Here is a 72,089-nt window from a genome sequence, read left to right on the forward strand (position 1 = left end):
GCACGGAGCGAAGTTAGAAGACAGTCGTAGTAAGAAGCAAAACGGTATTATTTACCACAGCTTAACTCATCGAATGATGTCCTGCTCAAAACAACTCACTTTTTAATTTTGAAAGTGGTTTTAATTCAAGATTCAAGTGTTCAGGCACACTCAGCTATAAAAATAAAATTGCACCATTAAACTTTGCGTCATATTTTCTTGTATGATAGGGAGCGCTGTCTGGCCTTCCCCCTACCGCGGGAAATGCGTTTCGCTTGTTTCATTATGCTCCGCCATTGCTCGCGCACACGCGTGAGTATATAGCAGATTACCTGGAAGCGTGGCGCAGGCTAACCAGCTGTTTCCCCTCAAACGTAATTGACATCGGCGGTGTATTTGGGCACATCCCACGCTTTGCAGCCGAGGATAACAAAACTTTTGAAAGCACGCTAATTGCAGTGCAGTAACCGATCAAGAAAGAAAAAATAGGTGTATTGTGGAAGGATACTGATGATAGATTGAAGGTGGCCTCCATCCATAGGTTATCGCGTGTCAAGCAAATCTTTTATTACCTTAAAAACGCCCAAATAGAGAATGCAATAGAGTAAAAGTGTGGGCGGCTCACATCACATTCCAAGAAGAACTTCCTGAACTTTAACACTTTGTTCTGAATTTCCGGCTAGGCAAAGCGGACAAAGCCAAGGAGATTACAGATTTCGTTTCGGGCCTGACGTCATGGATTTGAAAAGAGCTGTAGACAAAAATGTGCAATTTTGAACGCAGTTTCCTCCGCAATGAAGTCATGTTTTGATGCTAAACAGTCGCCAGTGTCGAAATGTATCAAGGTAGAGTGTATCAGCACACAATCAATTCGTTAGGAGAAAGACGGTTATATGGAGTATAAAACTAAGATAAAGAAAGGTAGCGATGGGATTAGACGTGGACCGTGAGCTCGGTATAACTTTATCATAACCAACAATGTCCACGGTATGACAAAGGCCTCTCAGGTAACAAACTTGTTAACCGGCCTCAGTGCCAGGTACGGCCGCATCATCTGCGCAGCCTTTCTTATCGGAAGTTAAATTTTCTGATGATCGACCTAGTTTTGTGCAGCGGCAACTCATTCTTTCAGAGGTATTTACGAGGTATTTACGAATTCATTAATGCGGGAGAGTAGATTCAAAGATAGCTAAACGATAATAAAATGTAGCTGTGTGGAAGATGAAATGAAGAAATTGGTAACTTCGGATAAATAGATTTGAAAAGGGTACCCGACATTGGAACGTGGAATGGCATTGTGCCGCATCAAGCAGGTGCACGTCTGGGCACGAGGCAGGATCGATGAGCATTTACATTCAAGAAAGTACTGGGGCCAAACTCACAGAGGGGGAGAACGTTCGTGCAACTCCTTACCCCTAAAGAAACAGAAACAGTAGATATAAACATGGTGTTCGATTTATGGTTTATGAGGGTTTGACGTACCAAAGCTACTCAGGCTATTAGCGATGCCGTAGTGAATGGCTCTGGAAATTTTGACCACCTGGGGTCCTTCGAAGTGCACTTGCATCCCACAGTACGCAGGCCGCTAGAATTTTGCCTTCATCAAAATTCGATCGCAGCGGCCGGAATCGAACCCGCGTTCTTCAGGTGAACAGCCGAGCGCCATAACTCCTGAGTCACGCGACGGCAAGCATAACGTCGAATGCTTTCCTGAGAGTGGCGCAAAAAAAAGCTAGGTAGAAAGTGCACAGTGCGCCAAGAAGACGTGGCGTGTGGTCTAAATGAACGCCAGGCAAAACAAGAACGATGAGTGCAATATTCGGGCCACAAAAATATTTTTCGCGGCGATCCACAATATGAACAGGAATAGAGCATGACATCTGTCTCAGTTTATTTTTATCGCGAGAAGATACTAAACAACGCCTTCGACCTCTTCATGGGAGAGATCATACGGGTACAGTATTACAATTCATAACCAGCTATCAGATAAAAAGAACAGGCAATGCTCTCCTGTACGCTTTGCGCCATGGTACAGATTCTTCAGGTGAAGGGCTTCTTAAAGTTTAGTAAACATTTTTCTTATATTCAGCTCCCACCCGAACGCTAATACACCTCTCATCTAAAAACCAAGGAAAGTTTAAAGATGCTGTTCTTGCAAGCAAGAAAAGTTGCTCCCTGCTTATGCTTTTCAGCTTGTGTGTTGGCATTCTCTCTTTTCTCGTATTTTTTTTTTGCCTTCCCAAGAGTTATCATGTAGTCGGCAGCAAATGGCTACACATCGCTAACAGAGGAGCTGAAAGTGAGATTTTAGTGGGTGCTTTCATGATGATAGTGACTGCATCTAGAAGAAGCGCTTAAATAAAGTTCCAAAACCACCCCCCCCCCCAAAAAAAGCAGGTGATCAGAGGGCCATTTTTGCCACAAAATATACGGGACATTATGCTTTAGGCCTCTAGGATTTGAAAATTAAAATACATATTTTTAATTTCACAATAAATAGCCACCTCTGTAACAAGAGAAGCTCCCGATCTCAGTGCTCTTCTTCAGGGCGTGCCTACGATTGCAGATATAACTGTAAAGGCAGCGTCAGAACAAACGCTGCAGCGATATGTGCAGTTCAGAGCTTATTTCGACAATTCTTACCAAGAAGAGTGATGCTGGTCCGGTGAGTACTGTGCCGGTAAAATATTGTATTGCTTTTGTGCTCCGTGTCAAGCTTTGGTTTCTCTTCGACGTGCCGGTCCAAATCTTCACGCCAGGCCCCGAACAAGACTCAGCTATTCGTTGCCCGTGTTCCTCAGTTCCTTCCTGCATCCGGATAACATACGCTGAGCCACATGCATACAATATTGCGGAAGGCGACAGATGCACACAACGTGCTGGCAGTTGTACTTTCTCTTTTGTGTCTTTAGAAAAAAAGGCTTGCTTTTCTCGCAACAGCCGCTTGCCTTCTCCTGTGCTTTCGGTGAAGACCACCGTGTTTTTTGTTCTTTCTTGCCGCATGCTACTGAATATGGTAATATTCGATGCGTGCGAGTGTAGAGCCACAGGGGAAACAAAGCGGGAATATCTTTGTATTTTTGGGGGTGTGTGTTTGCCTGGGCACAGCGATCAAAGATATCTAAATAAAAAACTGTTTCTCACAAAAAGAGACGTAATGGGAGCTTACAGTCACCGTCTTAGAGGTTTACGGGATAATGCACTTGTTACGTGTAATCGTGCGAGTGCCGAAAGCACTGGACATGGGTCCCTTGCGATTGTGCCTGTCAAAGCGCACCCAACGGAGGAGCAAGTAAGTATTTCTGGACGCAGATATTTTGGGACGAAGCCTGTTACATGCTGTCTGCAAGTTTATTTTCGTGCTGTCTGTGCCTTTATTGATTTGTATTTTCGGTAATTTTTACCGAGAGAAAGCTTCCAACTTCGTTGGCCACATTTATTTAGATTGAAAGCTATGTGTATGCGTAATCAAGTGTGCCACATTCCCAGTGGAACTGATTTTCGTCACCTGGAGTTCCAGTAGGTCATTGCGTGCCCAGCTTAACAAGCAGCCTTCTTATCGATTCACTACTAAGGAGTGTTTACGCCAGTCTTTGGCCGATGCCTTTGAAATATGGTTCGCACCTTGCAATTCAAGATATGCAGAAAGTAAACAGTGTTTATAGGTGAGCTTCATCCATTTCTCATTCTTAAGTATGACTATCGTAAGTTTTCAGCATACTATACGCTGGATTGCTGACTTTTAAGAACCTGTGTGGCATATTTCGAAGGGCCTGTCCCCAAAAGATTTGAGGTCGCGAAAAAAAAACAATGCCGGAAAGGGAATAGGCGCATGAGCGTATTATTACTTTATAGAAATCTATTGCAGATATTTCGAAACTGGAACAGTCAGTACACTGAAATATGCTGAGTCAGCGCTGTTTTGGGCTCTGTTAGCCATTGCTTCACTTTATTCTGCGCAATCTTTTGTTGTCTTAGGGGATTTCGCCAAGATGACTACACTTAGTTACGATACTTGTGATCTGGTGCGCAGAATTATCTCGCTGAAGGGCCAATTTTTGCGCAGTTATACTAAAACGGATACAAGAATACTCGTTGTCAACAAATTTCACAATTATAGCATATTTTAGTGATGTGAAAATACTGCTCCATGCTCCCGTTAAATACTGCGTAATACCTCCCAATTAAGCATTGCAGGTACTAGCTATGGTTTAATCAGTCAACCATTTAATCACTGTTCCCTTTACGATTCCATGAATCCAACAGAAATTTCAGGAACCGTGCTGCTAGTAGTCGGGGCTGCGTGCGACAGATGAGGATATTAACTGATCACACATATAAATATGTAATCGCCTGCAATATATATAAATGGATGTAATATTGCTTGTTCAGCTTATTGAGACCTTAAAACCGCATATTTAACCTATTACCATTTATTTATTCACGCTTAAAAAACAGTATTGGCTGTAATTCTTACACTTAGAAGCTGGTTAGTTTGAAGAAAAGAGTGGTAGCTCTTCGCTACGCAGGCCCTGAAAGATTAGTGTTTTGCTGTATACAAAAAATGGCGACAAAATCTCGGGAAATAATTGTAACCCCTTTTCGTTACTAGCAATTTCTGTGATTTACTGCATGTAAGTTTTCGTGGCTTGTTGTCAGTGTTCTCCAGAGCAGACCTTGTTTTTTTTTATTTCAAAAGAATTTCCTCCGAAACCGATTCTGCCTTCTTCCCTACCAATCTCACCTGCAAGTCACACTGCAACTCAGAAGCTGAATGGTATTTTCCACGCTTCTTACTAGCAGTTGAAAAGACATTTCACGTTCTCGTATTGGTCCAGCAAAACTAATAGAGTATTTATTACAACATTCACAAACGAATTGAATTTGGGTTTTGCGGGCAATGGAAGAATCACAATTCATAACCCAGTAACCTGTACAGGTGAAATTAAGAAGCGAAGTGCTCACGCGCATTTGGTTTCCTAATTGCATTAATAATATTGCTCCAAATGTATTATATTCCGTTCACCTGTTGCGGATGATTCTGTTAATTTTCATGCAACATGATCAATCTGGCGGTATTACTCTTTTGCAATAATACTTTCGCGGAGCAACAGCTGAAGGAACTGCTGCTATCAAGCATTAAGTAATGCTCGCATACTGATGAGCTAACAATGTACTTCTTGCTCGCGACGTAGCGTTCCCTCTGAAGATTTTAGACCTTATGAATATGTAGTCGTTCGAATCTTCAGTGATCTCCTTTTAGGTCGCCATGCAGCGTGCCACAGGCCTTTGTAATGTGTTCTTTTCATGCTGTTTGCAACCTACCAGGATACTTCGATTATTCTGTGTTTACGTGGGAGGAAATTAGTCTTTTTCTGGAATAATTAGAGCCGAGCGTTAGTTGAGCTCCAATGTTAGAGAACCCCGTAGGTGTGTGGAGGTGCCATAACTCTGATCTCGGATTACCGCTCAGCACGCTTAATAGTTCTTTGCCGCGTTACTTCTGTTAGGTAGCACGGACTGCAGCAATAAACAGTCCGAGATTCGCACCAGTTTTTTGTCTACCGTAACAGCCACGTGAGAAGAAACATCGCGAAATGTCCTAGCGGCAGGCTGGGCTAGTCAGAGAAGCTCAGTTCTTTAACAATGACGCGAGAGCATCAACTAGTTGGCATAAGGGCACCTTATCACTGCGCGCGCCAAGCAAACCAGCGAGAATAGGCGTGTGCGCAAAACATTTGCCCCCTGCATGAGTGTCATGTGCACGGCTATTCCCACGAGCTGCACCGCGTTCCGGCATAAATTCAGATATGAGAGGAACTACAATTCGATTGCTCTTTACTGAGTATATTTGGTTGGTTGGTTTATTGGGTTTAACGTCCCAAAGCAACTGAGGCTATGAGGGGCGCCGTAATGAAGGGCTCCGGAAATTTCGACCACCTGGGGTTCTTTAACGTGCACTGACATCGCACAGTACACGGGCCTCTGGAATTTCGCCTCCATCGAAGTTCAGCCGCCGCGGCCGGGATCGAACAAGCGTCTTTCGGGTCAGCAGCCGAGCGCCGTAACCACTGAGTCACCGCGGCGGGGCTGAGTATATTTCCCTCTACGGTGAATATTATCAAGAGTATTATGAAAGAATCCTACCAAGCAAACAAAAGATCCACTGATAAAGTAATTAAAAAAATTCTTTCCAGTGCCCTACATTTCATCCACGCACTTTCATCGCCTTTTTGTTTGCTGTGCAAAAACTGTTATAACAAAAATTTATTTTTGCTGTCTAAAGAATAAAAAAAGCCAAATCATAGAAACTGATGCAGCGCAGTTTCAACAGAAGGGGTCTTTTGTCTTTCAGTTTACACTGACTGCGTTTGATTGCTGTTCTGTATCGGCCAGTCGGTCTGATAAAATTGTACCAGCAATGACGTGTGCCCGACCGGCATGCAGCGTTATCTATAAAAGTACGCTGCGAATAAGAAATATAATTGGCGTGATCAAAGAGCTCTTCACACCGCATTTCTTTTCGTTTCTTCTACGTTTTCTTTTTTCTTTGATAACGTTCGTGTTTAAAAATGTAGCTGCGTTGCTTTCTTTCAAAGAAAAAAAGAAAGCAGCTGCAATTCCGTACAGGCCCTGCATGCTGCGTGCTTGTTGTGCTTCTCTGCACTGAATTAAGCTATAAATCAGTAGCAACTTCCAGAAATCTCGTTGTATAATTAGTTTTCGAATACATTACTACGGTGCTCCTGAAGTTAGGACGTACCTTGAAGTAGCATATCTCGACTCCTGAGGTGTAAATGCACATACGATGATTTTTTTCTAAAATAACTTAAGATCATTTTCGCTCACTATTTAGTACAGTAATAGCATACGTGTTTGAAGGTTCAATAATTTAGGTCGACCTGACTTAAATATCCTCAATTTAAACAATCGTGCCGGTTTATACCACCATCAGGCATTGTCTGGTGACTAGACAAGCATTGCGCGTCAGCTTCGGCCGACAAGCTCATGCGCGTCATCTTGGTACTGGAAGAATAATCTGACTTTCTTTTGCTCTGTTGCGAACTGAAGGCATAGTAGTAACGAATGCAGCACTCAAGCGCGTCGGACTTGAGTCCTACACTGCCATCACTACTTCACTCACTCACGTTTATCAGAATGCTATTTATTGCTATTACTTTTCATTTGGCCTTGTTTAAATTTATTTAAATATAATCCGCATTGTTTTCTCATCGCATAACGCAAGAAAAAAGTATTATATAACTTTCTTTTTTGCTATAATCTTCAGAATAAATGGCACAGAAACTGAAGCGTACTAATAGTATATACCGCCTATACTATTTCTTTTATTAGAATACTTCAGAGCTGCGTTGCTTATGGTAAGTACAAGTATAATTTATGGTCATTCTTGTATTATATCCGTTTCTTTTAGTCTAAGCAGCCCACACCAAGTTATGCGGGACTTGTCAAGCGCTTGGTAGGAATTTCATACTTCTGCAATGTACACCTTACAAGTAAAGTCAAATCACAATCCAGTCTAGTTTTGAAAGAGCAGCTGCGAACTAATGTACAAGGGTGGTATTCTGCTAATGTGCAGGTATCCTTGCCTAAATGCAAAGGCATTGGATTTGGGCGAAACCATGACGAACTAATTTGTCGGCAGGATTAAAGCTAGTAGTTATTGCCACATATCTGAGAAATCGATGATGTTTTACTTTTTCGGAAACTTCTAGTGAGCGCTATAGAGCTGTGCTTATTGTTGAGGCTTAATTTTTAAAATAACAGCACACCCTCTGCCACTGCGCAGCAGACTATGTGCTTTCGTTTGGATTACAACCAGAAATGAGCCATCCGGCAGGCCGTCCCAGGGCAGTACTTAACACCGCTAAGCTCACCGGTGCTTTTAACGCGTCAAAAGTGTCGGAGTGACCATTTAAGATAAAAATATATCATATTTATTGCAGCTTTTTCGCAAATGTGGGATGCGAAAAATAGATCTTCATTTATATATGCTTTCTATAAAAATGTCTATTCGGTATACAAGAGCCTGCATTTCCGACGTTAACGCACGCGGCCTTCAGGAGACAGTGACGAGAACAACGCAAAAGTTTTGTTCCCATCAAGTATGAAGTATGTGTTATTAGAAGGCAGCAGCATCAGCTGTGCCAGATAGGGTGACGAGAAGATTTCGCCACAAGACATAAGCGCAGGAGAGGCTTTTCATATTAAGTGATGATTATGAAAGGACGATCACTGCACTGTTAAGCCACCTACAGAAGAGAGCCGAGCATAGCTTGCCCAGTTGCCTTGTGCTTGCAAGGTTGTGCTCTCGCATCTGATTCCAAACTGAGAGTATCGCAGGCATGTGAAGCACGAACAGTTGTGCTTCAAGTGAGGCTGCATCACATGCTGCATGTTGGATTGAGCCCTGCAGGCAGTAACGCACCTCCTATCGCGAAACTTGAGTCGACAATGACAGTGCACTGTGTCACAGAAAAGGCCGCATTGCACCCAACCGCTTAGAAGTTGTTCTGAATGATCTGCATCGTCTAGGTACTATAGGAAAGTCTACCTGTTTTGCTTGCAGCAACACTGTAGAGCCACCCCGCTTTTAGTGCATATCTCCTTTTCGAGTGGAAGATCATATCGCCGGGAGAGCTGGGATAATAGCTTCCGTCAATTTCATGCCAACCAACGAGCCACGTGCACTAGGTTGATTGCCTCCCTTGCAAGCACGTAGTTTTGGGTGTCCCGGGCCTCCTTAAATTAAGTGTAAATTACCTCCACTCCCTACACGCACACATTTCTTAATCGCCAGCACACTACTACTGAGAGTTGAGAGCTATTCTCCAGTGAATATTGGGCTTCTGTTGCAGTATTATTATAGTCGAGGCTTGGAAGTGATCGCTAAGCGGCTCAGCAGCGTTATTTAAGCAGAGGTCAGAGTAGCTGATAGTGAAAAATCTGATAACTGAGGCCGTGGAACAGACTCACACCATCTCAGAGAAAAATTGGCGCAATGTTTTGTCTTTCTCATTATTCCGATGTTTATATCAGAATTTTAAGGCCCTGCCATTGGAAACGCTGCCTTTCTGGCGTCCTTGATTGCTCAATATATCGGTATAGTGCTGTTAGAACGGAAGGACTGGCTTTTCTGCACTGGGGTCAAAGGCAGAGGCACGAAGGGCAGATTACGCTAATCGTATGGAAGAGACAGTGATCAAGGAGAGCACCCCGCTCGATACGCAGGGGATGCGAGTTCGGATACCAACGGCGGCATATCATCGGATTCTTTCCCGAAAATTAGCGTCGATCTACAACTCAGCAGAAATATTACTCCGGCACATAAACGAAAACATAAAAATTTGCCCTATGCATTCCTTTATTTACATAACCGTTCTCCTGTTCCCATTAGCAAAGAATACCGTGCAATAGAAAAACGGCATGGCAGAAGGTATCACACGTGAAAAGAAGAAGAGAAAAGAAGCGCGGTTTCCTTCATCTTCGTGGTTGTAGTGCGAGCTATAGTCAGAATGTCTAATGCTGATCATATATGTACAAGCAACGCCATCAACTTAACAGCAGCCAAGAGTAAAGTGGAACGGATGCCTTCATAATAAGCAGAAAACAAAAATTGGTGGCAAGTTTCGCGGGTGTTATGAATCGACTACGTAAGTCGAAAATTTGCGCCAAACCATTTGCTTTGTTCTTGCCACGATTTCATTGACCCTCTCTAGCCTGCCGCCGGGGAAATTAACCAAGATCAACACAGCTCCCAGGGATAGCGTTACCGCGTCACAGTTTAAGCATGGGTGTGAGCACATTTGCAACAACATATCGAAGTTTGCATGCTGATAAAGAAAAAGCTATCATGGCTAACAGGCGCGGCGTAGATTTCAATGCAGGATTGTTATTGTTCGGAGAACTTTGGTGCACGCTTAAGCAAGATTATCATTACATATGAGCAGTTCTTTTTCGGTTATCTTTGTAGCACTGTGTTCCGCGCCTTGTCCTTCGAACCTAACCATATTTTACACCAACAAATATATCGATTGGTCCCTTCCACTTCATGCAAAACAGCGGTGAAAAACTCCGTTTCGCCCATCGCTTTAAAGCACGACGGTGATTATTTATTTTTAGCACGGGCTAGACAATACGTTCGCTATCTATACTTTACAGTACTGCATAAAATTCATATTACCCGGCCACCAAAAGTGCTCCTATGAACTCCGGCCATCTTCTCAACGCTTTCAGCCGTCATTAAAACTTCTCTTTCTCAATATTCACGGCGTTCATTTGAACTTCTGCGCCTCGGAGGCATCCGAAAGAGAGGCATGACTAATAGGCATGTCCGACCAGCGCTGGTTTGCTGCCTACGACAACAGAGGGATCGCAGATGACAAAATTAGGGGGGCGTTTAAAAAAGAAAGAAAAATAATAGCGCCCGACCCGCACCGCTTAGAGCACAACGGGCTTGATCGCAGATGACAGGGCACATTTCCGGAATTGCAATGAGAAGAAATGTAAGAGGCACCTACGTGGACACAAATGTTCTGACCCCATTTTCTCATAGCGCCACTAAGAATGAGACGTTTTTATTGCACCACGTCAACGCCGCTGCTACGCGTATCTGTGCTGGGAAAATGATACCGCCGAATCTCTTGCTACCCCGACCATCTTGGAAGCCGATGACAGACCAAGAAAAGTCATGCTGACCATCCTGCAAGCTGGTTTCCGCACAAGAAAAGTTTTTCTTTCCGGCGATTCTATGCAGGATTGAAAAATATGCACAGGTCTCTAACACTGATCTGATCAAGAATATCAATTACTGCCTCCTGAAATGGCGGTAACAACCGGTCATCCAAGTGTTTCCTTCATTTGTGTAAAGCGTGACGTGTACACAAGTTAAGCAACCCAATTTCCCAAGCCATCCCTTTGTTATACTCATCTGACCTGTGTTATTGTCCTTAAAATCGATCGTTCCTCTATGCATGCGTGGAAATGTATCCTTGTATAGACCGACAACGATGCGTAACAGACGCAGGTTCCAGTGGCGCTGCTGTCGCCGGCTGAGCGGACTTGGGGTGTAAAGTATTGTTAGCTCTCTTAAGAAAAAATTTATGCGCAAGTTTTTGAAGCATTTTCAATTTAATTCTGCACCCATGTTGTCATCTCTTCGAGAAGAATAACCAAATACGTCCTAGAACAGATCGTCAAATTAGGAAACGTCTCTGAAAAGGTGACCTATCGTTAAAACAGATCATCACGTGAGCGTTTCAAACACCCCGTCTTGGGGTACGGTGCGGGAGCATCAAACATAGTAAACATTCGCATAATTATTAGCGAGAATCACGTCTCGCAGAGAACCCTTGGAGGCGGCAATTCGCTAACAGTCGGCAAGTGCTTTGAAGAAAGGCGCGACAAATTATACTTATTTCGAAACTATCGCTATACACACTTAACCCATTATCCCCCAGTGCACTCTTAAAAGTGCAGTTAATTTTTTTTTATAATTTCAACACCTAACATTCAATTTTTGTTTTCAAGTAGGCCATACTTCTTTCACCAGGAGATCAGACGACACCCCTTAACTAAGAAGGTGCGTTTCCTTTCCTCAGTATGTCATCTTTCCATGGTAAAACTTCGGCATGTTTGTTTCCCACGAACTGCGTCGGTAGTCGCTGGCTTATAATTTTCTGACCGCGTTTTTGTACATATTGTGCTAGTTTGAAGTATACAGCAGCACGAAAGACAAAAGTAAACAATGAATGCTTTGAATGTCCCGCACCTGTGCCTTTTTTGCACTATGGTGAATTATATGTGATGTACTTTCAATAGTACGCTGGGTCTTCCTGCGTGCACAGCGGCCCCTATCTATTATGGTTACTTGCAATTTTTCGGACAAAAAACACTTTGTCTGCAAAGCGAGGCCTCGGGAATTGCAGTACTTGTCGCTAGCTATCCTGAATATGACGATGGCGTGATTTTATTTGGTTATTATAAAGTTTTCGTTTTAAGAACGCGATGTTCTGCAAAGCACAATATTACTTCTATGCTTTCACACCTACTGTGGAAAGTACTTTAGTTCAAACAACAAAACTTTGGAACCGCGTGTTGTCCTGTCGTTGCCTGAGGTTATTTCAACGCTGAGTGGCCTTTTCATCTTTTGGGAAATTTTTATACCAGCCAAGGCATTCTTGTAAAGCTCCGCTGGGAGGAATTTCGGCCTACGGGAACCGTTTGCCAAAACGGGTTTAAGAAGTGTCCGCTTGGCCCAAAGAAAGCAACGGAATAGAAGCAGCCAGTAAAAATTGGTTCTTTCTTTAACAGTGTAGGTTACGTGTTTTTATTGAAGTTTATAGGCAACAATGTAGTAACTATGGCCGGCAACTATAACAGCATTGAGCCTACATGTTTTGTGAAGCAGTGGTTGCCGGGAGCGCACGAAAAAGAGGACTTTTGTAAGCAAAAACTCCTTTTCTTTTACAACAGGGGTATGACAGGTGCAGACCTCTCGCATCAAGCTGTCAACTGCTACTGCATCGGCATCAGGGACTAAAGGTACGGCTGTTGACACGAAAGCTCAAGTTTGCAATTGTGAACACCTGAACAACCTACGAAATTGCTAGAGACCAGCCTGCTGATTATTTTGCTTTGGTGGAACGTTACTTCTCGTTACCTACGTATTGACATGAAGCAACCAGTGGTTCGCGGACACTCTGGTTCAGTCGTGTCCGGTGCTTCTTTGAAAAGCAGAAGGCTTCCTGCGCAAATCAGAATAACAGCTCCGAAGCCAGTATAGCCAGAACAGATTCATGAGGGCCGGCAAGAAGTGTTATTCACCCTGGATAAAAATCTCTGAGATATTAACAAAATTCACGCCACCAAGTAATAGTCGAGTGAATTAGCCACATGTGCAATGGGTAGGACTCAGCCTACTCTAAAAATTACACTTGTGTAACTTCGAAACGTATAAGCCTTCGTGACGAAGTTTCAGTAATCTGTTTTTCTTTATAAGTGAGCAATATGTGCTAAAAATGAAAAAAAAATGGCTTCGTTAGATTTTTTTTTTTGGTTCCTAATGGGTTAAAAAGACACACGAGCTCGGCTTTAAAGCTGTAAGGCGATGACGTTAACGGGTACCTTCGGCGTCCTGAAGTCCTCTTTGACTATCCCTTTTCTCACGCGGAAATCGCTTGCTTTTAATTCATAGATCCCCGAGAATCGCGATATCAGTCGTTGACAGTGGTGCAGAGGTTAAGCGATGCACCACTGCCGCGACAGGTGCCTGTTTCAAACATAGCCAGCGGTGGGGCTTGAGAGAGCCAGGTTGCTCTACCTGAGCAACCTCTTGTGATCAATCATTAATTTAACGGCCACTTGTCAAGGTTGGTTGTTTTCTCACACTCAGATGGGCTAGTAACCACCTACCACGGTAGCCCCGGAGTGATAACGTAAAAACGGCACGTTGCCCAGCTGGAAGATGGGCAACTTATTTCTCGCTAATAACGCCGACAACGTCGGGGCCAGACTTTCTGCAGTAACACAGAGCCCTAACCTTGTCCCGTTAAATGTGCTGAATGTTTGTTTTCAAGATTATCTAAAGTGTGTTCCCTCCCAGGAGCAAGAAGTTTGCCCATAGTGATTATATTTGGACACGGTTTCTTGGACCGCTCTTCGAGGTCGTAAAAATGTTGCGGCCAGCAAATACCCATATCGCCTCAGCCAGAGCACATAGCGGTTTAAATGGGCGACACGGAGCACTAATGCAACATAGGCCTCTTTTTCAAGTGACGGGAAGTCGAACATCCCATTGACTCACGGTACGTGGAACTTTCAAGCAGCGCCCTCTCAGAAATAGCAAAACAACTACGGATATGCACGATTTCCCTCGTTTGACTCCTAGCACTGAGACGAGTCGGTAGGACATGTTCGCTGGGTTCAGAATTTTGGATGTCCTGCAGCACTTCTAAGCTGATGACGGGCAACAGATCATCGCCAGCAATTGCAGCGCAGTATCCACGAGCATAAAACCACAAACCATAATAATTTGAGTACGTCCAGCAATGTCGCCGGTTTAGAAATCGTCAAAGCCGTTATTCCTCCTACTGCTCAAGCCACTAGAAAACTTCAGTTCTGGAACGTTAGGACAGGGCGCGGCTGACTGAGCAACAAACATAGCGAGAAATTTCCTTATGTACTATATTCTTTTGAAATGGTATCTGTGCGATGAATACTTGGACGCTACGCTAAATCTAAAGGAAGCAAGATGGAGAAGTGGAGTACAAAACGTTGTTCACTCGCGCGTAAACTTCGTGGTTCACTGGCGTAATAATAGCTAGCGCTCGCAATAGCGTCTCGCGAAAAAGAGCCCTCTGACGACCCGCTACTAAAGTTGCATGGTCTTCAAAAAGGGGCTTTCTTTGAAGCTCAAACATAATAGACGTCGCACAACTTCCTATTGTCGTGGAAGTTGTGCCCTTGAATGGTGTTTTCACTGTGCCTCCAATCTCAAGGGCTTATCTGGTCACCCCGGCAGAGTTTTACGCAGCTGTAAATCCAACCGAGCTGACATAACATCAAAAAAAAAAAAGGTCTTGTATAGACACGCCAAGTCGCTTTTTAAATTGGCACAACGCCGCACAATGGTAGATGTGACGCATTGCGTTTTTGTTCGCTTGAAAAGGACACTGCTTGCACTGCCGCGGTCATCGTATCTAGGACGCTTTTGAAAGCTTTGGAAGGCCATCTCCTAAAAAAAGAACAAGAACCTTTTGACCGCTTAGCTTGATGCGGAGCGATTGCTCGTCCAAAGCGTGGTCAGCTTGTTGGTGACTCAGCTTGCGCACAGATTCGAAGTAAGGCAAAAGCATAGTAAGACATCCAAAAGATGCAGTTTCTCTTATTGCAATTTCTGGAGCGGATTGTAGTTTGGTTCGTGGCCTACGCGAAGTTTTTTTCGTGGCGCAACCTACGAAAAACATTCCTCTGCCGTTTCAGCTTTCTTGTTTTCAAACGGGTCCCCTTGAAAACTGGACTAGACTGGTCTCGCATTTCATTTTCATTGTGGGACCAAAGGTAAGCGCTAGAAAATCTTAGTAGCAACCGAAGCTGTAATATTTTGTGTTCAGTCGTAGAAAGAACGCTGTTATGCTGCGAAGAACCAATAAACAACACGGAATTTATTGTTCCATTTGAGCTGGCTTCTTTCGATAAGTTAGAACCTGAAGGTTAAAATGATAATAGTTTCTCCACATTTGTGTGGATTGAAACACTCTTATTTTCGGATGTGAGCTCAGGCTCACGTTCCCGTTCGTGTGGTTTGACGTTGTATCGCTATACTGTACCGTTCTTTATTGTTTTGCTCGGCATTTTCTTTTTCGTTATTGCCTTCACAAGTGATCTTACACGTGTTTGCGAAGCACTTTGCTCACTTCCTTTGTGCAAATTTTCCTTTCATAATTTGCTGTAATAGATGAAGAATTTCAGTGCCGCCTTAAACACAGATAGAATTCGCATAGCAGAACTGAACGTTAGAAAAAATGTTTTCAACGGTCTGCTGCAAGTGTTCATATTATGGCGCACTCACTCAAAAGATGGTAAGCCATGTTCGGCACAATTTTAGAGAATATTAGGCACAAACGCTGGTCTGAAATCATATCATGGCCTGCGCAATGACCTTTTTCTTATTTTATTGGACTGCAGATTGGTATGACACAACTACTTTCTTGAATAATCACTCACGTTCTTGATCGTGTCCGGACTTCAACTGCGCCGCTTTAGGTATCCAAAGGCAATAATCTAGGCCCTCTCAAATAATCCTCGCTGAAACTACGGAAAAAGTTAAGGCCAGAGTTTTTATTCTCGGGTCGTTCATGAAATCCGTGCACGTGAAGGAGGCCCATCCGAAACCGCGACTCATTTCTAAGCTCACAGCATTCACGCAGCGAGGAGCTCCGGGACGTTACTAACATGCTGGCGAGAGCAGTTTATCAGGCGCCAATTACGAGAAGCGTGCTCGACAGGACTCAGCCTCCTTCATGGGTTTGCAAACATACCCGCTCGGCATTACTTCCTCACCGCCTCTCAGCTTCTCCACCGTGACTGCGCAGTGCATGGAGTGCATTCGCCTGCAGCCTAGCTCCGCTGTGCTCCCATACGTTTGGCGGCGCCCACTGCTGCAGTGTATCTCGAGAACGCGTTGCTTAGGCGTCGTTTTCTCGCAGGAGGTCCTATTGAACAAGTGCCCATCGAGTTGCTTTCACTTCATGCCTTTATCGCGAATTCTGTTTTGTTCACATTTTTTTTGTTGTCGCTAACATTTTTTCTCGCAGTCTGCGCAGTGACGTCATTTGTCGTTCTTCCTTGTTTCCGCCCTTTGCTTTACGTGATAAATGCTCAGCTAAAACTCAGCGCTCATCTTTGTCTCCCACTGTGGCCGATTTCTACCCAAGCTGTAAGTGTTCGCTATGTCACACCGAATAGCAGGAAGTGCCAACTTAGATACGCGGTGTCGTTAGTGCGATAAAATAGACTTAGATATGGTAAGGAGAATTACCTGAAGCATTGCAGCAAAAGCGCAATTCCCTGCATCACAGACGTCCGAAAGTGTCACGCCGCTGAATCACATAGACTTTAGGGAAACCCTCGCGCATTTGGTCGCCTGCTTCTAAAGTAACAGGATAAGAGATAAGAGCAACAAAAACCCATGCGGACAAGTGATAGGGAGATGTTAAGCAGACAGCTTTTTATCATCTTGTAACATACAGCTTCGAATTCCTCACCCTACTGGCAAGCCTATAAAGATGCCAATGATTTGGGCTTGTTTATACGACACGTTCAATCGAACTACTCCAACGTGCACAGAGTTGGACGCAGGAAAAGAGCATCTTGGACGACGGTGACGCATATTTCAAAGTACCCATTTAAAATTTCCCATTTTATCAAAAACGATGCTCCGAAATACAAGTAAAAAAAATCAAGAAATGAGGAAGTTGGAGAAATACCTGAAAATTTTACCGGGATTACAAAAAAGAAAATGAACAGGTGAACAGCCCATCAGTCGCACTCTCTAAGAACGAATTTTGTTATCTGAAATCAAACAGTCATGATCGCAAAGAAAACATCAATCCACCGAAGTGATTGTAGAAAGGAGATGTCACTGTGTCTTCCCTTCCCTTTTGTTGTAAAAATTCATTACGCACTTCAAAAAAATAAAGAGCTGCACGTAACTATTGTCCTCTTTCTATTCTCTCTCATCCATCCAAACCTAATAGTTTAGCACAGTGCCATTCAACGTTATAAGCAAACTTCTCCAAAACACCTGCGTCTTGTTCTTAATTTCGAATACATTGGGCCTATGCTTCTCGAGCCTTCCACCTGTTCCCATGTGTTTCTGCTTCGTCAGTATCACAGGAAATGAGACTCGTGCACTCTCTTAGACCCTATGTGAGGTTCTTTCATCATGCGTCCTCATGGTAATGTCGGATAGAATTTCTTTATAAGACATGTCCAAATGTATCCAGACAAATCTCTGAGCGCGAAGGTAGCGTCAGGTCCCGCTGTAGTAAGAGCACACAAAATCTTCGGCTTCTAGAGCGTGCAGAAACGTTCACGACAGAAGAGGTCACCGAAAATTATCGTAATGCCTTCTGTCACCTCCAACTCGCACAGATAAAGCAACTCGCACACCATACCGCTCACATACAGCAACTAGGTATGCCAGTGCTTTGAAGAGAAAAATATTTTATCACTGGAAAATTAGGAGGACTTCTAAAGGAAATAGAAATAGGACGCCCAGCTGAAGCAATAATACTACACGCCAAGCACGGAGAAAATTTGCTGGAAACGGAGGAAGTTTGGTACTCATTTGATTGCGACATCTGTATCTAACATGCTCGTAATTACTCATGTACGCATGAATACGTATCTCGAAGATATGTTTTTAAGAACTGCTCGTTTACTAAACGCGCCATTATTCACCATCAGACGTCCAATCGACATGGCAGACTGGCAGCGTCCCCGTCTCACATACCGGCGGTCCGGGTTCGATTCCGAACTAGACCTCAATGTTCATCCCTTTCCTTATGATTGACAGCTCGATCAGCGCCACGGTTGCTATGGTATTGGTTGCCATGGTAACGGCGCATGCGCCTTAGTGGCTTTTGGGAGGAACCGCGAAATGCGCTTCTGATAGCATAATGTATCTTTCGCTGGAAAAATTCATTTCAAAGCTATCACACCTAACAGGCGTGAATAGATTGCATTGCTTGATGGCGTTTGTTTGCAGCCTTTTCTTTTCCGTTTGGAAAAGGCGGCGGCACCTTGCTCGAGAATTCTTAGGCAAGATTATCATGACGTATCAGCAGTTGTATTCAGAACGAAAGCTCTACTTCAAGACTGCAGCTGCAAAAGCCGTTTCACCGCTGAAGCCTCACCTTGAATTGTCCTTGTGAGCATAAATAAAAATATAAATAATGACTGGCTTCCAAACTCGCAGCGGCACGAACAGATCAGTTTGGTTCGCTTGTGCACAAGACCATTCAGTTCTCGTTTTCTTTTTCCAACATGGTATTTATTATGCGATATCTTATGTAGAAGAGCTAGCACAAACATTAAGAAAACATGGCACATCCACACACATAAGCAATGCGGCACGTGAAAAAAGTGAATTCGGAGCACATAGCTAATTTATCATAACACGACACATCTAAGCAGTAAAGAACTAGAAAAAAAGGCAATGAACAACGCAGCACTAAGAATGAGTGCCACTCCAGTCCAAACGCATTCTGCGCATACATTTTTTGAGGAGCACAATCATTCTGCAGAAATAGTCTTCAGCAGAAACAAGAGATTCACAATACCGGTCTAATATCCGTGATTTCCGCAGGCTGCCTAATCTAATTAAATATAACACAATTAAGGGTTATCAACAAATGGTAGTGAATTGAGGAATCGTAGAGAATGCGGCGTCAAATTAAAAGCACAGTGAGGAGAGCTCTATTAACATTTTTTTAAAACAAAAGCCGATAGTTCGGCCTTTCATGGCTTTGTTGTCACTTGGCCGGCAGCGAAAGATGCATTTATTTCTAAGAAATTTGGATTCTAAGATGAAAAAGTTTTTCCCGCCGCTCTGATTCAAACTTGGGGTTCTCTTATGACGACACAGGACTAAGTGACGTGAAACATGACGTGCACATGACGCAACGCTGACTCCGTGATTTCTTTCGGCCAGCAGTGCGGCCTAGCAGCAGCCGAAAGGAAAGCTACCGCCGGCCGCACGTTGAAGGCATCTATCGGCTATTGCGGCCGTCGCTACCGTCGCTTCGTTTACGTTTACACCGGCGTTTTGCCAGCGTTACGATGGGTCCCGTTATCGAAGTCTTCAACGAAGTTCTCGCAAATAGACACCTTTAGCATACCGTGTACCTTGTTACCGTTAGCGGAGTACCGGGAGCCCGCCTACCGCCGGTGAGCAGGCGCTGATTGGTCCCGATGCTGCAGGCCCGCGCGTAGCTGCTAGGTACGTGGCGCCATCTGGCGACGTCAAGGAGATTTGCGCATGCGGCTCCGCCTCAGTGATTCGTGGCTTCTCGTGTCCTAGTGTTGCTACAACCATTCGTTCTAGCAACCCTGTTTTGTCCTATGACGTCATCACGCTTGTACTTGCGAGTTTGGCCTGTGGCGGCGATACCTGTATTTTGGTTCTTGCTCATTTCTACGTTACAAGAGCTTTGTTGTCAGTATCAGTGGCGTTTTTGCAATCAGGAGCTGGTATTCTGTCGATACAAGCAACTTCAATTTCTCCTCAGTGTCCCTTTAAGTCTCTTCTTCAATGTCAGTTGCATGATGTCTCAGAAGAGTATTGCATCTTTGCAATTAATGAAACAATGCTCAATCAGTTCAAGAGCATCACAAAGGCGACAGTCAGCCGTAGATAAGAAAATACCCTTTTTCTATAGCCATGTTTTAACTGGTAATGTCTCATTGTGTAGAGAGAGGGGCATTTTACGTAACTCTCTTAAAGGTGCACTGAAGAGGAATCTGAACTTGTCTTTTTGCCGCGGGAACTCGATCTACACGTTCCGAGCTTTATTAGAAACTTCGATTTATTGCCCTGTGTGGCCGATTTCCCTAATTAAATCGAATTAACGTCCGGCACCGCCTTTTTTTTTTAATTCTCGCTCGTACGGTGGGCGGATTCGACCAACGCGTGGAGCGCCTTTCACCTAGTCCCGTGGCGGCTTGCCGCTCTGCCATCGGCGGAGTAATACGTAGTAGTCCGTAGTAGCAAATAGGCCGCGCGTATTTTTATTTCTTCGGGCTTATTTTGCGGCTATATTATCTGCGAATGAAACTATTTATTCATGGAAACCTAAAAAACAAAATAAAGCGAAAGCAAAGCCTCCACGGGACTGGGTGAAAGGCTCTCCACGCGTTGGTCGACTCCGCCCACCGTACGAGGGAGAATTAAAAAAAAAGGCGGGAGCCGGACAGTTAATTCCATTTAATTGGGGAAATCGGCCACACAGCCCTATTGAAAAAACTCTGCGTGAGTTTGCACGAGAACAGTGATTTTTGTACGATCACGTTCATTTTGCACACGAATGCGCAGAAATTGTGCGTTACCTGTACGCATTCTGTGTGTCCTGTGTGTACATGATCGCGTACTGTGAGCTGAAAGACGTACACGCACACTCTTTGTGTGTAAAAAATCGTGGACTCTCATGGACAACTCTCTGTGCGTGGACATCTGCGTGCTGAGAGGGGGCTTGCCGAAGCTGTGCGTGCTCATGTGCATACTGAGCAAGCTCAGTGAGGCTGCGTGTGGCCATGTGTGCGTTTGCTTGCTTAGTAGCAACTTGTCGAGACTGTAAAGGCCCATTTAGGGTGAAAGCAAACAAAGTTCGAGCATTCAGTTAATGATTACTTCTCAATAATGAGCAATAAGCTCACGTTTTGCTGTTTTATAATTTTCGTCTTGGCGTAAGTACCCATTAATCATTTTCAACTTCAGCAAACAAATAACCAAAAAATTATCTTTTAGTGCAAAATGGTTCCCTTCGATACTGCAGGGACCTGTACATAACAACATGCACACTGAGCAAGAACTTGTCAACATTGCAAGTTCATTGTAAAATAATGTAAAAAACAAGCTTCTAATGACTCTTACAGCATCCTTCAGTTCTTCCTTTAACCAATTCTGAAAGTTACAGATATCTTATAGATGCATGATGAAAGCCATCCAGAGCATTTATGTTGTCGCCCGTCATGCAGACAACCATATTTCGAAATCAGAAGCAACACAACCATTTGTTGCTTGCACTCGAAAGGAGTCAATCAATGGAATAACTCTGAAAGGGCAACAGTGTTTGTTAGGTGCAACAAACAAGCTTGGGGATATAATCAGGTTCAATCAAACATGACGTGCAGAAAGCGAATTGTGAGCTGTAACAGGAATGTTACGAGGCAATTTCTAAAACCATTTCCAAAGCAATTTCCAAAGTCATTAGCATAAATTTACATACACGTAAAAAAGCCATGTAAGCCTACATGAAAAGACAGTTTTGAATTCACAGTTGGTGTCAAAAGTTCAGAAATTAGTGCCCTCTCTCAATTTCAGTGACAAATCACAGATCGATTAATTAATTCCCAGTATGGCTCCAGAACAAATCCAATGAATCTCAAATGTGCGAAGTATATATACCACACGTTGCCTGATTAGCACCAGCATTGCATGATGCATGACGAAGTATCACACTCTTCATTCTTTTTCAATCTGTTTTGAAATTTGCACTACCACAAAGACCATCTGGATGGACTATGATTCCATCATATTGCTGAGAGTCACATTCGGAGACCAAGAGCAACACAACAGTGTGCTGCACATGAGTGGATATAATGCACTGGGACAACTGTGCACAGTAAGGAACGCTTGTAAGGCGTCAGGTATTTGCTTGGGGAATGTAATCAAGTTCAGTCATGTTTCATGTGTAGAAAGGAAGATAAAAGTTGTAGCAGAACTATGAAATCCAACATCCAATACTGAACTTCCCCAGGTGATCTACACACACATAAAAAGCACGAAAGGATAAGCTCAGCGGTACTGTTAAGTTTGATGCCCTTTGAGGTTTGACTTGCGCGTCTGTATGCAACCATCAGATACCATCTTGAAGTTACCAGAATGCCCAAAACAACTTTGTTGAACTGTTCTACTCTAAACTGAAATACTTTTCCTTAAAACATTTTTTTTTGCAACATGCTGTGTAGCTAATTATAAAATAAAGAAAAGAAGCTGATAAAATTTTCTCATCTCAAGCGTACTGATAAGTACACAAATCTGAGTGCTTTCAAGAGAGGTGACGCACCCGGTATTCAGTGTCCAGAAGCATACATAATGCTGCAGAATCCTATAGCAAGAAAATTTCTTTTAGTTGACAGATGGCTATGTCTGGTCACAAAGTCAATACCAAGTAAGGCGCATATCCTAACCTGCAATTACATGAAGCTGCACGTGCTTCATAGGCTGTAACTCCGCCAATAACTGCTACATATTTCCCACCTCTAGCACGAGTGCGGAATCAATATACAGCATGGAAACAGCAGTTTTGTTGCTTTAGCTTCTTTACTATGCTGTTTAGGCAAGAGACGAGTTGAAATATTTGCATGGGCAGTTCTCGATTGAAGTAACGTAAAAAACATCCGCACTCCTTTCTGCTGAAGCGACTGGTGGACCACTTTTGCATGTCGCATCTCGTATGACTTGCTAAGGGTCCAGACTGACACACGCACTTCGTCAAACCTTCACACAAAACACTCTTCGCTTTTGCTATAAGCTCCGGCCACAGGCAGTAAGTGTCCCGTCACCGTTCACATCGCAAAAGAAGGCAGCGCTCGCAGGCGGGCAGTTTGAGCTGACAGCGACAGGCGTTGCAGGCACACCGCCGACTAAGTTTCCAAGGAAGCCACACTGTAGAAGGGCGCCGTCTTGTAATCGAAACACACCACAGAAACAATGGCCACTGTCGCTGCTTATGAGCCAGGCATTTTTGCAACGAAGTTAGCAGAGCAATAGGCCGAAAGGTTCGACTCATCAAACGACGGCACCGCACTGCTGACCTCATTATCGTTGTCGACCAGACATCCATAACACATATGCCCCGACGGATCGCTTAATTGGGAGCTGCTACTACTCTTGGATGAGAGCGCGCCCACCGGCAGCACACACCGGTAATCCTTCTTCTTTTGCGATTCCAGCACAGTAACAGCGGCGCACAAGACCGCCCAGCAGCAGCACGAGAAAACAAGCGAAGCTCACGGCAGTGATCTCAGAAACCATGCAGCATGTCGGATAGGCTTTGGATTTGACGCGCTAGACCATGCCCACTCACGCACGCACGCACGCACGCATGTACCGACACGCATATTCATGCGTCCACGCGTCACAAATTTCTCAAGTTTTTAATGCTAATATGTGCACAAGAACTTAATTATTTTTGTAACGAAAGTTTCATTTGGTTTTAATCCTTTGCTATCGCACTGCCCAAAAGCATAGAACCCGAAAGAGACGACCCAAGCTTGGACGACCTGGAGGAATGCCTGGAGGCGATGCCTTTCTAAACGGGCCGAAGGAAGCCGGAACTGGCCGAAGCGCTAGCCAACGAACGCAGCGTCTGGGGAGGGACAGCATGGCGGACAGCGTTGCTACGTTTGTCGTCTTGTCGTGGTCCTCCTTTGTGGTGCCGAGGGCGTGAACCATCGCTGGCATGAGCATTTGTCACTCTTCCGATATGTGATGTGCCGACAGCAGTGAAATTCGCTGGTGCGATGTACGAAAACGTGGTAAGGTGCTGAGTAAACCTGTGTTTATAGCGTGCGTCAGCGGGCTCGACGGATAGCGCGTCGTCCTTTGCGCGCCTTCACTGGAAACGCTATGCTGACGGCGGGGCTCATTTCCTCCATGTCGGAGCAGCTGGTGGGAGACCACTACCCGGGTGACATCTCGCATCTCGGGGGTAAGTTAATTTTCTTCGAACCTGTTCATTATTTCAAAGCCTTTGCGCACAACTGGCCACGTCAACACAGCTAGTACAGAGACGCGAAGACGCAGTGCCTATCGCGGCAGCACGCAGCGCTGAAAGGTTGTTTGCTGGCGGCACACGGGCATGAATGCGCGTGTAGTGTCAGTGGTCACACGGTCATGGTCAGTATGCCATGCAAATATGCACAGCTGATCCGATCGCGGGGTGCACGATATCGGCGCCGTACTGCCGCCGTACTGCCATTCATCTCTCGCCGAGAATGGAATATGTGCCCGCGAATAGATCTTCGGCCCGGGCTTTACATTCTCGCCGCATGTTACGCTGTAATTGAAGTAAGAGCGCTCGAGCAGTATAACTACGTAGACTGCGATTCAGCTGTATGCGTTAGGATTGAGCTTCCTCCTCTTTCACTTGTATTTCACTTGTACTTTTATAAATTGTGTATTTAAGGTACGAAGCTCCGTATGATCCAGCTGCGTTCGTACTTATAGCCGAGCCAGTGTAGTCGAGCCTTGAATAGCAGAACGGTGAGATAAAAACAAATTGCTCTGAAGTTTTTCGCCTCTATTTAGGCATTCGCTTTTTCATACTTTGGCTCGGAGCTGAAATGGTACAAACAACTGCAAAATGCACACAGGTGCCCTAGCTCCATTTGGCCTAAATCCCGAAGTTGCAGTGAAATTTAAGGGTAATTGAGCCTTTAATATGTACGAAGAATAAACTTAATTGTTTCATGATTATAACCAATGGCGCAAATAAATCTGACTTTGACTTAAATATGCTGAGGTACCTCTCCAATACCTTATTTGATGTTAAAGGAAAAAGTGGTTTTTCTGCAATTGGCACTATTAATTCATCATACCTGTGAGAATGTGAAATCAGTGCTAATCATGCCAGATTTCAAATTGAGGGACGCATGCAGAATTTGAAGCAAACCAGCCTTCTACTGAAAATATCGTTCTGCTGTGGTCTGTTCTTTTGAATGGTGGCATGTATTGTAGAAACGATGCTGGATATCGATATGCAAGTGATGTCTCGTCTGAGGCTAGCTTGTGAATGACTGCCGTGGTTATGAATTTCTTGTTGCCTGGCCCACTTCGAAATGTGGTTAAACAGTCGTGTTCCATTCTGCGACCGGCTTCTTTTTGTGCCTTGCATTTTGCCTTACATGCTTGATTCTAGTCCATTTTTTGCACTGTGCTGCTGTTAAATGTGTCTTTTTACCTTGCAGCAAGCTCCACATAGCTTTACCAGCAATGCCTCTTCCAAGCTCTCCAGTATAGCTGTGCCAGCCTTTCACTTGGTGCTAGGATGCCCAGCAAGCAAGCAGGCTTTTGAGGTAAGCACTGAAGACATCTTCCGACACAAGTAGCTTTTATTTTCCTAGTCCACTGCTACTTGTGTGACCCCTCGTTATGTTGATTTTGGCAAGTTAGGTTGCCTATTAAAGGCTCTCTTTTGTTTTTCACCTGCTGCTGTGGCCTACTGCATTGGTGTTCGGCTACTGAGCCCAAAGACGCGGGATTGAATTGTGGTGGCTTCGTTTCGACAAGGCGAAATGCATATTTGCTCGTGTGTTATGCAATGTCAGTGCATGTTAAAGAATCTTTGGTGGTCGAAATTTATGCACAGCCCTCCTCTATGAATGGAGCTATTGTTCAACTTTGAGCCATTAAAGGGACACTGATGGCAAGCTGAAGTTGACCTGTGATGATGAAGTTCCGCATCCTAACCACAAAGACGACACTTTTTCTGAAAGTGGAGCTTTATAAGCCAGAGAAAGCAAAACATACAATTGTCATCAGCACCGGCTGATATCGGAAATAAATTGCGATGCGCTGACTCCGTTTTTTTTTTGGCACAGATTCCAGAGGCTAGGCTGAACTGCCATTCACCTCAGAACGGTTATCATGGAGTCCTTTGTGTAGACTTCATGAGTTCAAATCGAGTGTCGGGAAAATTTTTAAATGTAATTTTTGCGCCAATCATTGTGTTGATGGCCTTTGCGCTGCTGTTAAAACCCGGGATAGCAGTATGGTATCCCATAAAACTAGGTTCAGGACTTGCAGGAAGTGGTTTATCACATTCCGCTAGCTTGTGCAAGAAACTACTTCAGGGATATATGCAGGTGTCTTTAATGTGTTCCTGAGTGAGCACTAACTCGTTAGGGGGAAGGCAGCTTCTAATCTGGCACTACAGTGCCAATGTCGTGAGTGTAAATCATAAGATGACCCATCAGTGTGTACGCCTGATTTCTGTGACACTTCAGTGGTGTATAGAAGTGGTAAACAAATCTGTAAGGTATTTGATGCATATCTCCAAGGCAACGGCTGTATGAGTAGCGAAGCCATTAGTCAATCTTCAACGGAAAGAATTTTCTCTTTTAGATGACGTGCTTGTATATCAGTGACAGTTATTTGTTGTCCTGCCTTTCGCTGGTGTGGGTCATGTGTGGCGCATCTTCATGCGAGCCTTCTTTTCCTTCACAAAAAATTCAATTGATAGTCCAACCTGTTTTCTTCTCTTTTCCTGTGTTGCATCTTTTGGCTGGTTTTAAATCTGTTACTGAGCTCAGACCGTGATAATTACAGCCGGCAAGCAGGGCTACTGAATGTGATCTTGGCATACATGCGTACTGTATGTGTGAAAGTGCAGTTTACAATATTCAGAAATGCTTGATAGCCTTACAAGAATCTAAAATTTTGTTGGAATTCCTATTTGTTCTCTGTTCAAGTGTCGAGAGTTTTTCCGCTTCATCGTGTGATTAGAGCCACTTTGGTACTTAAGCTGAAATCTTTTCTTTAGCCTGCATGTTTCTCACTTTTGGGACAGAAATGTGGAGGCTAATTAAAAGAGTTCAGCTTAAAAGAGTATATACACCTAATCTTGGTGGCATGTTTTCTTCTCTATAATGCTGCGGAAGACACTACTATGCATGAATCACCATCTGGTATTCGCGTGAGACCGCTAAATAATTTATAATCAACTTTTTCTGCCATCCTGTTTCGGTGAACAATTTGACTATGGCTATGACATCAAAGAGAGGTTATAGGTCACGTGAGGCGTGGAAAAACTGCACTTATAATCGCTGCTTCATCATTTTAATTCGCTACAGCGCTGACACCAGCATTCCTTAAGAGCCAGAAGTACCAATTGTATTGCAGTTTTTCATGCCTCACGTGACCAATAACCTCGCTTTGACGTCACAGCCATCATTCAGCTGTCGAAACCGAAACAAATACAGCAGGAGAAAGAAATTTGATTATAAATTATTTAGCTGTCATAGGAGGATGCCATGTGGTAATTCATGTGTAATACTTTATGCCTTATTACAAAGAAAAAAACACGTGCCAAACGATAAGGACAGCAAAGTGAGCTATGGAAAGAAAAATGATAAGTCTAACATTAAGAGACCAAAAGGCGGCGGAGTGGGTGAGGGAACAAACGCGGGTTAATGACATGCTACTTGAAATTAAGAGGAAGAAATGGGCCTGGGCGGGGCTTGTAATGGGAAGACAACATAACCGCTGGTCCTTAAGGGTAATGGAGTGGATTCCAAAAGAATGCAAGCATAGCAGGGGGCGGCAGAAACTTAGATGGGCAGATGAGGTTAAGAAGTGTACGGGGATATGGTGACCACACCTAGCAAAGGACAGGGTTAATGTGGAGACATGGGTGAGTCCTTTGCCCTGCAGTGGGCCTAGTTAGGCTGATGATGATGGTATGTGTCGCACCTGCTGCTTCGTGCTATCAGCTGGCCCATGCTTGGCCGACCAGACTAGCCAAATTTGTGATGTGGGTTTTCTATTGCACCTGCATTTGTGTACACAGAGGACTTGAATGGTAGCAGGCGATCCTGTGCATGTGTTCACGCCACAGCACACATGACCCACACTGAAAGCTTCTCTGCCTTTAGTAAGACAGCTGCATCAGTCTGGGGCATAACGTATCCCAGTGCTAGAGTATGAGTAAATTGCTCTCGAATTTTAATCTGGTATCAGGTAGCATAGCGCAAAAGAAGGCTAGCGCGGCTGCCTAATATTCTCTTGGGCAGCTGTGTTGGATTTTCAGTGCCTGTTAGTGTAATCCGTGAAAGTTCACTGTAAACCATTCGTTTCGATGTAAATTAGGAAGTCCTTAGAGCCCTGTACTTTTTAATGATAATAACAAAGTAATGCAGTAATTCAATTGTACCTGTTCTCTTTCAACACAGTAAAGTGCTGCTGGGTCGAGTTCACAGTTTTACTTTGTAGGTGTGCTCAGGCTGTCATCATCAGCAGCAGCAGCAGCAGCAGCCTGACTACATGCACTGCAGGGCAAAACCTCTCCCATGTCTCTCCAATTAACCCTGTCCTCTGGCAATTGTGGCCACCGTATCCCCGCAAACTTCTTAATCTCATCCGCCCACCTAATTTTCTGCCGCCCCCTGCTACATTTACCTTCTCATGGAATCCACTCTGTTACCCTCAAGGACCAGCGGTTGTCTTGCCTTCGCCTTACATTCCCTGCCCCGAGCCCATTTCTTCCTTTTGATTTCAAATAGGATTTCATTAACCCGCGTTTTTTCCCTCACTCACTCCGCCCGCTTCCGGTCTCTTAACGTTACACCTATCATTTTTCTTTCCATAGCTCGCTGCGTTGTCCTTGAATTAAGCTGAACCCTCATTGTTAGCCTCCACATTTCTGCCCCATAGGTGAGTACCAGTAAGATACAGCTGTGTTAGACTTTTCTCTTGGGGGATATTGGCAACTGGCTTTCACGATCTGAGAGAACCTGCCATATGCGCTCCACCCCGTTCTTATTCTTCTAGTTATTTCCCTCTCATGATCCGGATCAGCGGTCACTACCTGCACTAAGTATACATATCCTCTTACTACTTCTAGCACCTCGCTACCAATTGTGAACTGCTGTTCCCTTGCTAGGCTGTTGAGCATTACTTTGGTTTTCTGCGTGTTCATTTCTAGCCCCACAATTCTGCTCTGCCTGTCTAACTCATTCATCATGCTTTGCAGTTCATATCCTGAGTGGCTTAGCCAGGCAATGCCATCAGGTAATCTCAAATTACTTAGGTATTCTCCAGTAACTCTTCTCCCCAACTGTTCCCATTTCAGGCCCCGGAATACCTCCTGTAAACAGGCAGTGAATAGCATTGGTGAAATCGTGTCTCCCTGCCTGACACCTTGCCTTATTGGAATTTTATTGCTGACCTTATGGAGAACTATGGTAGCTGTGCAGTCGTTATAAATATCTTCCAATATTTTCACATAACACTCTTCTACACCCTGATTCCACAATGCCTGCATGACAGCTGTGGTTCCACCGAGTCAATTGCTGTCTGGTAGTCAATGAAGGCTATATATTGGGGTTGGTTGTATTCTGCCCATTTCTCTATCGCCTGATTGATTGCATGAATGTGGTCTCTTGTTGAGTATCCTTTATGAAACCTGCCTGATCATTTGATTGATTGAATTCGAAGGTTGTCCTGAGTCTATTAGTGATTACCTTAGTAAATACCTTGTAGACAATGGATAGTAAGCTGATCGGTCTGTAAATCTTCAAGTCCTTGACATCTTCTTTCTTATGAATTAAAATAATGTTCGCATTCTTTCAAGCTCCTGATACGCTCGTGGTCACGAGGCAAGCGTATGCAGGGTGGCTAGTTTCTCTAGCATAATCTCTCCTCCATCCTTCAACAAATCTGCTGTTACCTGATCCTCACCAGCTGCTTTACCCCTTTGCATTGCTCCTGAGGCTTTCTTTACTTCCTCCCTCGTTACTGGCGGGTGTCCCATTGCTGTGCTCTACTGCCTCTCTCTGTAACGTTCTGATTACATTCACTACTGTAGAGATTTGTGTAGAACTCTTCGGCTACTTTAACTATCTTATCCATATTGCTTATGACATTGCCCTCTTTGTCTTTTAGCGCATACATCTGGTTTTTACCAGTGATTAGTTTTCTCTTCACTGATTTTAGGCTACCTCCATGCTTTAGAGCATGCTAGGTTTTCTCCATGTTAAACTTTCTTATGTTGGCTACCTTGCACATATAATTAACTTTGATAGCTCTCCTAGTCCTATTCTATCTCTGAAGTTAGACGTCCTGATGCTTTGGCGTTTCTTCATCAGATCTTTCGTCTCCTGAGATAGCTTGCAGGTATCCTCTCGAATGATCTGACCACATACTTCTGCAGCATGCTGCAATGAATATAAATATGTATTTAAAGATAACAGTTAAGGTGGGAGATTGAGCTTTGAGATTTGCACTTCAACTCGGGAGTATATGCCGCTGCTACACAGAATACTTGATCGCCGTAGAGATATTTCATCATCTCGCACCAAACTGCTGTGGAGCCACTGTCACAGTTGATAATTTTGCTGGGAAGCTGTTGTAGCACTCACGCAGTTTTGAAAAGGTGGTATTCATTGTTTTTGTGCTATTGGCAACAGTGATAATACGCTTGCTGCAGTGTTTTGTGGCCAGCCTTCTTTTTTTTCAGTGAAATAAGTTGTACATTTCATGTTGAGCATTCTTTCAGCGATTAAATTGCTTTGATTTTATTCCTTAGTGTAAGTTGCGAGTGCTCCATGTCTGAGTGCAAATTTCTACCACTGAAAAGCCTTCAAAATCTTGATAGATGTCCACACTGTTCTAGGGACTCTGTGGCTATTGGAAATGCCCATTTAGCTGCATTCAAGTGCCACTGAGTTGATGGCCATTTGAAAGCCTTCAAAATGTCTGTGTGACACGGTTATTAGATTTTGTGCAGGTTTGATGCTGAGCAGCCTGCGTGCTTGAGTCGGGTTTTCCAATGTCTGTATTTCAAACCTGATACTCCTCGAAATCATCATTAGTTCATTAATGGAAGAACTACTTGTGCCCTTTTCTGGAATTTCCAGAAAACAAATTAACTGAATTTTTTTGCATATACTGCTACCTTTTTGCAGGTGCTGCATAGTGAGAACCTGGATCAAGACGCCAACCTGCTGGACTTGGAGAAGCTGAAGAAATTGTTTAGCCACTGTGTGGCACCCGTCATGAGGGATGTGGCATTAATAAAGCCAGTTAAGGTGACCTTATCTATGTCCTTTTGCAAGCATGCTACACACATGAGAGCCATCCCACGAAGCACCATTGCTGCAAAGCTTGTTATCTCACAACATGCATGCTGAATGAGGCAGTGACAGACAGGTGAGGAGGCCTTTAGGTAGGGCATTGGCGTAACGTGTTGAGCAGTGATGTAGGAGCCTTGCAGCCATGCAAGGTATTATCGGTATCATGATGGTAACTCCATTTGACACTGTCTAGTGCTCTGTGAGCCAGACAAGACTCTTGAACATTCTGGGACTCACCCTTGGCTCTCGGACATTCTGGAAGCCCCACCCGGCTTGCGCATATCACGCGAGGATGTCTCCTGCTGTACGAGCCTTACGCGGCTTGCGCACTTTACGTGACAGATGTCTCGCATTTGCGAGCTTGCTCGGCTTGCGCAAATTGTGTGAAATATGTCTCGCGTTCTGCGACCTCGCTCAATCGTCACAATGTGCGTGGCAATAAACACGCAAAGATAGGCACGCAGAACCCACGTTCAGTATCTTCAATAGGGAGGGCAATAATTCACTGTTTCTAAGAATGCTAGCAACATGTAGATCGAGTTCCCGCGGCAAAATGACAAGTTCAGAATCCTCTTCAGTGCACCTTTAAGTACGTCATGTGGCGGTAAACCAAAATACGCACAACAATACACTGGTGGAGGACCTAGCATACAGATTAAGACTTTGTACAACCCTTTCCTCGACACCGAAAAAAGGAACTCAGGGGTAAAACGAGCATGTAGGAAACGAACAGACAAATACATCTCGTGCGTGAATCCCCCCAAACGCGGATGATCGGAAATATTACAAGATATACCGATGCTCGGTAAACTATGAACTGAATGTACTTGCAGAAATTCACACAATACGTAGTTGGTGTGTAGCCTCCCGGAAAAACGCTGCACAAGACTTTATATCCAGCGTTTCCAAACAGTTATCGCAACTTTTTTGTGGGATTCACTTTTTGAATTATTGAGGCGTGATAACCTTTTCCCGCCTGTGCGGGCTGGCGGCCTCGGTTTAGTCTACCTGTATGCCCGACAGATTATGCTATCGTAGCAGCCGATCACGCGTAGTGTTAAAGTGCAACACTTTCTCGCGCCATGCATTTCATGTCGTCGTCTTCATCAACTAATATTGTTATGGGATTAATATCGTCGTCAGACGTAGCGACGACCCAGCGAAGCAAACCCATGAGCCGCCCATGCTAGAAACATACTTTAGCACGTCTACTCGCTTTAATTACATTCAAAGCCTGCCATTATTTTTTGTGTGTTGTGTGTATATAACCACGAGTTATGGTAAAGCCTTCTAACTTAACGATATAATACAGAAGCAAATATAATGATCTGTTCTTTCCTCCCCATGCAGAAAAGCAGCAAAAAGCTCTGTTTTCCCACTGCTTCTGTACACTACGGCGAATACTTCTTCTGCGCCTGGGCTAGACAATTCGCGTGGCATCTGAGGCTCGCAGTACTGAATGTAATCCTTCATATTAACCATCCAGCAGGACAGACCGTAGTGACTGCAGTCCTCCTCTCGGCACTTTCAGCCACTTAAGCTTTTCTCTCTCTCAGTATTCTCGCTGTTAACACGACCTTCTGCTCCTCGGAGGCATCCGAGAGAGTGGTATGGCAGATGGTCATGTCACGTCCACGGTGGTTTTGCTCACCACGAAAGTAAGAGGAGCGGGGATGACAACCCACATCGCGGGAATTGCGATGGAAACGACAAAAAAGAAGCCGGAATGAACAAAAGTGTCCTGACCCCATTTGTTTCAGTGCCGCTAAGAATGAGCAGGCTATTTTGTATCATATGAACGCTGCTGCTACGCATATCTCTCTAGCGAGAATGATACCTCCAAATGCCTTACTACACCTCCAAATGCCTTACTACACCGGTTCTACTGTAAAGCGATGACATACCAAGTAAAATTGTACTGACCCTCCGGCGAGCTGATTTCCGGTGGATAGAAAATCTTGTGTTCAGCCGATTTTATTCAAAAATAACAAAGTGCAGACGTTATAATAGCGACCAGATGAAGGATATCAAAGCTTGAGCAATAAAGCGGCGCAGTCAACACTCCTTCCAAGTGCTTCTTTCGTAGCCCCAAAGCAAGTTCTTCTGCAACGTGCTTCTTTCCTTCGGGACTTGCGTGACATGTGCACGTGTTAAACAACGTAATTTCCGGAAGGCATCCAAGTGTTTTACTCATCTGGCTTGATATATTACCGTTAAAATATGTCGTTCCTGTATGCATGCGCCTAAGTGTGCCATTGTATTGTGACATAAGGACCTGTGACATAAGGGAAATCTCGTGGCGCTTCAGTCGCCGGCTGAGCTGACGCAGGTGTAAAGAATTGCTAGCGCCCATAAGAGTATATGTAACTAAATTTTAAAAGGACTTTCCGGATTCCACTGGGAGCATGTGTTGTCTCTTCGTGAAGAATAAGCAAGTACATTCTAGAAGAGACTATGCCAGAGAGAAGTTTCAGTGAAAAATCAGTGTACCTTCAAAACAGAATAATACTACTCTGCCTTAAAATTACCATCAGTGCGGGGTTTTGGGCGGGAGCGGCACACATACAAACACATGTAGGCGGCTATTAGCGAAATATTACCTCTTGCGAAGTACCCATGGGGGCGAGCAAATCATTAACAATCGGCAGGTGTTTTGGAGAAGAGTTTGAAAAAATATGTTGCTTCATTTAAAAACTATAACCTTGAAAACTGGAAGGGACACTTGAGCTCTGTCTTAAGGGTGTGATGCGATAATGTTAGCATGTTTCGTCTGCGGACTGAAGACCTCTTTGCGTATAACCTCCCGCACACGGTAACCCTCTACCGGAGTCATCAGTGGTGCAGAGGTTAAGCGATGCGGCATTGCATCGGCAGGTGCCGGTACCTGTCACGCGCTGTTTCAATTGAAAGCATACGGGACACCTCACTGTGTGCTCATAACGGCCATAACGCTAACGGTGGACCTTCTTTAATACAGCGTGCCTTGACGCTTTCGATTAAAATACCACTTTGAATGCGTGTTGTTAAGAATACGTAACGTGCGCTCAAACTCGGCAGTAAGAATTCTTGCACTCAGTTTATGATTAGGCACGGTTGCTTAGACACACGCGTAAATGAGATCATAGTCAAAATCAAGTTCAAGAAATGTGCTTGGGCAGGGCATGTAATTCGAAATCAAGGTCAGCAATGGTCGTTTAGGGTAACATACTGGACTCCAAGGGAAAGGGACCTTAGCAATGAGCAGCAGAAAATTATGTGGGCGGGGGATATTAAGATGTTTGCGGGAAAATGATGGCTGCAATGGGCACGGGATAGGTTTATCTGGGGAGATATCGGAGATGCCTTTGTCTGCAGTGGTCCTAGTCAAACTGAAAACGATGCTTGTACCTGTCTTTTAAGCTGTAAAAATTTGGCAGCTATAAAAATAAATTTTCGTTTGAGCCAAGCACATTAAATGGGTGCTGTTGAACGCAATATCAACAATGTCCTCTTTTGAAGCCACAGGGAAATAAATGGCGCATTCACTCACGGTCTACAGAGCTTTGATTCCGCGCGCTCGCAGACCTACCAAAATTAGCAAAAAAAATGAGTATAAAATAGTCCACATTTCCCCAGTGTAAATACTAGTATTGTGAAGAGGCAGTCGGACTTGATCGCTGTATAGAACGCTGTACTGAATCTTGGGTGTCCTGACGCATGGTGAAGGGCAAAATTTTTTCGCCAGCAATTGCGGCTTAATTGTCACCAGCGGAAGATCAGAAACCACAGCTATGTGAGTACTTGCTGGAATGCACCACGGAGGTTTAGAAAACACATAAAATTTTATTTCTTCCAGTCCTCACGGCACTCTAAAACTTTACTTTTCTAGAACGAGTTGGTTGCATGCGACTTTCTCTAAAAAGAGCACAGGGAGCAGTTTCCTTTATGTTTCATATCCTCTCAAATGATATCAGTGCGTTCAATACTTGAACGCAAGAGTAAATTTGAAGAAACTTCAAAGACAAGTTAAGCACAAAGCGTTGTTGTGTAGCGCGTAAACATCGTGGTTCCCTTGCCTAATAACAGCTCACTCTGAGAGCATGTTTCTAGCGACAAATATCCTTCCAACCAACCTACCATAAGCTGCAAGCCCTCCAGAAACATTAAGCAGAAACATTTTAGAAGCTGAACAACTTCCTAGTGTCACGGAGCTGTTCTCTTTAATGGTGTTTTCATCTGTGCCTCCAATCTCAAGGGCTAAGCTAATCACACAGGAAGAGTTCGTACCGAGCTGTGATTTGAGCCAAGCACATGCAAAATAAAGAAAAGATTATTCATAGACAGGCTTCGTCGGCTTTTAAAGCAGTGCATCACTGCACAATAGCATACGTGACGCATTACCTTTTTTTTTTCGTCTGAAAAGCGCACTGCTTGTTGTTCCTTGGAGGCTATTGAAAGCTTTAAAATGTCATTCCTCTTGTCTCCACGCAAAAAAACTTTTTGAGCTCTTGGCTTGTTTCGTAACGGTTGCTCGTCCAAAATGTGGTACGCTTCTTGTGAGTTGGCTTCGGCCCAATTTCGAAGTAAGGCAATAACATGGCACGATGTCCAAAAGATTCCTATTTTCTTGTTGCCTTTTCTAAAGAGGAACGTCTTGTGGCCAATAATGGGCACAGAGCATTTTTACGTGGCGCAGCCAGCGAGGAACGTGCGACTGCCGTTTTAACTCCGACTTCCGTTTTAACGCGCTTGAAAACTGGGCCAGCGCTATTGTGCCATGTATTATTATGGCGAGACAGTTACCACGGACTTGTAGGTAGCGTACCATGAGGAGGCCAGCTGTCAGTCCCACTAGGACTTCTGTTATTTCTTATATCCCCGAAATATCTCATGTATATCTATATATGTTATATATAAGATATAAGAATAGAATACCTTGTATATTTCTTATATATTTCGTATATGCATATGTGTGTATATCTATTGGAATAAAGAGGATGAAGAAGCTCCAGCGCCACCCGTCGGATGCTCGTGCTGGAGAAATGCCGCTTCTGTCCTATATGGGCCGCTTCCCTTCAAGACCACCGGGAGTCAATGGATTACAGTCGACGTGTGCCATTTCACTCGATATGCTAAGACCGCTGCCCTAACTACGGCTACAGCTCGCGACGTCGCATCCTTTTTCCTTCAACAGTTCGTCCTGCGTCGCGGCGCTCTCGAGAACTTCTCATTGACCACGGCCTTGTTTTCTTGTCTCAAGTTCTTCACGAGCTTCTTACTCTCCTTTCTCTTTCTTTTTTTTATCCCCTCACCCCCTTCCCCCCGTGTAGGGTAGCAAACTGATTATTATTTCGGTTAACCTCCCTGCCTTTCCTCTTCTATATCCTCCTCCTCCTCAATGCGACACAGTCCACCGCACCACTACTAGTTACGACCCCCAAACCAATAGCATCACCGAATGATTCAACCCGACTCATGGGGACATGATCGCCATGTACCTCCGCTTCGACAGCTCTAATTGGGATCTGATTTTTCCGTCCGTGACGTACGCATATGACACCGGATCTCAAGCAACCACCGGTTTTTCTTCGTTCTTTATTTTATTTGGGAGCGAGCCTTCCTGTCTGCTATACACAATCCTTCCCTACCACCCGACAGGTCGGAATACACTTCCCCTCCTCACATTAGCCGCCATGCTGAGCAGTGGAACAAGTTCGCTCGCTACTTCACCGCAGAACGTCAAGCCCTCCGCACACTCCGGAAGCTGTTCACTTCTCTACTGGCTCATTGGTCCGACTCTCCGTTCCGGCTGCGTCCAAATTTTGTGCCGATCACATCGGCCCTTACCGCATCTTAGAGCCTACGTAACCTGTGAACTACGTCATCTTACCGATGGCACTTTCTTTGGACCATCGCCGCTGTGGCCGCGACATCGTTCGCGTCAGCCGCTTGAAGCCCTATTACAGCGCTCTCGTTGTCTCCTCGCCTTGAGTCGCCAAGATGGCTCCCTTTTTCCGCAGGGACAGTTGTAATGATGATGATTCAGCACCGACGTCAATGGCGACGAAGTGCTAGCGCCGCCTGTCGGATGCTCGCGCTGGAGACCTGCCGCTTGTGTCCCGTTCTCTCGCTTCGCTGGTTTTTAGACTCCTTGCGCTGGGGTCTTCGTCACCGGCACTTTTAACGTGCCAATAGAGCGCTCTAAATATTTGTATCAGAATACGATAAGAAACCAGACGTGGTGAACGAACACTACTTGAGGTTTCGGCTCAGGAAGGCTGGTCTCCGGCCGCAAAGTCAAGACAGGCCGACGTGTACTGAATCGTCAAGTACTCTGTCAAGTATCTATATATATATTTGCGCTCGTGTGTGTGTGTGTGTGTGTGTGTGTGTGTGTGTGTGTGTGTGTGTGTGTGTGTGTGTGTGTGTGTGTGTGTGCGCGCGTGTGCGTGTGCGTGTGTGCGTGCGTGCGTGTGTGCGTGTGTGCGTGGCCCTGACGAAGGGAATACCATTCCCGAAACTATTTCCGATAAATACCTTGAAAAACCAGTAGCGTCTGACCTAATGCAATACGTAAGCAAGTAACATAGAACAAAGTTGCTGATTGCAGGTTTTTCGGGCTCCTACCTATCCTCGCATTGCTCAAAGCTTCTAGGGCCCGTGACCACCAGTGTCTTCAGCAACGGTCGCGTCCCATCCTGGCCATCAGATTTCAAAACCAGGGACGAGAGAGAATTCGAACGAGAATCCTCTACCGCGAACGCAGGCGCGGCAAACATGGCGACCATTGCAGACGTCCGCTTGTTTTTTCAAGAGATATGTGGAAAAAGAGCACATCGAAATCAGTGCGTCCGTAACACTTCCGTTGGTGCACTGATTCTTTCTATACGATGATTGTATCGGATACTTTCGCATCGACATCACTTGCGTTGGCTTCGGTTCACAGCCGTTTGTTGGACGTAGAATACTGCGATACTGTCTGAGTAGGTGGAACACTTTTCCTGTCGGCAGTGCTGGAAGGTTAGTGGTTAGTTCTCTACAGCAATTGTCACCAAATCCTGTGCATTCCTGCACAACCAAAATCTTATTTTGGCCGCTTGTCCTAATGCGCATCCTGTGGAAAATTTTGTATGAAACCACATCGCATGCTGATGGCATGCGATGTGGTGTTTTCATAATAACCGTCGACAGGCTTCCATCTCCAATTAGTTCTGATGTCAATCCATTACATTGTTAAAATGACAAAAGCAGACTATCTCACGTAGAATGTTTTCATGGTTTCCACGGCGATCACTGGATCACAAACTTTTCAAGCGGTCTCCAGTTCTGGTGTCACCGTTGGTGTTGCTGTCGTCAGCGCATACGCACACACAAGCAAAACTCCGGGAGGCACACATGCATCCCGGGAATATTTCTCTCCAGATTTTGCCTCCCATGATCATATAAATCAGGGCCCCCCTTAAACTCAGTTCAATGAGTGGAACGTAAGGTTGGCCCAATATGACTACCGCTGTTTCCTCGGCTCGCCGAGTCCTGTGGTTTATAGGAGCCAATTTAAAACAAGGAAAATTATTTCTTCAGCCCAAGTGTTTTCGTACAGTGATGCTTTTATAAAAGCTACAGCTCTAGACTGACAAGATACCTATGAAGGGAAGTTTGATACCTTGTTATCAAGGCATTTCGATATATATATATATATATATATATATATATATATATATATATATATATATATATATATATATATATATATATATATATATATATATATAGGGAACGGGAATGAGGGGCTCCAATGGTTGTTTTTTCTTCTGCTTTTCTAATCAATTAGCTTTAAGCGACAACATATTCAGTAATATTCTTACTTCATCAACACCACAAAAAAAATAATTAAAAAAATCCCCTGTGCTTCTTGGTTTCTGTGGCTGTTGGCTTCTCTCATATATATATATATATATATATATAAGGGAAGGGGAATGAGGGGCTCGTTATAAATATGACAGAAGCCAACAGCCACAGAAACCAAGGGGCACAGGGGATTTTTTTTTAATTAATTTATTTTGTGGAGTTGATCAATTTAGAATATTACTGAACATGTTATCGCTCAAAGCTAATTGATAGAAAAGCAGAAGAAAAAACAACCACATGCCGCCGGTAGGATCCGAACCCACGACCTCCGAATTACGCGTCCGGTGCTCTACCTCTGAGCTACGGCGACGGCTGTCAAACCTTCTGCTTTCGGGGGTATTTATGTTTACAAGTAAGATCAACTCCACAAAATAAATTAATTAAAAAAAAATCCCCTGTGCCCCTTGGTTTCTGTGGCTGTTGGCTTCTGTCATATTTATAACGAGCCCCTCATTCCCCTTCCCTTGTTTGCTTAATTGCTTAGCGAGGGCCTCGGTTCTGGCAGCCTTGATGCCATAGGAAGCACAAGAGGGTTCTCACGCAGCTTCCACCCTCTCCGTTCGACGACGTTCTACGTCACACCTGCGGTAACTCAGGACGTCCTACGTCCGCCGCTTATGAACGTGGGTGGCGCTGATGAACACTCGCAAGGTTAGCTTACTTGTAAACATAAATACCCCCGAAAGCAGAAGGTTTGAAAGCCGTCGCCGTAGCTCAGAGGTAGAGCACCGGACGCGTAATTCGGAGGTCGTGGGTTCGGATCCTACCGGCGGCATGTGGTTGTTTTTTCTTCTGCTTTTCTATCAATTAGCTTTGAGCGATAACATGTTCAGTAATATTCTAAATTGATCAACTCCACAAAATAAATTAATTAATAAAAAAAAATCCCCTGTGCCCCTTGGTTTCTGTGGCTGTTGGCTTCTGTCATATATATATATATATATATATAGTTTCCAGCTACTATAACAACCACACTGCAATCGACATGAACCAGAAGCAGAAGCTACACCACAGATACTGCCCGTGTGACCAGCAGCCTTTATTAGCTTACTGCAGCGGCCTTTATTAGCTTACTGCATACAGGAATCTGCTTTTGTCTGACTCAGTTCATAAATGTATGGTAACTACAAAGAGGAAAATTTAAGTTATATTATCTTAGAAAGGTAGACGCTGCAAAATATTTTACGCCTGTTATATACGCGGACAGATATATGTTTTTTGATTAACTGAGCGCTTGAGCTTCAAAACTTCGTCAAAATCATAAAAAATTTTAGCGAAATTTTAGTCGCTTTCTTGTATCTAGTCCTACGCGATCGGTTACATATTTACCAACCGTGTAGTACCAAGCCCGTGCAGGAGGAATCTTAAGAGCTGATCCGACGGTTTTTCGAGTTGATATTAATCTTGATAACTAGTTTTCGTTTTTTTTTTCACCGCGCAATTTTGTTGAAGCAGTTCTACAAATAGCCATTCATTCAATATAATTTTTCTGTTTCTGAAATATTTTATAGTTGATGAAAATGTGATCAACTTGGCAGTCACAGATTTGTTTCTGAAATCGATATTGCACAGCATTTCCTGCTGATATAATAGGTCGCTACAGTGTAAGTGCAAGCTTTGTAACCGATGTAGTTCTTCTCAATCTTAAAGAACAGAGAGTTCACAGAACTTTCTGTTGCAAGACATAGCTTAGAACGACGCCTAATGTTTTCATCTAACCACTTACCTATCGGAAATGACGCCTAAGAAGACAAATAGTTAACGATATGTGTTTTTAGAGCACCTTCATTTACAGAAGACTGAAAGGCGCGACATCAAAATTTTTTGCCAAGACTACCAAGTGGTGAATATTCTTCAAAGCATAGTCCGGATATGAACATATATTTTATGAATAGAACACGTCACATGCAAATGCTATAATAAGTGTTTGCTTTGGCTTGCAACAAGTGCCGTCTGCCTTAAGCCAGGACCGTACTTTACCGACGACACAATATAAGCGGGAGGTGTTTTTCTGTCTCTCTTTTGGTTTTAAAGATAATCAGCTGCCGAAAATCTGATTTAAACACCAGAAATTAATTTTTGCTCCTTGCAATCCTAACACGGGGCTATTTTCTCCCAGCATCAGCTTTTTTGTCTTGCAGGGAAAGGCGCGCTCTTTACCTATTTTCAGAACCTACTGGTTGAATGATGCTCATTTGCATACATAGTGGATTGCAACAGAAAGTGCATAGGTGCGCCAGCCGATGCCGGAAAGAGCCTGTACTATCCATAGGAAATGTAAGCTGTCTCCCCAAAACGTTTTCGTTTTTTTCATATATATTTTTTCTACTTATTCACTCTCGCATCATACGCACAGTCTTGTCCTTAACAACGCGCTCATAGGTTCTGTAGCGTAGACATGTGCCTGCATAAATAATATCCGAATTTACTATTATTTTTCTGGCCGCAGCAGCTGCCGCCAGTGACATTTGTATAGTGTACCGCGGCAGAGTAATGTGCGAGAAAGTGACATCACACTTTTATCGCCTATAGTGATTTAGGCTACCCTTCACGCTGTCACCGACACTGGCCACCTCCGCAAGGTTGAAGTCGCCGACACTGGCCATCTATGCAAAGTTTGTAGTTTGAAATTTCTATTATGAGAGCAGGCGATAGTCTCCTCGACATTAGTATTGAGCAATAAACGCACTAAGGCGTATGAACGATGCCTTTGTCATTGTGGGCAAAAATCAGAAGCAGCACAAGCAATCTATAGTCTCGTCACAAGAATCCATTGCACTCTCGGTTAGAAAAAATATGGCACTGATCGACTGAAGACCTTAACTAAGGCTTACTAAGCAGAACATACGTGCACACGTGAGCTATGCTTGTTTAAAAAGCAATGCTTGATAGTAAATACTGCATAACTTCCTTGGTACGGCAAGTTGAAGAGCAAGAATGAAAATAATTAGCAGCAAATAATTGCCAGAAGGAGCTGCAAGCTCCTCGAAAAACTGAAAAAAAATCGGCCTCACTCTCATTGCAACGTTGAACGTTTTATTACCAATCACTTACAAACAGAACCCGTCGTAAGTACGTCTGGTGTGGCACTTGTGTTCAGGTAGAGCATTAAATATCAAATTAACAAAACAAAAGGGAAAACAATAGACATGTCGAGTCAACTGCAGCGTTGAATGAAGTCTTTCGCAGCATCTCCAGAACATCCCTTACATAAAATCCTTTAAACTCTCTATGAACAGGAAATATACTTTTACCTATCGAGTCTAAAAACTTTCTATAGACAAATGCTAAACAGTAGTCTACAGCCAATACAATTTCTACAGGCAGTCTATCGAGAAACGATTGATTTGTGGGCATACATTGCTAGTAGAATAACTTAGACAATCTATTGACTATACACAGTCTACTGAAGTTCTAAAGACAGTCTGCCGACCGTTTCTGCATGGGATAGCTCTTTCGCAGTTATAATCACTCCCTGTGCGCTCTCTTTCATGAAATTTGGGTGTGTCAAGAACAGGACCTTGGAGGAACTCCAGTGCAGACTATGTGAATGTCATTCATACTGGTGAACAGCGCAAAAAAGGCGGGACAACAACAAAGCAAGCGCTGACTATCAACTGGGTTTATTGGAGGACGGAAGGGTTTATATACAAAAACATAACACAAAGAAGTAAGAAGATAGTGTGAAAAGGGCAGTGAAAATCAAAACTTATGTCACATTTGAAGTGATGTAAGCCAATTCCTTGTTGCTAAGTGCCACGGAAGGACTGCTGATGCATTCGTCACCTTGCCTGTGGATGTGATGCGCTTCCATTATTTCGAGCGTGAGCTTATCTTTATGGCGGAACAGAACTTCGGTTTTCTTGTACTCCGGTGCGCACTTGCACTTTTTGCAGCGGAACTTTGTGCGCGGAAGCCAGCCGTCTTGTTCCGATTTCCTTTCTTGCTCCCTTTCATGATGGCATTTGCACTTTTCACAATGAGCGGCAACGTGGCTAAGAGGGTCACTTTTCCTTGTGTTTTCATGCTCCATGAGCCTTTTGTTTACGCATCTGCCGGTCTGCCCGACGTAAACAGCAACGCAAGAGAAGGGAATTTTGTACACCACGTTTTCTGCACATGGTACAGAGGGTGAAACATGGCGTACCTGGCAGCCTTCCTTCTTCTCTTCCTTTGTCTCATGGAGCTCAGTTTGTGGGGAGCAGAAAACACAACATCGACATCATACCTGCCGGCAACGTTCTTGAGACCGTGAGACAAGCCGTGCGTGTAAGGAACCATCGCTGGTCTTTTCAACTTCTTGCCTTCATTGGGTCGGCCATTTTTTACAAATTTTATGAGCTTTTCGGAAGCCCTGGAAATTATTTCATCCGGATAACCATTTGCGCGTAATCTGCAAACCTGCATTGTGATGCTATCAGTAGTCTTCTCATGGCACGACTTTTTGAGAGCGGATTTCAGGCAGGATACCGCTATACCTTGTTTTATAAGTTTGGAGTGACACGATGAAAAATTCACCAATGGTTTTTCAGACCTCGGGCAATAATACCAGCAAACATGTCCACGTTCAAAAAATAAAGCCAAATCCAAAAACTGAAGCTGATTGCCGCTTGGAACCTCAGTTGTAAACTTGAGGCCGCGTCCGTATTCACTGAAGACCTTCAAGACATCAGCGATCTTTCTTGGCAAACTGCCTTCATGAGCAATAACCAGGAAGTCATCTACGTACCTAAAGATACGAGTGACCATGCCTTCTGACGCTTTGCTAATATTAAAGTCAACATTGCCAAGAAAGATATTGGCCAAGACTGGAGCAACCCTTGATCCTATGCAAACACCCACCGCTTACACGAATGCCTTCCCTTCCCAATCAATCACAGTCGCGGACAGGTAAAACGACAGAATTTCTAAGAAGCTCTCAACAGACACTCCGCATTTGTCAATAAAGGCGCGCTCTTCATTATCCTCGCAAATGCACTTTTTCACAGCGATCGTCTAATCACAATGTGGCAAGGAATAATATAGATCAACCACGTCAATACTTGACATCATGCAAGTCCCTGGATTTTTCACATTAATATAGTCCACAAGCGCTTGAGAGTTCGGCACTAGGAATGGGTCGTGCACGCTCCGGGACGTCAGGTGTTCTTTCAGGTATCCCGACACGGCCCTCTGCCAAGTGCTGCGCTCGGAAACGATAGCGCGGAAGGGTATATTCACCTTGTGCGTTTTGGCGGTGAAAAACACATCCAGGAGCAGTCCCTTTGACTTGGTAACTGATTCAGCCAACTTCATCAAGTTGTGGCGCTGCAAAAGGTCGACGGCCTCTCTCTTTACCTTGGCTCCTTTGATGTCGATGTTTTGTTTTATGCTCCCCACAAACTGAGCTCCATGTGCAAGCAGGTTGCACAGGCTAAGGAAGAGAAGAAGGAAGGCTGCCAGGTACGCCATGTTTCACCCTCTGTACCATGTGCAGAAAATGTGGTGTACAAAATTCCCTTCTCTTGCGGTGCTGTTTACGTCGGGCATACCGGCAGATGCGTAAACAAAAGGCTCATGGAGCATAAAAACACAAGGAAAAGTGACCCTCTTAGCCACGTTGCCGCTCATTGTGTAAAGTGCAAATGCCATCATGAAAGGGAGCAAGAAAGGAAATCGGAACAAGACGGCGGGCTTCCGCGCACAAAGTTCCGCTGCAAATAGTGCAAGTGCGCACCGGTGTACAAGAAAACCGAAGTTCTGTTCCGCCATAAAGGTAAGCTCACGCGCGAAATAATGGAAGCGCATCACATCCACAGGCAAGGTGACGAATGCATCAGCAGTCCTTCCGTGGCAATTAGCAACAAGGAATTGGCTTACATCTCTTCAAATGTGACATAAAGGTTTGATTTTCACGGCCCTTTTCACACTATCTTCTTACTTCTTTGTGTTATGTTTTTGTATATATACCCTTCCGTCCTTCAATAAACCCAGTTTATAGTCAGCGCTTGTCTTGTTGTTGTCCCGCCTTTTTTGCGCTGTTCACCAGTATGAATGCACACCAACTCGCCCAGATCTCAGCCTTACTACGTGAATGTGTCTCCGTCTCACGATCCACACTATTGCGCGTGTACTGCACCTACTGAACCTCTTTCAATCTTTCTTTAATTTTAAACTTCCTCTCTTCTCTTACGGGGCGTTTGAAAAGTTCATCGAGAAGCGAGATTGTTACTGTGCCGTTTGCTCTTCTCAAAAAATACTAATAAATACCAACCAACACTACGTAATACAGTATACAGTTTATTTGCTTTTTGCCCTCCTCTAAAGCATTGATTAAATCCAAGGGAGCACTGCATAATACATGAAACAAAAAATCATTCCTTCACTGGTCTCAGGGCTTGCACGACACCCTAAAATGTATTTACTTCTTTCTGAGTGTTGGCTGACGTAACTTCGTTGCTGGAGTTCTAATACTACTGCCACCATAGATGCACACTTCACGACGCTTTCTGCGCTCCTAAGTATAAGTACTTGTAAGCCTGCATCGCTCCCGTAATGACAATAATCTTCCTGGAAAGGCGGCTTTGCTTGCTACTGTCGTGTTCATTCTGCCAGAGACTACCTGACCTGTCCTATGTAACAAAGCGAGAGATCGCTCCAGAGAAACGCGCACGTGCCAGAACCTTACGGAGGCCACAAAAGCGGTATGCGGTGACAGTTCGCTATAAAATTTTCCACGTGTTGTCCTGTTATGCTAGTCTAAATAGCCGCAGAGGTTTCGTGCTGATATGATGCAAATATTTGTTTCAAGTCATGGATCCGGAGAGCAGCAGAGAATATGCGCAGTACTCTGAGTTTCCTTCTCGTTAAGGAAGTTCGAAATTTTAAAAGAATTTCTCTAAAGCAAGTTATTTAAGCTAAATTCTCCGTCGATGCGTTTCCAATTTCCTATTTAATCGGCGAGAAAACTCTAGTGGGACGTGTAATTTTTAGGCAGTGATTAATCCATAAATACCTTTTTTTTAAATAGCTTTTGGTGGAGATTCAGCTCAGGATAGCGCCACATCACCAGGGGTCATATCCAGCATCCTAATTAGCTGCCGACATTCGTACGGAGCAAACAGAGGAAACCACGATGTAATCTTGAGCAAGAAGAGTGTTTTCCCCGAGCAAACACAAGATCGAGATGTCAGACGCTACTGCATTGCCCGTAGGCGACCATGCCAGACTCTGCCTCTCATCCGGCTTAGTTTTCCTTGATCGAACAGTCGGAACTCCGTGTTTACGGAATACTCATGGACCGACTTGACTGGAGTAAATGCCTCATCTCTTTCCCTGTGAGCAAAAGTTATCAGGACAAAAAATATCAGAAGAGCAACTTTATGCCCAGGCGCTCGCCTAAGCAACCGTTGTTACTTGCATTGGCTGCCGTCATCCAGTACGCTACGAAGCATTAGCTTTAGTGGCCAGTGGCTGTTCTACTTAATGACAACCACGCAAACCTAGATTTGAGTGGAACATAACTTTTGAGCAAAGGTCCGTTGCTGAACACAATGAATGTTTTAGTAAGCTTCGTTTAGTAGCTGAATTCCAGTTCTCGAAATCTGCCATGAACTTAGTCGAACGTTCCGCCTATAATAACAAGCAATATCACCTGATTTGTGCGAAGATAGCGACGTGTTTTCAAAAGCAATTATTTGATTCCAGTACGAACGAACGTGCGTCTGGTTTTACTGGTAGACTTTGCAACGAAAAACACGCATTAACTATGGTTTGGTTTGGTTTATCGAGGTTTAACGTCCCAAAGCAACTAAGGCTAACAGAGACGCCGTAGTGGAGGGCTCCGGAAATTTAGACCATCAGGGCTTCTTTACCGTGCACTGACATCGCACAGCACGCGGGCCTTTACAATTTCGCCTTCATCGAAATTCGGCAGCCGTGGCCAGGATCGAACCCGCGTCTTTCGGGTCAGCAGCCCAGCGCCGCAACCACTGAGCCACCGCGGCAGGGTACGCATTAACTGTATTTCTGTGGTTGAAAAGAAGTCGAACATGAAGCAGAAAACGATAGTAAGGTATTGCCTTGCAATACGGCTATCGCTGTCTTAACGCCATTCGGTCACACAAGTTGCAGAATAGAGTAGCCATTTGAAACGTTGGCCTTTTAGCACACAGGCGACTAATTAAACATATATCTTAATTAGATTTTTTAGACACTTTAAAGTGAATGCTACTTAGGCGATATGTAATAAAGCCTCCGTACGCACGCTGCACGGTGAAATCAAAATTAAAAGCAATAGTGGGTTCTATAGCCAAGACTATTTCACTGCCGTATCCCTCTTCAATCCGAAACTGGCTGTCAAAATAGAGAAGGCAACTTCAATGTCTCTTCATTCACTGGTCACGCAGCACGGCGTCACCAAAGATGCAGGTATCGCTGCCCGCTTTATTACCATGTGCTCCAATCTCTTCTCTTTTCTTCTCAAGGAGAAGAGAATAGAAAGATACTAAGATTGTAAAATTTGCAGCATAAACATAATGCCCTTGTTCTCGCGACGAGAGAAGGGAGGCCTATAATAAAAGAACAATGATCGTCTTTAATTAAACCTGTCGATAAGCTATTCTAGATATTCCAGAGCACAGTTTGGCACATCTGTGAGGTATTGACTCCTTATAATGACACCTTGTATAGTTTTCGTTTTACTTATTCTCAACATTCTACCCTCTCGAACAAAGCTACAAAGCTATGCAGGGGGGGGACCCTGACTATCTTGACTGCAGTAACCATAGTAACATGCACAGAATTCCCGTTAAATGGAAAGCCCCGAATTGGTTGCCTGGGGAGTACATATTGTTTAAGCTGACCATGATTGTGTCGGACCTTACGGCTCCCGCCACCACCTGCCACCCAAAAACAATGCTGGTCAGGGGGCAGCATGCCACAGGAAATGTCACTATCTTCCTGCCATGGAGAGCGATAAGTCTCCGAATTATAGCTTATATACAAGCACCGTGCCCGAAGAGAGCGCTAAAGCTGCATCTAAAGAAATTATACGGCGGTGTCTGTGCTTGATGTTCAAAGAGATGCCTTATTTGTTGCATTTCTTTAGCGGGTATGCAAAGTTGGGCATCACCAATTTTACAGTGGTGCGGAAGGCTCCCGCCCCATCAGACTTCGGATGCTCTTAACAAAGTATGGTATATAGAAAACTGAAGCTACCAATTCTCAAAAGATATTGAGTAGCCCAGTCGACAGCTAAGCCCTTATTTACAAGGATAGGAAAAATACGACATAAATAGAACGACTAAAAAGCTGATCGGTGGTGGGAATTTTGAACGCAGATGCTGCGGTATTTGAACCGTAAGTGGCCACATATGGAAAACGCAATGCCAAACGCAAGCTCCTCTGGGTTTCTTTTTGGGCAGTTCTTTGCCGCTGAGCCTCTTTTCGGAGGACGGCGTGCGCACTCTGGCGCAATTTCTTAGCGAGTCGATGCCGCGGAGCTGGTATTCTGGCTGGAGCTGTACAATCTTCCTCCGCTTTCCGCCTCTCGCTCCCTTCGCTTTCTCCCTACTTATAAGGCGGAAGCCTTTAATGCCTCATCGTTGTAAGCAGGAGTTGTCGACAGAAATGTCACGCTTTTCAATCGGTCGAAACGGTCGTGACGTCACAGTGCGCGAATTTCAAACGGGGCCAATTGTACTTTAGCTAGTAACCATACAACTAATTAAAGGGATCGTATAGTGATGCTCCAAGTAAGTGGGACTGAGCTTAGTTAATTGCTTAATTACCCAATTAGCCTAATTAACGCTTCTAGTCAGGCCAAATCAATAAATAAAACCGAGTAGGAAATTGGTCGAGTTGGGGAACCGAACCAGGGTCTCCGGAGTGCGAGACGAGCACGCTAACCACTCCGCCATGCCAGCTCGATGGTTTGGAATGAACAAAGGTGCGTCTAGTGAATACGGTGTCTTAGTTCAATCTCATCTTCCTCGCTTCCCTTACGGCGAGGTCCAGGTGTCCACCAAGATATGCGAGACAAATACAATTCCTTTCCTCAAAAACCAATTTAATGACGAGCTAGGCGTAGAGCCGAACGGGCGATGACGGTCTGTGGACTGTTATCCTCCGCTGTGCTGCTTGTTTGTTCCATCGATTGCACCCATGTCGACGGTGAGGGGTGCCCATCAAAGAATGAGAGGACGCTTGATATATTCGTCGCGTTTAGTAAACTCCGGTTAATTTCGTTTCCAACTACTTTAGCGCTCCTGACGACTTAAGGAGAGCGGATGCTTAAAATTTAATGATTCCTCTACACGAACGTAGCGCGATGAAGGCGCAGCGGTGGCTGATTTGCCTGATTGACTGGCATAGCTGTGGGAAACTTCCATGCACACTATTATCGAGCTAATTCAGACGTCAGGGCCCATTCTTCCCATAGCGGCGAGAGGAAAGACAACTATAGCGTCTAATTGTTGTCATGCTAACGATGCTTCCCAGAAAAAAAAACTGCATGCCAGCGTGCGATTCGAGCCACCGACTGCTAATACAGTGAAGCTCGTCAGATAGTTCGCACACGATTTTTTTCTCTTTCTTGCTATACTTCGACAACACGCTACAAAATCTACAGAGACATTCTTTAAATCATGACACCAGCAACCTGGCCGATCTTCCTGCAACTCCTTGTCAGGCGCAAATTTCTCTCAACAGGCAAATATGAACAAACACTCATGTATTTCTAGGGAGAATGAACATAGATTTTGGAAGTGTGGAAATCACAATCATGTGTAGCCGACTGGCTACCCAGCCTGGGAAAATTGAGTTGACCGGTTGCTATATACGGCACTGCATGCATGCTCATGAGTTATTCAGTTTTAGCCATCTGCTCTTTTTCAGTCACCAGGATGCACTGAAGTATATGAAACCCAAACTAGCTTGAGTTTCCTACCTTTGACCAGGATACGAAGCTGCCCTTAGTCCACCTGCAGTGCTTCCAATACCACTCGGGTATGAGGTATTCTTTTCTGCATGATACAGTTTTCATGACGAAGATAGGCCACTCCAGGTAGCTTCCCTACCACCCGTCTGGCACGAATTCGCGCTGACATCAGTATCGGCTGGGCACTGGTGTTTATGGGTCTTCCTACTCCTGTCTGCAGTATATAATACCTTTTCTATCGAAGCTTTCACAGAAAGGCGGGCTGTTTTTGCCCACCTCAGGCAACATTTTGGTTGAAATCTGCGCAGAAACATTTGGCTGCGAATGCATTCATTGCACTGTCCTTAAATTTTACGATTCTTGCTAACACCCAGTGATAGACGCACGTCACCTGTTGTTTCAGTACCTGACTATCTCTTCTTGTTAGCTGCACGATATTTTCTATCTCGTTGGCTATCTCACTTACGGCTGTTGTTTCCTGCTTTAGGTGATAGGATACCCAAAAGGGCAGCGTAAAAGATGGCGTTCTATGAAAGAAAAGCTCTCGTAGGGAGCAACGTAGAAGCAAGATATCAAGGGGCCACTTCATGTTCGGAATCTGGCCACCGTTAGCGCCACTAGTTGACGTATTGTGTCTACCGGAGGAAGGTGGACCAGTTTATCATGATGCTTCTTTTATCGTATTATTGTCTTAAATTATGTTGTGGTTATATGTCCACAGCAGACAAGGGGGGCGTTTCCCGTAACGAACGTCTATTACCTTTAGTCGCGTGCCCCAAGGCATTTCTGTAACGAATGTCTTGGACAAAGAAAGGAAGAAAGGAATGAAAAGGAAGAAGGAAAGAAAGAAAAAGGAAGAAAAAAGGAAAGAAAGAAGAAGAAAGAAGGAAAGAAACGAAGGAAGAAAGAAAGAAAAAGGAAGAAAGAAATAAAGGCAGAAAGAAGGAAATAAAAAGAAAAAGAAAGTGCATGTGGGAATAAGAGCTCCCTTGACTGATTCACAGCAATGTACCAGAAAGCAACGTAAAGGCCAAGTGTGGAATTGGCTCCAGAAGGCCGTGCATCGCTCGGCAGCCACGCCTTAGTTACAGAGCAGCGCGTGTCTCTTTCTCCGTCTAGCACAGCCCCAAATGAAGTTACAGAAAACCACGTGTTTAGCGACATAACTCCGGAGCAGCAGTTGTACAGTAAATAATGAACGGAAGAAAACGCCTAACACCAGAGGAACCCCGCATGATCATGTCTTTTTCGTGTTGCGTCAAGCGTCCTATATTTCGCGTAAATTCACTACAGAAGCAGGGTCTGCTATTAAGGGAAGCAATGGTGCCAAGGAGACGCTAGACGCGTTAATAGTTCAGGGAGTCCGCGCAGCTCGGATAGCTGCAAAGACACCAGAGTACATGCTAGCGTTAGCGCGCGTCTCAGCATGGAAAGAGCGCACGTTCGTGCACAGAACAGGCAAACGTCTTTCGCAAAGTTCAAACTAACACTCTCCTCCTCCCACTCGGGCTGGACAACTTCGGACGTCACGGCACAGTTCACTGTCCCAACTGCCCAGAGATCAAGACATACACAGAACACATTCCCTATCATATAACACTGCCATTACATCAGTTTAGTTTCCTAACCCACCCCCACATTCCTGGAGTACTTGGCGTTACTCGGGCTCTGCAGATTATCAGCGGGCCTTGGCGGAGCAAGTTCTCTTCTTCACTAGGCCTTAGTGCTGGCCTTAAAAAGCTTTTCCTCTTCCTGCTCTTCTTCCTCAGAACATCGACGTGGAAAAGAAATCCAGGGAAAAGGTTGAGAGGTGGTGGTTCTATGCCAGAAAAAAATTTAAAAAACTGAAAAAATAAAAACAAATAAAACGAAAAATACAAACAAAAACAAATAAAAACGAGGCTTCTAATGTTCCCCGTTTATTATCGTAGTGTGACAAGAAAAGTACTCTACTTTTTTAATAGTCAAAAACTCTTATTTATTTTCAGCGTAAGAAGTAAATAGCGGTAAAACCTTAAGTTAAGCTTAACACTACTGGAGATGAGAAATTAAGCCCACAAACGGCAGTTTATATCCAAAATGTTTGTGCTGTGTAACTTGCAACGCACTCTGAGGTAAAAAAAAATCGTTATTAAGGCTAACATGGGCTTGTCTTCGAATAATGTTCTTGGGAATAGCTGTAACAAAAAAGTTTATTTGGAGTTACGCGTCATTTTTGCCGTGTCCTTCTATTTTTAACTCAGTTAAATGAGAGGTGATATTTATTTATGTCTTCTGCTGTTTTCATTGTAATGATATTTTGGAACAGAGGCAAGTTTGTGAGCCTGAAAATTGTGTACGAACACTTACACAGACCATTATTCTAGATAACAAGAATCCTTAGCTGGCTTAGGCTCTTAGCGTTGTACGTTCGCCACATGGACACGTGCTCCTACCTTACAGCCGTCAGTCCCACTTCAAGTGATCGTCCTCTTCTTGAGTCCTGCGTTGCTGCGCATGTCCACTAAAGGTGGCGATGATCCATATTATCGGCCAGTGTGGAACAGTAGCAGCATGTGCTGAGCACTGAAGCTTCCGAGGAGCCCCATCAGAGCGTCACCGACGGGATAAGGGCCGACCCGGTCCTTATCCTTCCAACTCCTCCAATGTGGTTAAGCCATGAGGGAGGGGTTAAGTGCGCGTGGGAATCAGAGCAAGAGTATTTTGTACAGCACGACAAGATAGGAAGAGTGGAGCAGAGATCAAAAGGGAGGCTTCTGGATGAAGAATTCGTGTTTGGGGTTTTGGCGTGTAAGGACGCCTGCGTACCTGTGGTGAGCATTCCCAATGTCATCTTGTGTCCAATGCATCAATTTTAAGCATTTTTTTTCCGCCATGAGCAACACTTCAATGAGAGTGCATCGCAGGCAGCTCATATTTCAATAAGCACTTTCGTCTGGGCGAGTTGGTTCACAACAGCAATTAAAGGAATAAAATTGCACAAAAGGGATTGAAGAAGAAAACGAAAGAGACGTGAGGAGAGGACAGAACGCTGTTCTCACGTTTCTTTCGTTTTTTTCTCCAATCTCCTCGCGCAATTTTATTCCTGTAATAGGTCATCTTTACATAATTTTCTGTTATGCGCTGAAAATCAATAATTTCAATGTCGATAAGGATTGCACAATCGTTATTTTGCCTTTTTTTCCTTTCATTCGTGAGGATCTGCAAGTTTTTTTTTTCATTTAACTGTGTAGAATATTACTGAATCGAATAAAGTTAATCTGTTTCGTTACCTTATTTTGCAATATGTATCATTGATGGTATATTTGATGCTATATAGGTAATTATGAATTTTCAAAATTTACTGACAGTCAAAAACGTTAGAGATCACTGCGGCAACCCGCATTGGGAGAATGCGATAGCACTGACCTCCACGGCACTCGTTGTGTCTCCTTGCCTCTCTTTGATACTCAGCGCCTATCTTTGATATTTATTGTCCCTCATTGCTCTTAATTAGCCTCGTATTGACTTTCATAAGCACTTCCATTAGCTATTTATTTTCAATGATACCTTGCATTTTTTTTTCGAATTTGGCGCTGTTGCTGCTTTTCTGTCCACGTATTTCAGCCCCGTCATTCGTATTCAATCTTCCAACGACTTTTGATTCTGATTAATTAATTAATTAATTATTCTTTGTGAAGCAAACTTTTTCTTCGAATAATTATCACTCTTAAAACCCATTTCAATTCCTTTTAAACTTTTTCACTCTTTTCTCTATTTTTCCTCTATTGTTTCGTCCACGGCGGTTTTGCCGTCCACTCACTATATCGACTTCCGCGCTATTTCGTTGGTTTTTCGACATTTTTGGCTCTAATTATTTAATTGTTATATCAAAATCAAAATTTTTTGAGAATCATCCTTAATCGTTCTCTATCGATTACAACGTTCCTTTCATCTCACCTCTCCTAAGAACGGCACAACTACTGCGGACACGCTTTGGTGGCACGACCTTACCGACATAGCGTAGCACTACTTTCGCATTAAAATGCGTATGGCCGTTTTCCTTCGCACTTTCTATAAAAAATTTCTGTGAGCGTTTTCACTGTGTAATAAGGAATAAAACCGCGCTTCTTCCGCAAAAACTACACTCGGTCGGCGACAGGTGGAGGCGATCTCTCGTTGTGGTTGCCATGAATGCTGCTTTCTTTACATGTTAAGGTATAACGAAACAAACGACAGTTACAACGTGAGCTCAACAAGGCGGATATTAACCACATTTATCGCGTAATACAGCGCATATAGCGAATTTTTTATCGCTCGGAAGGAAAGCGGTGATCAGTAATGGCTTAGTTTGGTGGGATGGGCTCTGGGTTAGTTGCGACTACGCTATGGGCGTTGCTGTATGCGCGGAGACCTTTTTGCATTTTTTCACCAAAGCACTGTGCTAAGAAACAAAACTGACGCTGTTAAACACAAAGAATATCTCTGCTCGTTTTTCGTTTTTTGTATGTGACAAAACGACTTATCACAGAACTCACAACAATTGTTTAGCGTCCATAAGGATACATTTTTTTTTCTTCGTGCCGTCCTAGAACTACTCGAAAAGTGCAACATCAATTTTGTTCGGGTATTATATATCCAATCCCGTATTCAGATCTATTTACCAAGCAAGAGAGAGAAAATGCTGATAAAATAGGGTAATTAAGTGGTAAGATCTCCTCTAAGATAGCCAGTTATTTATCACTGCAAGAGCCGTAGCGTCTCTGCCCGCTGCGATATTTCAGCATATTTGAGAGATATTTAAGAGAGCGCTGCGATATTTAAGCACCTTTAATATTTTGGTGACCTAACAATCATGGCACGCCTGAAAAGAATACGCCTAAACGCCGATCTTCACCTACTCCTTCAAAAGCGCCTATCTTTTCCTACTCCTTGAAATCACTTTCTTCAGCCTTTAATATTAGCACCAGCAATTTTCGGGTACAAAATACGAGGCCAGCGCAACACGTTGTCCTTTGCTGTATTAAAACTGAACGCAGAAATTGGACATGAGCAAAAAGCCCGTAGTCATGAAGCATAGAAAATCACTGCCAGAGTGAATGACAGCAAGTCACGAAATTTTTCCATCTCCATGTCTTGACATGTGAACGCTACTGCCTGGACCGGTAAAAAAACATTACACTTCACCGAAGGGCAAGTATCTAGATTACGGCAAATCAGAACGCATAAATAAAACGAATGACTCCAAAGAGCATATGCTGTGGCCGGAAGATGACGCGCTAGCCGCGCTTTGCAGACAACGAAAGACGGAAGTTAAAAGGCAGGAGAGAGCTATACAACAAAAACGCACAAAAGAAAATAGTCCTGCTGCCTTTAGTGTAAAGAAAAACAACACTCTAGCTTAGTCTGCCTGCTTTCCACTTCTTTTTTCAAGCTCCCTACAATGGAATCAAGTTTCAAACTGTCATTGTACTCCTATCGGAGGCACTTTGGAAGTTGCCCGGTCAGAGGAGGTCGTCCTGCATTTTGAAATTGAAGTCGCGTTTAGCTCCGAGTTTCCAAATATAGGACTGCAATAGGAAACGCTGTTGAGCGTTGTTTGATCGTCGGATGCGCAGCATGGAAGAGGACCGCTGGCTTCGCCTGTCGCAGGCCTGGCGGCAGTGACACAACTGTCTGTTCTTGCACCGTGTATGTTTCTATAGAATACTATGACTACACTCATGAGAGCAAGCAGACAGCATATTCATTGTTCGGTTGTCGTCGAAGGACTTCGAGGTGCGGAGGTAGGGCTCAGAGGTCGTTTAGACGTTCTTGTTTCAGTCTCCGTCGGTAAAGATATGATCACGTTGTTCTGCTTCTCTGCCTTGCTTTAGGGCAGGTTATTTTCCAGACCTCTCTGCTTGTATTACCTGCAGGTGGCCCACAGTACGCCAGCAAGTGTTTCAACATCACCGAAACCAAGATTCGTAGTAAAACCAATAAATGCGAATGTCACCACAAACACAGAAAGGAATTGTGTCTGGCTGAATTTACATTTTAAATTTAAATTTTACGAAGTTCAAAGACTATCAATAGTTTCTAAATAAGACCACCTTCAACGCAAAATTTAAGGACCATATCTCACCGCTTATCTGAGAGGTTTTTAACTCACACAACTGCGGTGACACGTGTATCAGCCAGCCGTCAGCGGTTCAGAAGCAGAATCAGTTTATTTTCACAATTCTGTTCCAATAAGGGGTTGTAAAGGAATAGAAAAACCAGCAAACCTGGACGCGTTCTCACGGCGAACAAATACACAAGGACAGTGCTGGAACACAACTGAATATTTTATTTCCTGAAAGTCTCGAGCAGAGCAGGGCGCACATATGCGCATAAGCAGATCCATGCCTACATAGGAAAAGATAAAAATCAAGTTATTGGTTGATGAAGTTTTCTTGCACGTGAAAACTAAGTTCCACTCATATACTGAAACTCTTTACATGAAAAATTTACCCAAGTGTCGCTGACGCAATCAGAGCCTAACTTCTTAATTTTAAATGCTTCCGATATCTCCCGCTCTATCTCTGTCTTTCCGCGGCTGATGAATCTCACCTTATTGGACAAGGGAGCGCAGTTCTGACACGTGTTACAATGCTTTGGTGGATTTCCTGTGTTATCTGGCTGCAATGACGTGCGGTGCTGTCTTTTATCTGTCATTAATGCATTGACTCGTCTGGTCGATATAAGCTTTCCCACGTTACAGGGGGAGAAAGTACACAACATTAGTAGTGCATCTGGTGAACGTAGTTTGGTGTTTCGTTTTACATAGGTTTCTTATACTCTCCTTGGCAGAGGTACGGGCACACAAAGACGAAAATATTGTCGGTGCTGAAAAGACAGCGTTCACTCCGTATTTGACTGCCACCTTTTTGATATTATTCGAGACTTTGTGCATATAAGGAAATACAGCGGGTCTGATTTCATGGGCCGTCACATCTTCATTTTGCGGTATGTGCTGTAACTTAAGCTTACGTGAAAGTGATTCTGCAACAAAGATCAGGACCTGCTCAGTGTAGCCTGCTGACCGCAGGTGACAGACTTGTTCAGAGAAGTTATCCTGTCGGACATGTCACTGCAGCCACGTCACTGCAGTGGCACGTCACTGCAGCCAGGTAACACAGCTAATCTACAAAAGCATTGTAACATGTGTCAGAACTGCACTTCCTTGTTCAATAAGGTGAGAGTCATCGGCCCCGGAAACACGCAGATACAGCGGGGGATATTGGAAGCATTTAAGATTAAGAAGCTAGGCTGTGATTGTGTCAGCGACACTTCGGTAAAATTTTCGTGTAGAGAGTTTCAGTATACGAGTGGGGCTTAGTTTTCGCGTGCAAGAAAACTTCATCAACCGATAACTTCATTTTTATCTTTTCCTATATAGGCGTGGGTCTGCTTATGCGCACGTGCGCCTTGCTCTGCTAGAGACTTTCAGGAAATAAAATATTCTTTTGTGTTCCAGCACTGTCCATGTGTATTTCTTCGCCGTGCGAGCTTGTCCTGTTTTGTTGGTTTTTCTATTCCTTAGTAACCTGCACCAACTGGCCCAACAAGCTACGCTTCGTCAATAAGTGGTTGCTTTTCTTAATCAGTGACGCAGTTTAATACCACCTTCATTGTCAACACTCCCCGACTGATGTTTGATCATTTGTGTATCGGCACGCCATGTTCGCGTTATATTGCTTTTTCCCTTGTCGCAATAAACAATTTGGTAGCTAGTCACGGCGTGTGTCTAAGTACTTCCCTTCCATCCGTTCTCTCAGCGCTGTTCTGTGGTTTCCATCAACATGCACCAAACTACCCGACTAAGTTCCCTTGAATATCGGCAGGGCGGGCTTATGTCTTCCGCGATTCAAGGCGGAAAAGAAGAGGCTCCCATGATATTATCGCTCATCGTCTTGAGCAACAGACCGAGGTCTGAACAAGGAAAAGTGCGGCTCGATTTTAGAAAATTCTTATCGCGCAAACATCGCGAATATGCACTGTTTCACAGTGCATATGCACGCATATGCACTGGCTATTCGCGGTACAAGGCGACTCTCTTTTACGCTTCTTAATTTAAATACCTCTCAAGCTCTCCGCTGACCGCCATTATTACACTCGACGGCTCGACTTTAACGCCACTGGCAGGCAACAGGTTTAATGCTTCTGCTAAAAGTTCGGTGCTTTTAAAATGGTGCTTCTAGCACCCGACTATAGGATGGTTAATTATGAGACACGCGGCTGTTCATATGCTCTTAACAGATGATCATCTATGCACTTTAATTTATGGCGATGAGAATGCCATAAATTAATTATGCCATAAATAATTTATGGTGCTCTTCGGTGCCTAATGACACCGAAGAGCACTAGATGGCTTCAATTAAAATTTTCTTTTTATACGCAGTGCACTAAAAAAGTTCCAATCCAACGCACCCAAGCTGACTCGTTTTTTTTTTTTACAAAAGAGGTTTCGCTGTCTTTTGGAAGAAGTTTTGAATGAATTGGCAGTCGGCATATGCGACTTCACTTGCACTGTTTTTCAACTTTCATAGCTTTCACGCGTAACGTAAATGAATAAAAATTTTGCTTCTTCGAGTAATCAGTCTTTAGGGAGGGTGATCTTCTGTTCCCAATGAAAACAATAGTCCAGTTTCACGCGAAAAACGGAAAGCTAGAAGATGTTTCCCAAAAAAGTTCCACAAAAACCGTAACGGTTTCCTGCTCCCTCCTTTGAGGCTGTGCGCTCTTTCATCCACATGCACCCCATGGCGTCGTGACGTATACTTCCAAGAGCACTACGTGTTACGCTTATTGTCCATTTATATGCTACGTCGCAAGGAGGAAACGGTGTCTTAGGGCAGAAGGTCAACTGGTCTTTTAATTACTGCTGGCAGCAGTATAACCGTACTTCGCAAAAATGCCTTCACCCCACAGCACCCCTAGCGGATCGACGGCGATTGGGCACCTTGCGGGCTCCGTTAAGATCAGGAACGCTCCTAATCTTCCAAGTCCATAGACGAAAAAGCGGTGGCGGAATCAAACTAAAAAATGCAAATGAATTCAAAGATGCTACGAGAAAATAGAACACTTGTATATAGTTTCTGACCCATCTCCCCCTATCCCTTCAGGCAGTTCCCACACTTTTATCATTTAATTTCTCCACTATGCTAGCTATCCCTTTTTTCCGCTGCCGCAACTTAGGTCCTTCCAGCACCAATAAAAGATGCCGGGGCTAGCAAAAACCTTTTCATTCCTCAGTATTATTTTGAACAAAAAGAATAATTGTACTGTAAGGACTAAGAATTTGATTAACATAAAATCTAAATGCAAATTCTATTAACGAAAATATCTCGCGTCACATCGTAAAATCCCTGTGCATTAGTTGTTACTGCCTGTTCCGACGTCGATGGCGACCTGAAGTCAAGCAGATAAAGTACCTTTAAATAATTTATTGATGTCAGAACTTGCTTTTCAGCAATGCTATCTTGTCAGATAGCATCATTTATTTATTTATTTATTTATTTTATTTATTTATTTACCCTAAAGACCCAGAAGAGGGCATTACATAGGGACGGAATGATTAAAAGAAAGCACACATAACAAATCAACTCATAACAAATGATGGTAAATATACAGAAGGCAGAGTTTGGGTAACATTTTATTAATTGCAGTATAACACATTGAAACCGCAAAATTCAACACGTTCAAACAAGTGAGTAATAATTAGGGCAAAATAAGTAACTAAAAATACAATGGCACACAAAAGAGGCTCCGGAACTGTTCAGCACACAAGAAATGGCAAAGCAAAAAAGGACCACCAAAAATTCACGGACACGGTAAATCATCTACACTCTATGACGCATTTTCTGTGTTCAAAAATGTTAGTAAAGCTGTTTGAAAAGATGATAATTCAGTATGGCCGACAATGCTGGATGGCAATGAGTTCCATTCATTTATTGACAAAACCAGCGGTGACTTCTGATATTTTAGTGTGCGAGCGAAAATCGGACGTACCTTATGCGCATGATCCAGGCGAGCTGAACAATGAGGTGCAGGAAAGATATGATTTCGGGAGAATGGCGTTTCGCTATAGAATAAGGTGTGAAATAATGACAACCGGGCGAACTTTCTACGTGCAGCAAGAGGTTGAAGATTCATGGCTTACTTCATTGCTGATACGCTTTGATGACGTGAGTAGGATGACAGTATGAATCTGACGGCTTTATTTTGTACTGCTTCTAGAGCATTTGTAAGAATCGCGTGGGAGTGGTTCCATATAACAGAAGCGTATTCAACAGATGACCTGATAAGCGTTGTATAAGCGCTGTGCCGTGTTTCAGCGTTCGCAAGTGGTAAACGGCGTTTCAAGAGACTAATTTTTTTAAAGGCTTTATTAGTTATGTATTCAATGTGAGCATCCCAGGTTAAGTTCTGACTGAAAAACACTCCCAGATATTTTATACACGACACGGAGTCAATTCCACTATTATTTAACCGGTAATTATTCTGTGATGTTTCTGCTACGCTGGAGAATCTTACACGCTTAGTTTTACTGACATTAATATCCATCTGCCACGTTGAACACCATTCAGTTAGTTCTGTTAGATCTGATTGGAGAGCCAGTGCATCAGTCGGGGTGGTTATCTGCCTGCATATTACGCAGTCATCTGCGAAAAGCCGTATTGATGAAGTAATATTAGAGGCTATGTCGTTTATTTAAATTAGAAAAAGTAAAGGCCCTAATACTGAGCCCTGCGGAACACCGGATAATATGCGAGTGGGTTTAGAAATGAGGTTCTCAATTTTGACCGACTGGTAACGATCGGTTAGGAATTTCTCGATCCTTGTAGTTGTTTTGTCGTCGAGCTGTAAATTTCGGATCCTTAGCAGTAGGCGTTTGTGGGCAACACGGTCAAAAGCTTTTGTAAAGTCAATGAAAATGGCGTCTGTGAGATGAGACATGTGTAGGGATTGATGGAGGTCAGTCACAAGCTCAAAGATTTGTGACTGGCATGATCGGTTTTGCCGGAATCCGGGCTGGTTCTCGAGAATAAGTTATTTAGGTTCAGATGGTTCATGATGTGGGAAAAGAAGATATCCTAGAACAAGAACATATGCATGATGTGGGAAAAGAAGATATGCTGAGAAGAAGATATGAAGACATGCGCCTATGCTATCCGGCAGCAACTACAGAATTGTGCTTTTTCTGCCACAACTGCCACACTCGGCGGTCATTATTGCACTTCTAATGTGATCTTCTGAAAACGCGAAGAAAATGTGCTTCATGAAGAAAATAATTTCATTTTCAATTTGCGATATTTGACATTAAGGGTCTAACGGTTTCCTGTAAATTTTCTTTCGCTCCGTGATATCTTCTACGAGTGAGTGTCTGTGCGTGTCATTATTTGTGGTACAAGCATTCGCTATTTGCGCGCGGTTCAAGCACTCGCTGTTTTCGCATGGTAGAAGCACTCGCTATTTGCGCAAGCCTTTTGGCGAGTTTGTTCCTATACTGCACATATACCACAATTCGCCAATTCTGAAACCATATCTTTTTGTTCGAAAAAACCATCAACAGAGTATATTTGTTCTAAGCGCAGTGTTTGTCCTGGCAGTCTAGCGCTTGGCCAGTACAGGAGCCGCTTCTCTTGCCAACCTGTGCATGTCGTTTTGCCGGGCGAACGCCTTCTGGGAGCAATAATAAAACTGCCGCGTAAGCCACCCTCCGAAGCGAAGCATTCCGACCAGGTTTTAGAATGCTCCAGGGGCTCATGCTTGGATCTTTTCACCAAAAAGCCCGCTCCAAAAGGTCCAACGAAAAATTTTCTGATGCATTGCCGGCGTTTTGGCGTTGTTGATGTTTTCGATTCTAGAGTTGCGTCTCGAGATTTTATGTCGCTCTTAAAGGGCATTCCAAGTACGTAAAGTTTCCCTCTGTAATGCTGCGCTTTTGCGCGAGCAGTGTCTTTGACCCGCGTTGATTTTTTTTCCTTTAGATTCCTCTCTCCGCAGTGCTTTCTTGTCCTGCTCCCAATGGCGTCACGTTTACCATATGTTATCTGTGACGGCTTGCCACACCATCCCCATCACACCAGAAACGTCAACTAAGGGTCAGAAGCCTCTCGCGATGATTTTTATTAAACTGTGCCCTAGGCCAGCAGTGACCTTGAGCTGCCTAGTCCGATCTGCCCACTTGTCTTCATCGCACCACCGCTACATTTCCCTTCTTTTGGAAGCTGCTCCATTACCTTAATCAACCATCTCCTATATGATGTTAGCATTATATAATGTACCCATTTTTATTTCTGTTTTTTTATTACAGTTACGTCATGATTGCTCCGCATTTGTCAACCTGGACTCGTTTTTCTATGGTCAAGAAACTGCAACTTTTCCATGCACCTCTACATTCTTGCATGATGGTGCGATAGGCGTGCGATATGTAGTGTAGTTTATTTTAACTCAATAGCATTGCACTTCGCATGAGCAGGTTTCCAGTTTATCACTCACAAGAGTTCCTGATTAGTCGAGAGGGTGGAGTCGTCAACATATAAGACCTTGGGTTGCCCTCAAAACCTGCCTGTGGTTTGAGAAACCTGCATTCTGGTACACTTCACATCTTGCTATTTGCAGCCTGTTTTACAAAAGTTGCTCAATGGCTGTGAGGGCAATGATATCACAACACCACATGACCAACGCTCTGGTCTCGCCCTTCCCCGAGCAACCTGGAAAGGGCGACACTAGCAGGTTGAAACTGGTTTGATCGAAGATGGTGAGGGTGTCTGGGCCACTGACATTTACGAAGGCAGAGAAGTATAAAGAGGCATTCGACGAAGATACTCAGTGCATGGTTACTTGTGTGAGAATAATTATACGCTGAGAGATACCAGACTGTGCATGCGGTGCAAGAACTTACACAGATACAGGAACATATACGGGCAACGCCCGTTATGATGTTATCGCATTCCACTCTTAAATTTACTTAAGCGTCCCCTTAAGTTAGTAGTCTCATTCCTTGCTTTATCTCCATTTTATCTGCTTTTCTTTGCGGGGTAAGACGCTTGTAATAGTGAGGCACTTAGTTTCTCTAAGTTGTAACAAATGATGTTCACTGTTTTTTGTGGAACACATACCATAATGTTTGTCATAGCTTTGTAGTTTCTTCATCATTACTAGCATGACAACAGTCATCACTCTGTTGATTCGGCGTTTTCATGAAACTCTGCTACTATTTCGTGACCATGACTGGGTATTCATGGTTAGGCCCAAATAAACATTAAGACGCCCGTCTTATGACATCTTATAATTACCATTGCGACTCTCACAAATTTTGAAGCGTTTCAGAAAGCTGCCATTTGTATTCTTGTTTATAAAAAAACTTCCTTTATTTGTGGCCGCTCCGTTAGTCTTCAAAAGTAGGATACATGGTTGGTGTTAAACACTGTATATGGCTCGATTGTCCTTTTAGTGTCACCATGCGCTGTGACGCCGTATTTATTGCACGATCATTCATAAAACGCAACCTTTTAACCACACTCATTAACGTTCATTTCCAAGATAATGGTTTTATAGCGGGCATTCCTGCTCCGAAGATTCTTAGCACATTTTGCTGTGTTTCAGGTGTGGCAATCACCTTGATCAGTTGCTGGGCGTCTGCTGGAAATATAGGGCACGGTTCAATAATTAAAATCATGGATGATATGGTCGCTATCTACTGCACTAGGGCCTTTTCCAGTATTGATTATGTTCTACACAATGCTTCTTTTCCACTGAATTAATCCAATTTGTAACTTTCGCGTTTTTAACTTGTCGTTTAATGGTAGGACACTCATTTGAAGAGGAACGTTTCCTTTTTTTAAACTTAGTAATCCTTTCTGGAGTTGCTGCATCATGATTACAAAGGCTTTGCATGGCCTAAGCTTGGACCTGATTTTTCGATTACACACACTTCGTTTCTCCATTTGCTGGCATAAAGTTGTGCCGGCACCGGGATCTAATCCACGGCTACCCTGCCTGCAACGTGCATGCTGTGTGCATCGCTATATTAAGTGTTCGATGCGAGCTATCGAAAAACCTTAAAATCCAGATTTCGCTACGCATGGGAAGAAAGTCCATATCCTAAAATAAATGTATTACCATAACAGTACCTTACAATCTTCCTATATTGAAAATTTGTGGCTATTAATGCTGAACATATTCACCATGCCTTATGCAGGCCGCACTAGCGACAAAAATATATTTTAACTATAAAAAGTAGGATTCAGGTAACGCGGAGGAGGAGAGGGCTACAGAGGCATTTCGAACGTACGAGTGATGATTCATCGAATAGGAATATAGCTTACGAATAAGAAGGAAAAGAAGAACAGGAGGAAAAAATAGAGCAGAGCGGTTGAACATTAGGACAGAAGTAAAGCAAGCCTAGAGGAAGACGAAAAGCGAGCGAGACAAAAAAAAATTAGAAGAAGAAGAACGAAAAAATTCTGGGGGTACTTAAGCTCCACCTTGCGTGTATGACGAGATAGCTTTAGTGGATTAACGCCAGTACATGCGGAAGTGGGCTTGGGCAGGGCATGTAAATGCGAAGGCAAGACAACCGCTGGTCCAAAAGGGTAACGGAGTGGCTTCCAAGAGAAAGCAAACGTAGCAGGGGACGGCATAAAGTTAGGTGGGCGGATGAGATTAAGAAGTTTGCGGGGCAACTGGCAAAGGACAGGGTTAATTGGAGAGACATGGGAGAGGCCTTTGCCCTGCAGTGGGTGGAGTCAGGCTGATGATGATGATGATGCGGAAGTGGTTATCCTCTAATTTACATTCAGAGATCCTTGGGAGTACTCATACCCTTCCTTGAACATTTGTGCAGCGGGTCAGCGATGCGCCAATGATCTGCGATACCGGATGCTCCCTGCAGTGGGCTTGCGCTGCTCAGGTTGCTCTTCTCGTGCGACGAATCATTATTTAACTGCCACCTACCAAGGTGGACAGCTTTCTCTTCATCTGATGGGCAGGTTCTGATGACGCGGCAAGGTCACGTGCCCTAAGTGACCCACCTGTCTTCTTTCGTTGTTCCCTGGAGACCGCCTGTCAAAGCTATGCTCCTAATTTTTTGCTGACGACGTTGACGCTGACAACGGCGACACAGGATTATCTGGAGAACGGAGCGTGTCACGCTGTCGCGTTAGAAAATTTTGCACCATCAGGAGCTCCATTCACATTTTGGAAGAGCTCTTTCAAAACTGGCAACTTACAAGGAAAAATGCTTCGCAGAAACGAGCAATGCTTCGGTTCTTAGAAAACCGTTCTCTCAGATCCCGTAAGCCCTCTCGATTTTCCGCGAAACGTTTGTATAAATTCTTCATGTTACAGTGCTAGCACGATGCGAATGCTGAACATGAACGAGTACTCAAGTGATGATACACATCTTGTTTATTGAAAAGATTTGTCGAACAGCAGAGCAGTTTTCTCTTTCACGAAGGGCGAGTCTTCAACATACCTTGCAACAAGAAATAGCGTTATCAAAATTATCTGCGTAGTGCAGCTGTTGTCTACACTCTTTCATCGTTTTACAGAGTTGTTTCAACTCCAACTTGTCAGCAAGCTGTGGAGTTCAGAAATAGCAGTTCGCGAAATGCGCACATAAAGTCGCCGTCGAACTCAAAATGAAAGCAAAGCGCGCGCGCGCGTGTGTGTGCGTGCGTGTGTGTGTGTGTGTGTGTGTGTGTGCGTGCGTGCGTGCGTGTGTGTGCGTGTGTGTGTGTGTGTGTGTGTGTGTGTGTGTGTGTGTGTGTGTGTGTGTGTGTGTGTGTGTGTGTGTGTGTGTGTGTGTGCGTGCGTGTGTGTGTGTGTGTGTGTAAATGCACGGACTTTCATTCCAGCGGTAGTGAAACCTTGCGATACTGAGAACCCACGAATTTCTGTGTTTTTGAAGATGATACGCCATAAGGGCACAAGACCTAAAACGAGAGAGAGAAGGAATTTTAATGCGAGGAAAGGGGGAGAGGTAGGCCGGTGGCAACATTGCCCTTTTCTGCTCTGATAAAAAGAGTGTGCTCGAGGATTTACGAGTCGGTGAGCAGTTTCGTGATAGTTCGAGGGCGCCTCTTAACCTTGATAAATCGAAGCAATTCTGGGTAGGTAACTGGGGTAAAAAACAAAGATTTTTTTGCGGAAGCATGTGAGACTCCGAATAATTACAGTATTTGGAGGTTCCTTTCCAACAGTGTCGTAATGTTGGGGCTCACTGGCATTCTCAGATCTCGATATTCATGCCACAAACCCAGGCCTAGATGGACAGCGAGCTGTCTCTATTTGCACGAGCACATGTTTGCACGATTTTATTGGTTCAGAAGTTTATCTATATCATGCAGGCGTTGTGTTGTGCGTGGAAAAATGTCTTGGCGGTGCATAAAATTTTTGCGGCTTTAATGTGGAGCCATGCGTCGAGGCAATTTCTTTCTCCCTCTGGAGGCTGGTGCTGCTGGTCTTCAGCAGTTGTTTGTTCATAAGCTTGTTTCAAGGTTTGTCTTTAAAACAGCAAGCCATCATTTCCTCTTAGCTGCGTTGAAGAGACTTTTAACTGCTTATTGGCCAATTCTGCTTGCGCTCACTGGTCACGGGAGTGAGGGGCCGCCTTTGTGAAGTTTTCTCAAAAAAGTCGCCGACACACTCCACTTCCGCACTGTATGGCTTTGCTTAGAATTTGTATACGGTCTACCTAGAAGAAAAATGACAAAAGTTTTGATTGAGACGCTGTTTGCTGTACCGATGCATTGGCAGCCTTACCTTTCCATTCTACACATCATCATCATTATCAGCCTGACTACTCCCACTGCAAGGCAAAGGCCTCTCCAAAGTCTCTCCAATTAACCTTGTCCTTTGCTAGTTGTGGCCACCGTATCCCCACAAACTTCTTAATCTCATCCGCCCACCTCACTTTCTGCCGCCCCTTGCTACGTTTCCCTTCTCTTGGAAACCACTCCGTTACCCTCGAGGACCAACGATTATCTTGCGTTCGCATTACATGCCCTGCCCACGCCCATTTCTTCATATTGATTTCGACTAGCATATCATTAACCCGGGCTTGTTCCCTCACCCACTCTGTCCGCTTCCGATCTCTTAGCGTTACACTTATCATTTTTCTTTCCATAGCTCGCTCCGCTGTCCTTAACTTAAGCTTAACCCTCTTTGTTAGCTTCCACGTTTCTGCCCCATAGGTGAGTACCGGTAAGAAACAGCTGTTGTAGACTTTTCTGTTGAAGGATATGGCAAACTGCCATTCATGATGTGAGACAACCTGCCATATGCGCTCCACCCTTCTTGTTCTTCTAGTTATTTGCCTGTCATGATCCGGACCAGCGGTCACTACCTGCCCTAAGTAGACATGTTCTCTTACTACTTCCAGCACCTCGCTAGCAATTGCTAACATCTGTTCCCTTGCTAGGCTGCTGAACATTACTTTAGTTATCTGCATTTTAATTCTTAGCCCCACCGTTCTGCTCTGCCTGTCTAACTGATGGATCATGCTTTGCAGTTCTTGTCCTGAGTGGCTTAGCAAGGCAATGTCATCAGCGAATCGCAAATTACTCAGGTATTCTCCATTACCTCTTGTCCCCAACTTTTCACATTTCAGGCCCCGTAATACCTCCTGTAAACAGGTGGCAAATAGCATTGGCGAGATTGTGTCTCCCTGCCTGACATCGTTTCTGGTTAGAATCTTATTGCTGAGTTTGTGGAGGACTACGGTAGCTGTTATCAATATCTTCGAATATTTTCACACAACCCTCTTATACACCCTGGTTCCGTAATGCCTGCATGACAGCTGATGTTTCCACTTAGACAAATGCTTTCTCGTAATCAATGAAGGCTATATATCGGGGTTGGTTATATTCTGCTCATTTTGCTGTCACGTGATTCGTAGCGTGAATATGGTCTATTGTGGAGTATCCTTTACCAAAGCCTGCCTGATCATTTGGTTGACTGAAGTCTAGCGTTGTACTGACTATTACCGATTATGTTAGTAAATACCTTGTAGGCAACTGGCAGTAAACTAATCGGCCTGTAATTCTTGAAGTCTTTCACGTCAATTTTCTTTTGAATTAAGATAATGTTAGCGTTCCTCCAAGCTCCTGGTACGCTCGAGGTTGCAAGGCATTGTGTGCACAAGGTGGCTAGTTTTTCTAGCACAATCTCTCCTGCATCCTTGAAAACATCTGCCTGACAACAGTGTATTAAAGAGTGTCCAACGGCTGTGTGTTCCAGTGGCCGCAGACTTTCTTTTTTGAACTGCAGACGTCAGGCCGACCTGTCAATACGTGGTTTCAAGAAAAAAGGACTTTTGTGCCAAGGTCTCTGAACTACCGCTTGCGCCAGGAGCCGGAAACGTATTGATCATTGTTTTGTGTTTTATTGTGATGCCATGTTATTTTTGGGAAATTCTTCAAAGGACTGTTAAAAAGGACATTGAGATTTCTCCCTATACTATGATTTGCTTACAATGAAAGGTTCTAAGGTTCCATGCCATGGGCTCTTTTGGTGCTCATAGGACTGTTCAGACTGTGGAAGAGCCGCATGGCAGATCGCCGTGCATAGCCGCCATGTCCATCAAATTCCATCTTCAGAGAGCAGTGTGCTATGGGCCGGAAGATAAATTCTGTGCTGGTTCGACCTACTGTCTGGCTCCCTTTCCTGGATGCATGCGTGTTCCTCACGGTATTTTGATGTGGGGGCAAAGTGTGAGGAAGATGCTGGTGTGATTGCATACGACGGGTTGCGGGATGCGACCTGGTTAAGACGGACTTTAAGTCTGTCAGGGTGGATGTACTTGCTTGCAATAAAGAAAAAAGGTCCGAGCGGTAGTGAAAAGTTAAATCTTCCGGCTCGCAACGCAGATTTACGCGGTTTGATTCATTGCGATGATTCTGGAAGAATGAGTGGATTATGGGACAAGAGTATACTCCATCGTAAGGCACTCCATCGGTTGTTATCGAGTACGAACCTCGTGTGAAAGCCGGATTTTTTAAGGCATGCCCTTAAATATATAGAAACTACAACTGCTAGCGGGCTTGCTTGCTACATGGCTGCAAGTACTAACATATATATGCTATTTTAAAGGTATTTGATGTCGTAAAGAGTCAGAAAGCTGCATTTATTTATTTATTTACAATATCGTCAATAGCCGAAGCATTGCAGAGAGGAGTGGGGTTTAAAAGTATTACATGCAAAGAAAATCCGCGTTTTACAAATGCCAAGCACGGCTTTCATCACTGTGTGAAGGTTACACTGCACTTTGGAAACACGTGCAGCTCCTTTAGTACAGTGCGCTGAAATCTTTACTGAGAGCTTAGAAGGCAATTTATTGAAGTTGAGGGTAAAAATGAGACAGCGCTGTAGTAGTCTGTTCTGTGGCAGCTGCACGAAATCCAACGAACTCTACAGACTCCTTTCACTACAAAGAAAAGGGAACCTTAAAAAGTTTATCGATAAACACGAAGAGGCGGAAACGGCTTTGGCCAATCGGTCGGATTTTTCCATTACCAACGGGCAAGAAACAGAGCGTCATCAATTCAGAACCGGCTCTACTGAAAGACCACATGCCCAGATATTACGATCGTAAATTGAAAACAGAAACTAAGGGAGAAGTAAGGAACTCCGCGTTCTGGGACACCGCAATCAAGGGCGAGGTATCTCCGGAGATAAATCGCGAAACAAAAGTAAAAGAAAAGTGGCGTTACTGCTCACTTTCAATCCAATGGGAAAGAAACATTGTCGACATTTCCCAGCAACCGCTGCATTACTACGCTGCTTTCCCGATCTGTACGGTTCCTTGGTGCAGAAGTGTGTCACTTTGGAATCGATGCTGTAATTTTTCGCCTTCTGTCTAACAGCTTTTGTACACCCCATTTTTTTCCCCCGGCTGCAAGCTCATGTCCCGGACGGACAGCAAACGACAAAGCAGTTCTGATTAAGGCAGGCTTGTTTCGAAAAATATATTTCTACGGTCATAAAAATAACTGTACTTGCTTCCTTGTATGCTATCCATGATAAAAGGGCTTGCGAAGAGCTTTGTTTAGATGGAAAAAAGAGTCATTTTAGAGCCATCGATGCCACAAGTCTGCAACAATGATTGTCTTTTCACTTTATGGCACCATATCAGCAAGGACATTCTATTGGTTGGAGGGAATGCTTTCGAGTTCGATCATAAGTCTCTGCTTGAGAAAAGAGAAGCCTTGAAACTCTAACGTCCTTCTCTCTTTTAGAAAGCCGAACATAACTCTAGTTTATGTCGACTGTCGAAATTTGTGCATCCAGAAATGCAAAAGCCAAATAAAGTTCGTTTATTTAGGTTCCGTTATCATCTACAGGCTTCAAATTCAAGCCAGGTATGTCCTCGCTCCTAGACGGGAACTTTATCAAGGAAAAACAGCTATAAGCTCTTTTCTTTATAACGTAGGTCTATATGGTGGCATTTAATGAAAGTCAACAAGACTTGTTTGTAAACAACTTGCAAAGCGCATTTCAGCACTTAAAGATAAAAAAATATTCTCAGAGTTATCTCCCTGCCTCGTGAATAAGCCTCAGTCTTTGCTTTTTGGAGGTACATGATTTCAAGCGGTAGTCAAGATCGTAAATGTGCTCAACTTTTGTGCTGGAGCTACATATTCTTTGTGCTCGAAACAATAATTAGCTCCCGTTCAAGATCAGAAATTAAGTTTTATTGTGTTATTCTTAGTCGGCGCGAGTTTGAACCCCTATCATCCTCTTAAAATCTCTGCCGCCACCTGAGGGTTTGTACCAACCACACGATTTCACAGAGTAGAATGTGTTCTTAGAAAATGTCGTCGGCTCTAGTAATCTGCGAAGGTTGTTCCTTGATCTACGATAATTCGGTCTCATCTATTTATTAATTTCACATACTTTCCGGGCCCGAAGGCATTGCAGAAAGGAATGGTACAAAAAAATACAGTGCCTAGTTATACAACACAAGTTATATGATGGCAGAAAACACAGTTTTCTTGAAGTTCTCAACATCTGCAATGGCAGCGATTTAGGGAGGAAGGTCGTTCCAGTCAGCGCTGGTTTTAGAAATAAAAGAATCATGACACAATTTTGTTCTCGAAAATGAAACCCCGACTTTAAATATATGATCGGAACGGGATGAAATGTACGAAGGGCTCGAGAAAAGATGATCCTTTAACAGAGGGTTATGGGGATACAGTCTGTGGAAAAGACACAGTCGAAAACACTTTCGGCGCGAAGAAAGGTCTGGTAATGCAAGTGTGTTTTTCATAGAAGTAATGCTGGCGTAACGGGAATAGTTAGATAAGATGAAACGTGCTGCACGATTTTGAATGGATTCTAGTGTGTGTATCAGTGTGATTATATTAGGATCCCAAACTGCAGATGCATATTCTAACTTTGTCGTACTAATGTTTTATAAAGGATTAGTTTTATCGGCAGAGGCGCGGTAGAGAAATCAAGCGTAGGTAGCTTTGAACTGAGCCGCTTGGCACCTAATATTTGCTCTCAACTGCATTTTTCAAAGTCAATGTTCTGTGTGATTGTTTATGTTTCCACTGCTGTTTCACATTGATTGGGCTTCTGCTCTTGTCTTGTGCTCCAAAATTATCCGAGCTTAACTAAGTTATTCAGCTTAGCTAGAGGAAGTTCAGAAGAACGTCATGCCAGCTGCAGCCAACGGGGGTAAGCCTGGGTAATTTCGGAGGAGTGTCGCGCCGGCTATAGCCAATGAGAGGAGAACGCGCCGCCACCTAGATCACGTAACCTTGAGGCGCCATCACAGCCTGCACTGGCAGGTAGCAGTAAAAATTAATGATTGGTTGTGCCGGTTTGCTCGGGAAGAGCAACACGGGTCGCACAATTCCTACGGGTGGCTGTGGTTGCAGCAGCCACCTGCCAGTGCAGTGGCGCAACGGTTAAGCGATGCTATGAGGTATGAGGACTCGTCGCGACCTAAAAAGTTTAACAAGGACTAATTCTGCATATGCATTAGCGCACTAAAGCTATCGAGTCGCACCCTTACGGCGAAGCTTAAGTATTCCCTCAAATTCAAAAATGAACACCTGCTTCCGCACGTCTCGTCTATTTACTGCTTGAAACGTCTACCAATTCTGTAATACGACTTTATGTGCAACTCACA

The 72,089-nt window shown here is 44.0% G+C and overlaps 1 long non-coding RNA gene across 1 annotated transcript; it reads left to right on the forward strand.

Annotated features, from left to right (window-relative positions):
* The first annotated feature begins 23,659 nt into the window (after window positions 1-23,659).
* LOC149333738 (uncharacterized) lies at window positions 23,660-31,093 on the forward strand. Its single transcript, XR_016284964.1, has 3 exons — window positions 23,660-23,993; window positions 25,252-25,359; window positions 30,967-31,093. It is a non-coding gene; the product is annotated as an uncharacterized LOC149333738 (long non-coding RNA).
* The last annotated feature ends 40,996 nt before the right edge of the window (window positions 31,094-72,089 follow it).

Source organism: Amblyomma mixtum, chromosome 8 (assembly GCF_055824585.1).
Source record: "Amblyomma mixtum isolate Tamu chromosome 8, ASM5582458v1, whole genome shotgun sequence".
NCBI classification, from domain to species: domain Eukaryota; kingdom Metazoa; phylum Arthropoda; class Arachnida; order Ixodida; family Ixodidae; genus Amblyomma; species Amblyomma mixtum.